The sequence below is a fragment of the Lycium barbarum genome, chromosome 9, assembly GCF_019175385.1.
Source record: "Lycium barbarum isolate Lr01 chromosome 9, ASM1917538v2, whole genome shotgun sequence".
NCBI classification, from domain to species: domain Eukaryota; kingdom Viridiplantae; phylum Streptophyta; class Magnoliopsida; order Solanales; family Solanaceae; genus Lycium; species Lycium barbarum.
In genome coordinates, this window is record NC_083345.1 from 113519935 (window position 1) to 113592023 (window position 72089).

The following is a 72089-nucleotide window of genomic DNA, read 5'->3' on the forward strand; positions in this document are numbered from 1 at the left end:
TGCCGATAAATGTTTTTACCTAGACTAGTAAATGTCCATCACATCTTCAGAAATTGAGGAACAGTAAAACCTTCTAATTCCTCTTTCAACTTTCCCATTTCCCCTTTTAGGAATTTTCTACTTTTTCTCCTTTTCTTCCACTCTGCTTATAAATATACACATTCATCACTCTGCACTTCTCAAGCTCAGAGAAAAAAGAAAAGAAAAACAACTCTCAATTTCTATAACAACTCTCAATTTCCATAATACTTTTCCCTTCCCTATAAGATTAACCTTTCAAGAAGAGGAAAAAAAAAATGAGAACAGGAAATAGCTTTGTTACAACTTCATCAACAATGGAACAAACAAAATCAACTATAAAAGCTACATTTTCACCACCAGCAATGGTACAAAGATCACCATGGCATTCTCCAGTACCATATCTCTTCGGTGGCTTAGCAGCTATGCTAGGTTTAATAGCTTTCGCTCTTTTAATCTTAGCATGTTCTTACTGGAAACTCTCTGGTCATTTGAGAGAACACCGCGATAATGATCAAGATTCTGAAGAGGATTCAGGTGAAAAACCAGTGAAGGTGATGCCGGTGTTGTATGAAGAGAAGATTGTAGTGATAATGGCAGGAGATTTGATGCCGAGTTATTTGGCTATGCCTGTGTTGAGTAAAAGAAATGGTTTGGGAGATGGAAGTAGTAATGATAATTTGAATAAATGTGAGGAGAAGAAAATGGGAAAGGAAAGTGAAGAATTAGGTGATGAAAAGGAGAAAGAAGAAGTGGTGATTGAAGTTAGAGAAGAGAGCCATGTAGAATCTCAAAACAGCCATGGGCAAAACCAGTGAGCTAATTTGAAAAATTTAAAACTTTTTTTGAACTCGCGAACGTTACTCTTTGTTGAGCTCTGGGTAAATTCCGCTTCTAGTTCAATAACTCATAAACCGCACGGGAGATGTAAATCATACTAGGCAAGTCTCATGAAATATGTTCAGACTAAAAAGGTTGTTGGTCCCAAGCTTCATATGTGGAAACCACTCGCTACACCAAATTGCTACGCCTCTTCTTCTCCTTCTTTCCTTTTCTCTTTATAAAAAAACTATTTTTCCTCTTTTTTTTTCTTTTTTCTTTTTCTTGTTTTACTTTTTTTTTTTTTTTGGTTTGGATTTCCAATTTTGCGATCAAGGAAATTGTAAATTGTTGGTTGAGATGAGAAGATTGTAAAATTTTAATTTATAATATTTTATAAAGTTTAATTTTTAATGCACCGCCAGTAAAAAGATATTTGTATCATCATATTTACGAGTAAGTCTATAAAATAATTACTAATTAGAATTATATAATAACTTAATAAAAATGGTAACGAGTTTAATTTGAGATCAAACTACTATACTGATAAAATGTAAAATTTATTATATTATTACCAGTATACGTCAGTTAAATCTTATTCCAATTGAAGTAATAATTTGTAAGTGAGCTAAGTCAAATGCAGTAGTGGATATTTGTAAAAGAAGAAAATAGTTTTATTATTAATATTTACCACCTATATACGTAACTTAGCCATCGTTTTGGAGGGAAGTTTTAGTTTATGGCGCACCATCATCGCATTGTATATTATGGTACCTAGGGAAATATTGTTAGTCATATTCATATACATGAAATGAGAAGCATTTAGTAAAATTAATTGAATCAGAAAATTAAAATGGCATCGTTTAATATAAGTTGAAAGGAAATTCGAGGCATTTTTGGTTATAGATAATTCCATCCTCTAATTTACAAAATTATAAAAACTTCTATTCTTGTTCTAAAGTCGGATGACAAAAACCTCATTCACGAGGTGAATATCCAAGGTAAGGTAAATTATGTATATTTATTAAATATGTATAAATATTTAATAATCTAAATGGTAAATAAATCTAGTCATATCCCAAATCTATGAAGTTCAAATTCTTGATTCAGCTACGTACTGACAGTGAAACACCAACTATGGACAACTACCACGCATAAAAGATTATGGTAGCGTGATAAATACTTAATCATTCTTGATTAGAAATTTTGGGTTCGAGTTTGGAATGAAATTGTCTTTGGTAGAGAGCGTTTTAACCCCTAAAGGAGACTTCACTACTAAAAATTAGCTTGTTGGAAGCATAAGTCAGTTTCGAGAACAACAATCGGAAAACGTGAATCTAAATTAGTCAAAACCTTAAAGTTTATATCAGACACTACAAAAAAAAAATTGTCACCGATATCCAAGGTAGAACATTTTGTTGGCAACTTTTTCCAAAGTGCCTGCACAAAGATTTTTCAAATTTCTCCTAATTACATATGTAGGTATCGTGGAAAGAGAATAGTTTTAAAAAACTAAACATTTTTATAAAACTCCAATTGAAAACTCAAAATTCAAAAGAAAGATCTCTGTTTTGATCTTATCCATAGTGCTTAAGTAATTAGCATACACTACTAAAAAGGTATATTGCATTTTGATCCTCCACTATAGATTAGAATAAAGTGATGAAGAAACAATGGAAGTATATATTCTAACTGTTGGAATCAAGTATGTTTGCCATTTTAAAAAATAAATCAAGTGGAGTTAAATGCTTCTCCAGTTGTATGGGAAGTGATGTTATCACTGTCTCAACTACCCATAAGGATTATGGTAGGATAGACACCACTCCTTCCCCCTTAATTCCCCCTTAATTGGAGGTTTCGTGTATGAGTTTTGGATGTTAAAAACACTATTAGAAGGGCTCTTGGCACCTGTGCACCTATTGTGTGTTGTCTTTAATTTTCGCCCCTCATAATAAATGATTTTTTCTCGAAGTATACGTTTATATATTCGCATTATAATATCTTTTGTCCTTGAAAGACTTATACCCACAATACGTAAGTTTGATTGCTAAAGGGAAAAATTAAAGACCAACCCATTTGAAGGGCAAAATGTGCAATTTCTTCCTATTAAGAAGCGCTTCCCTTTAAATGAATTTCACATAATGCGAATTCGAATTAATCAAAATCACAATGCGAATATCAGAGATCGGATAAAAAATCCATAAAAAAGCAATGTCTCAATTTTCTTGGGGTTTGCAGTTGAATTATAGGTGGAAGGTGAAATAATTGTGGCACTGTTTTCTGGAAGCATCGTGTCAAGTGTTAGATAAGGCGAAAACTGATGTCAAATTGAGGCAAATAAGGCTGGTGGGTGGTCCGTGAAAGTGGGCGACGCGGCCAAATGTGCCTGTGAAAGCTTTTAATGCAACTGTTAACTGATTTATTTTGAGGTACTCCTTCCGTCTCGTATTACTTGATCACTTTATCTTTTGGATTCTCCTTAAAAAATTATAAATAAAATATTTATTTTACTGTCTTACTCCTATCTCTCTCCAATAAATACATTCTAATCAATATTGACTATTTTCAAACATTTAATACTAAGGGCAAGATGAAAAAGATTTAATAAATTTTATCTTAATTTTGTAAATGAACAAGTAATTTGAGACATATATTTTTAGTAATATAGCCAAGTATAGGACATAGGGAGTATTAGCATTTCCTTTTAGGGAATTTAGTAGGCATTTGACCATAAAAATCACATATTTTCCACTTTATTTGGAATTTTTGAAATAGGAGTTGAAAATGGAGTAGTGTTTGGTTCTAGTTTTATATACAAAGAATATTTGTTTATTTAAATGTAATGAAAGTAAAAAAGTGAAACCAGGATTTTATGTATTTTCAAATTATATTTAAAATTTTCATGGACCAAAGGTAGATTTTCAAATAAAAACCCGAAAAAACATGGCCAAACAGGTCCTTAGTACTCGACCTGAATAGTTTAGGGAGGTTTTGAGGTATTAACTCAAAAGGGATGGAGAGAGTATTAATTATATATGCATTGGATAAGCAAAAACAAAAAAATTGAGAGTATTTTCCTTTTAATAAGTTCTACCCAATATAAATTTAACTTTTTCTTTATAAAGGTTCCATCTTTATGATGGAGGAGTTAGACACAACTTCAACATGTTCATTTCAAAAATGATAATTACACCGAGGAGGATATCGACCTTGATCTCTGGTACATAGCGTAGATTGGTTGAAGCCAATCTAGGGGTAAACTGGTTACTATTAATAGACCAGAGAAAGGTATTCATCTCTCTAGATATATCAACATCAAAAGTTTAAATAAATTTAAATTAATTGAACCAATAAATACAAGATATTAGATTAGTATAAATTTAAAAGATATTTTCACTATTTAATGTATTTCAATTTATGAGATTTTTGTCATTTAGACTATTAATATCAACCTTGTTGAAGTATTGGATAATCGAAGACCAATTTTGGACGTCTAATCGAACAAAAGACAATTGCACCTTTGAGAGGGTCGATTTAGGCTCAAATTATTGGAAAACTAACCCAAATACCCCTCAAATACAAAATAGTTATCCGCCACATGCCCCTTCTAAACTAATTACTCGCCGTACTGCCTCGCCCAAAACTATTTACCCAACGTACCCCTTCACCCAAAACCCTTCCTTCATGATATCATCGTCGTATATTTAGATGTCGTGATGATATACAAATATAATGAGATGGTATTATGGATGATCATGTTCATTTATTCAAAAAGACACATTTTTTTTGAAAAAAACCTCTATGATACCATCATCTTATATAAATATATTGTGATATTATCATGGAAGACTGTTCCAATCCTTCAATGAGACACTCCTCAGGACCATGGGTACCATCGTGGCATATAAATATATTGAGATGGTATCATGGAGGACTAAGAGAAGGACTGAAGCAGTCTTCCATGATACCATCTCAGTATATTTATATACCATATTGATATCATAATTTGAGACATTTCGGGTAAATTGTTTTAATTTTTTCTGGGGGTACGAAAGTAATGGGGGTATGGATGGATAATTATTTTGGTTTGAGAGGGGGCGCATTGTTTCCCCCAAATTATTTGAGTCTATTAGAGCGGCCCGATAACTCTAAATTTGTCTTGATGACAAAGGAGAGAAATCAATATTAGATCTATAATTATAAATAACTTTGTAGCTATAAATATAAATAACTTTGTACATAGAGTAGACACCATGCATCTCAACAAAACAAAACAATTAGTCAATTATGCAGATATTTGCCTGAATAGCTATCCTTCGCTCATGACAAACTTAAATTCTATATCTAATTAAACATCATCATATAAAATTGAAAAAAAGGATATCTATAAAGATATATTGAAATATTTACATACATAATACTATTTAATATAATTCAAGTATTAAACTACTGTTACTTTTTGATGGAGTGGTTTGTTGACTCATGGATGGGTTCTGGCATGCAACATGAAGGGACTTGATATTTTGAAGAGAATTCGAGGGTCTTTTTCTGAACTTGAGTTATTATTAGTTATGTATAAATAATTTCATACTTCATGTAGTCTTGACTCCTGAAAGTAATTCTTGATTCCTTGTATTTCTTATTAAATATCGCCGTGTAACCACTCGTTTATCACTTATTGTGCTAACATTCTTCTATCCTTCTCGTTGTGATATATGGTCATTCTATTTATAAGTCACTCATTTGATATGGTTGGCTTACCGTTTGTCCTCACCCTTTGCGATGTGTTTTTTATATTTCATTCGTTCTTATTGCCTCTTAAGCTGTTGTATTTCTAACATTACAGTTGAATATCTAAGATGAGTTTACACTATCTCTATTAATCTTACGAACAATTACAAAACCATGATGTTTTCCCCCTAATTTTATTAGGAAAGCTAAAGGAGTTACAAAGTAGGCAAATCGAAAATATGGAGGGGGACAAAAATTGAGAATTGAGACTATGCCGATCGAGGTCCATTTTGTACCATAGAGCTTAGCCCATAATCAAGCATTGATCATAATTTCATGACGCAGCCTATTGGGACGATCCCATTTAATTTACAGCTATTTTTTTCAAAAATATCTAACAACTCCTATATATAATTTTTTATGATATAAAACCATCTAAAAATCAGAAGAAGGGAGTTTTGAAATTCGAATATGTAAAGTGAGTTCAAATCAATTGGTATTATTGAAAAAGCTTAAAGACATTAGTAGGAATGAAGATTGATAGTTCAACTTTCAGAAATATTGCTCTTAGTTTCGAACACATACGTCTGAAATTCGAAAATTAAAAGCTTAACTTTAGATGTGTATGTCGGAAGTTTGCCCTTGGCTAGCCAAACTTTCTAACACTTGAAGTTTGAAACTTCCAATACAAACTTCAATTGCATATGTCGGAAGTTTGGCCATAGCAAGTCAAATTTCCGCGCGTATGTCGCAAATTTGCTTGCACAAGAAATATGCCAGACTTTAAGGCTAACTTTGTAACTTCAGATGCAAATTCAATTGCATATGTTGAAAGTTGATTATGAAGTTGCTAAACTTATAAAAAACTAAACAACAAAGCTACAACTTAGATGGGTGTGCCAAAATCGGGTACCCGTGCACTAGCCCCTTATTAGCGGTCTTTTATTTCTAATTTATTTAGACTTTGCACTTACCGAAACTAAATATGACTAGCTTAATTAACTTCTTTTAAAAATAAATATAAATATTTACTACACAAAACAAACTACTTCCTCCATTTCAAAATAAGCAGTGTTTTAAAAGGATATAATCAGCTGGCTAATCATGTTTTCCCCCTAATTTTATTAGGAAAGCTAAAGGAGTTCCAAAGTAGGCACATCGAAATAGGGAGGTGGACAAAAATTAAGAGTTGAGAACATGCCGAGGTCCATTTTGTACCATAGAACTTAGCCCATAATCAAGCATTGATCATAGTTGCATGACGCAGCCTATTGGGATGTTCCCATTTAATTTATAGCCTTTTTTTTCAAAAATATTTAACAACTCCTATGTATAAATTTTTATGGAATAAAACCATCTACAAATCAGAAAAAGCGAATTTTGAAATTCGAATATGTAAAGTGAGTTCAAATTATTTGAATATTATCGAAAAAGCTTGAAAACATTAGTAGGAATGAACAGTGGCGGACCTAGAATTCAATGGTCCTAGGTGCTCATCTTAAAATCAACAAAAAAATATATTGCTTTGTGTAGGGTTTGAACTCCACTCCTGCTTGGCCTTGGCTTAGCCTTAAGCTTTCCACCTTTTAACCAAAGCATCACGATCTTTTATTGCTTCTTGGGTGCTATTTATTGTTTTATATCAAAATTTCAATATTTTTTATATGTCTACATAGAGTATCCGCTTGGGCTAATGGGTGCTCGAGCACCTAAACCTAATACATGGGTCTGCCCCTGGGAATGAAGATTGGTAGTTTAAATTTAAAAAAAAACTACTCTCAGTTTCAAATATATACATTTGAATTAAGACATTAGAAGCTTAACTTTAGATGTGAATATCGGAGTTTGGTCTTGGCAAGCCAAACTTTCAACACTTACAGTTTGAGACTTTCAATACAAATTTCAAACGTATATGTCGGAAGTTTGGCCTTAGCAAGTCAAACTTCTGAGTGCATGTCGCAAGCACAAAAAATATGCCAGACTTTCATGCTAATTGTGTAACTTTGGACACAAATTCAATTACATATGTTGAAACTTGAAAGTTAATTCTAAAATTGCTAAGCTTATAAAAAATTAAACACTGCAGCTACAACTTAAATGGGTGTGCCAAAATCTGGTATATGTGCACTAGCCCCTTTTTAGCTGTCCTTTATTTCTAATTTATTTAGACTTTGTACTATCGAAACTAAATATGACTAGCTTAATTAACTTCTTTTAACAATAAAATATATATATTTACTACACAAAACAAACTACTTCCTCCATTTCAAAATAAGCTTTGTTTCACAAAATCAAGAAAATATTTATTTTTTCTTTTGATTTTACCTTATTATTTAAATAAACGTAATTTCACATGACCGAAAAATCATTAAAGATTCACTTTTTATTCAAGATATTTAATTAAGGATAAATTAGTAAAAATAAATCTAGAAGAAGTGAGTGGTTTTTTTTTTTCTTTTTCTTACAGTGGTGTGCCAAAAAAATACCTTTGAAATGGGGGGAGTAGTATTTATTTAAGTTTATTATTATGATATATTAAAATGACAAAAATTTAAACTCACAAGACATGGTTGGGCACATATTAAGCCACATGTTCCACTTACGTGCTGCTACATAAACCGTCCACGTAAATCTCTCTCTCTCTAACTAACCTTTAAACAGTAAATACACATAGCAGCAGCAGCATCACTACCAAAAAAAAAAAAAAAAAAACCCAGACATTTTCTGTATTCAATTTGCAATTCAGTGGAAAGGTGAACGGATCATGTCACGTTTAATCCAAGCTCGATTGGCTCTCTCCAGATTCTCGTAAGCCATTTTGTGGCCCTAATTTCATATTTTGTACAGAATAGAAGAACAAACTGAAATGCTCGTTTTGTTTTTAATGGTTATGTTTAATTTCCTGCATTGTTGATTGTATCTGTATATTGTGGATTTTGTTAATTTTGAGTTAAGGAACGTATTGCGTGTGAAGAGAGGTTTTAAATCCCAATTTATAATATCAAACAAATGGCCTAAAATATATACCTCGACATTCTGTTGGAGAACAAGGGGAAAATAGAACAATAAATGTTATCTATTTATGGAAAAATACAAATAGGTTTGAGTCGTGCGATGCACTATCCTAAGAAACTATTTCAGCAGGATGAAAGTTTCCTAGGATTAAACAAGTCTTCCTCTATTAGAGGGAGTAGGAACAACAAAATATAAAAAAGAGAGGAACAAGTTGTGAACGAGAGTAGTTATGATGGAACGAGTTGTGAACGAGAGTAGTTATGATGGAACGAGTTGTGAACGAGAGTAGTTATGATGGAACGATAGTTAGGCTAATTCTTGGTATTCAAATGATGAAATCATAATGGGGTATTTATGCTAATTCTTGATATTCAAATGATGAAATCATAATGGGGTAGGTGTAGGAGATGGGTCCACTTTGTTGGGAGCATGACACGTGTCATGACACCTGTCAGTAACCATGACACGTGTCACATTTTGGTTCACCTTTAGGACACTTGTTCTAAATAATGACAAGTGTCAAGAACTTGCCATGTTGGCTAATTAAACATTGATACGTGTCCAAATTAGGGCAAGTGTCACTAACCTTCTGGTTAGCCAATAGTCTTTAGACACTTGTCCACAAGACATGACATTTTGGACAAAGATTCTTTTGAAATATCTAATATTGCTAACATTTATTGTTCTATTTGCCCCTTATCTCTCCAACAATGTAAGAAATTATGACAAACAATGCTTGCTTCCGATACTATTGCTGATACTACCAAATTTTTTAAAGGGAAGTGCACCTCAATGCAAGAAAAGATTTTGGAAAAATGACAATTCGGCTTTCATAATGGAGGTCTCAGGTTCGAAACCCCCTGCCTACGATAGCAGGGAATTTGCCTTCTGGGTCGAGCTCGTCGCACGGGGCTTGCCTAGTGCGGGTTATCTCTTCTGTGTGGTTTGCGAGCTATTGCACAGGAGCTGGGTTTACCCTGTGTGCACCGGCCCGAAAGGGTAGCGGCTGCGGGTTCCCATGTCATTAAAAAAAAAAATGACAATTCAGCTAAGCCCAAGGTGATTTTGCCTAAAGTGGATGATAGAATTGTTGTGGTCATTTCCTAAATAAATCCTATGGCCAATATGAGAGATTGAGTGATAGACTCTGGTGCTACTAGGCACATTTGTGCCAACAAGAAAAGACTTTATATCTTACACCTAGGGTGGAAATTGTTTATCTTGGTGACTCAAGGACAACTCAAGTTCTTAGAAATAAAAAAGTTCTTTTCAAACTCACATCTAGTAAGACTCTAGCATTGAGTGATGTATTGCGTGTTCCTAATATCCAAACAAGTTGGTTTTTGTGGAATTATTAGGAGAAGTTGGGATGAAGGTTCCTTAGGAAGATGATAAGGTCTTGTCAACTAGAAATAGTACTTTTGTGGGCGAGGGATATTATAGCCATGACAATGTTATCAATGAAAACATACCTGCTTTTGCTAATATGGTTGAGCCTTTTTTGTATGGCATGTCAGACTAGGTCCCTAGGACAGTGTCTCATACATAAAGAAAATGCAATCAATTGATTTGATATCTGGTCACTTGATGAATTCACTTAATGAGAGTGGAGTGGGGCCACTTCTATGAGATTTTGGTCAAGTCTCGAGGGCTCTCATGGATAATTAGGCATGCACATGACCTATTCGTGCAAAACCGCGTCGAACAACATAATTGTGGGGGTCACAATGTCGACTGCTAAAATCTTTGACATACAATAGGAATTATTAGGTCATGAAAATATTATATTTCACCAATAATTTTGTAAGTCGTATTTTACCGATCTAAGTTTGGTTCATAGTCCAAAGACTATTGGCTATTTGGGAAGATTAGTGACACTTGTCCTAAGTTGGACAAGTCATACTGTTTTAATTGGCCAAAATGGGAGGTTCTTTACACTTGTCACTATTTAGGACAAGTGTCTAAAAGGTGAACCAAAATGTGACACGTGTCATGGTTAGTGACGACTGTCCCACTTGTCATGTTCTTAGAAAAGTGGGTCCATCTCCTATACCTATAAATACCTCATTATGATTTCATCATTTGAATACCAAGATTTAGCCTAACTATCACTCGCTCATACCTACTCTCTTTCACAACTTGGTGGTTTTGTAATCTACATTTTGTTGTTCCTGCTTCCTCTAATAGAGGAAGGCTTGTTTAATTCTGGGAAACTTTCACACGGTTGAATAGTTTCTTAGAACAGTGCACTGCACGACTAAAGCCCTATTTGTATTTTCTTGTAAATATATAACATTTACTGTTCTAGTTGCTGCTTCTTTTTTCAGTCATGCTTTTTATAATATTTTGCCATGACTTGTTTTTACTGCTTTGAATTGCTTGTTCTTGTGCCGAGGGTCTCCTGGAAACAACCTCTCTACCTCCCGAGGTAAGGGTAAGGTCTGCATATACTCTATCCTCCCCACTTTGTGGGATTTCAATGGATATGTTGTTGTTGTTCTATTTTCCCTTGTTTCTCCAACAGATTGCCCTATAGAGTCTTATTGGTTCTTAAATGCCCTAGTTTTTAACTTGAAAGGAAAAGGCATAATACATAGATAGACACCTTAATTTGGGGGTTAAAGTTGTCAACTGGCAAGTAAACACCCCAACTTTGAGAATGCATATCTAGACACCTCAACTTGGTTTAAGTTAGCCCCGTAAACACGCTCAAAATGCCATGTAACTCACACTAAATTCCATGTAGGATGGGTGTGTTTACGTGGCAACTTAAACCAAGTTGAGGTGTCTAGATGCGCATTCTCAAAGTTACTTGCCAGCTAAGGTGTCTATCTATGTGTATGCCAAAGAAAAAAGAATCCAATCATTCATTATATGCGTAGGTGAAGAGATATTTTTGCTGCGAGATACCACAACACTATTAACAATAAAGAAAACTACCACAATATTAAAGGTGATCTAAATATGGGATGTGTTCTTGAGTTTTCAAGTTTTATTGATAAATAAGCCTAAAACATCTGAAGCAGTTTATTTCTGTTGCACGTGACTAGAATGATCATGGAATTCTAAGGTATCTCAATTCCTCCATATTAGCCACTGATGTTATTCTTGTTTAGATATCTTTAGGTTATCTATACACTCCTACGACCGTGCATTTGGTAAGTTTTCTCTTCTCATTTTTGCTTTATTGCCTAATTCTACTGGGAAACCATTACTTTTTTTGTGGTAAAATTGAGGTATAATTTCAATCATTTGGAGATTTATGTTCTTCTAGTTTGGCTGATTTACAATTTTTTAAACAGGAGTGTTGCATCATCCAGAAATGTGCGGCTTTTGTCAACTGAATCCAATAAAACAGATGAGCCCTTTAAAGTTGAGGAAGCAGAAACAGTAAATACGCCTCCACCACCAACGGAGAAGGTGTTAACGCTTTTAAAGTTTTAGTGGGACTATATCACTGTCAATATGTTGCTGCTTGCACTCATTCATTTGAAGTCTCTTTAAACTTTCACTTCAGTTACTTGTGCTCGGTGGAAATGGATTTGTCGGCTCACATGTGTGCAAAGAAGCTCTGGATCGTGGTCTTACAGTTGCTAGTCTTAGCAGGTATCTAGCTTCACTTTCACGGTCAGTTAGTTATACATGTCTGCTGCACTGTAGCATGAACATCCCCTTAGGAACTGTCTTGTCGGGTACTTCTAGGTTTTGCAGGAATTTGTCCTTTTTTGGGTGCTAACAAAATCCAATATTCTTGACTACATCATCTCAAGTAACGAGTGACCTCCGATTTTTCTTTTATACCTACCATTTGCACCTTCTTGCAGATATGATCATTTCTATTTTGTCTAATCGTGTGAAAGTGCATATCAATCTAAACATCCACATTTACACTCATCTTGTGGAATATGTTTGACTTTAGAGGTCCAAAATTCACCCCTATATAACATTGCTAGTCTCACTACTGTTTTATAGAACTTTCTTTTCAATTTGGTAGATATCCGATTAATATAATATCATCTGCACATAGCATACATCATTAGACTCGATCTTAAATATAGTTAACTAGCTTATCCATAACTAGAGTAAAAAATTAGGCGCTCAATGCAAATCACTAGTGTAACTGATGGGGAAGAGGAACTCCTTTGTATGTCCTATAGCGTATGTGACTGTTCCTTCATACATATACTTTTTGTGAGATTCATATATTGAATATGAATTTCTTTTTTCTCCAGTCGTAGCCGAGACCACTTTTTATATGCTTATTCTCCAGGTCAATAAATACCATGTGTAGATCCTTTCTCCTCTCCCTATAAAGTTCCATTTTTCAGGAACAATACATCATCTGATCAAGCAGGTGTAAATCCAAATTGGTTTCTTTCCTCTAAATCTAAGCACTATCATTATTTACCACGATTTCATTGTATAGCTCATAAGTTTGACGTGATGAAGTTCGCACAACTTTGAATATCTCATTTGTTCTTATATAGTGGAATCAAGGTAGTCTTTCTCCACTTGGTTGACATCCTTCCACTCCTTAGTACAGCATTAGATAGCTTGGTACACCGTACTACTCCAAATCTTAGGGCTTCATTTATATGGAAAAGAGTGTTCACATGTACATAATGACTCTTTACCGATCAACTTGAATTGAAGTTACTTTGTATTGATAAGCTTAACATTACCATTCTCAAAAAAAAAAGAGATTGATAAGCTTAATGAAGGACTGGAACTGGCTGTTGCATTAAAGTTAACTTGTTCTGAACATTCTATGTTAATGGGTTTTCCTCTTGCATGAATTCTCTCTCGTGATGGAGTCTTTTTTCCTTATCCAAAAGAAAACTGAAGAGGAATTATTATCTGACAAAGTGAATGCAGTTTGTTTATAATCATTTAGGGGAAGAGAGTTTGCCTATCAATCCTCTCAATATTAGGCACCATGTTGTTGGTTCTTTTTTCCTTGCGCTTTCTGTTTCCATATGTCAATGCAAAACCATGCATGACAGGAGTTTTTTTTTCCCCCTCTTTTTTAAGTTCCACGTGGATGCCGTCTATATGTAATATAAATGTGCTTAAAATAGTTTTTGGACTTAGTCAAAGGGAGCGGGGCAGTCTAAGTGTTCTATTGTGTCCTCTTATCGTCTATCGTATTCTGAGGTCCCTCTAGGCTATGACCCTTCTCTAGTTGGCATTCTTGTTAGGTTGCCAATCTTGTTGCTCAGATCATTTTTTGGCCTTTTTATAGAACAGGAAGGTCGTCGATACAAGATTCGTGGGCTAACAGTGTGATTTGGCATCAAGGTTGGCTATTTCTCATCGTGCAACTTACTTTTAACTCTTCTTTTGTATGATGCTGATGGGCCTTCTATGCATTTTCTCCTCCTGACAGGAAACCTATTTTCAACTGATTCATGGAAGGATGCACTCAAGGGAGTAACTTCTGTTGTATGTACTGCCTCTAGCCCTGAATTTTACCATAATTGCTAGCTGGAATCTTTAGTGGGTTACAGCAGACTGAAGCAGAAATACTGCTATCTATCTTTTGTTGGTTCTGTTTATCTCCTCCTTTTTGCGGGGGTGGATAATTTGAAAGTTCAGTGGTTGCTGGCAAGATTTTCCTCCTTATTTTAGTAATCCGTCTAAGAAAGTTGTTGGCTGCCACGTTTAAAGGTTTTCCCTTTGCTTAAAAAAATTGGTAATCATGTTTTAGTTTTGCACAAGATGCGTTGTTAATATGTGGTATTTTCTGAAGAATCGTTTTTATGGAAGAAGATGCTAATCTGTGTTAAAAACTGAAGAATATTTTTTGGGTCATTGATGCTGATATAATTCCGCTGACTGTTGCTGATGGATTCTTTTCGTACTGAAACTTCTTCTGAGCTTTGTGCATGATAATAGTAGGAAGAGCTGATTCTCCACGTTATGAAGGGACTATCTGGTTTATCTTTGTTTAATAGGGTGTAAGAAGTTAGATACAGTATGCAAATAGTCAATCAGTCAGATTGGTTGTACCAGAGAGAGAGAGAGAGGGAGAGAGTGTGTCTGTCGCCATGGGGTGTCTGGGATGGTTGGGATCCCTTCACGGAGGTCTTGGGTTCAAGCCCTAATCAGAACTTCGTGCTAGAGAGTCTTACGCATAGTGGCCTACGCGGCGCAAACCCGGATTCGTAGGGCTAGCAGGCTTCGTGTTTCGTAGACTGGCTGGTTAAATAAGAGAGAGAGAGAGAGAGTTTGTTTCTTATGTTGCTTATTGAGCGGAGTGATAGAATAATTGGACTAATTAATGCAGGTGTATAATTGGTGTGAGACTAGACGTTCTCGACTCTACTATCTTATTACCTTCAAAACTGAGAATTTTTGCTATGAATAAAGGAAAGTAAGTTGGATCCCTAGTGGTTTGAAAATGAACAGGGTCATTTATAGAGCTTCACAATATCCAGAAAACAGTTAAATTTACCTGTACTGGTGGATAGCCTTATCTATTTCTTTTCATTCACAGCTTCAATTAAATGGACTTACTGATAAAGTATGTCTTCCCTCCTCTTTAGGTTCTGAGATATTTGTCTATGCTTTTTCCAGTTAAAGTTTCTGATCCAATATAATCTGATTGTCGTGAAGTCTTTCTGAACAGCCACTATGTTCATAGTTTCTTCTTATGTTATTTATATGATAAGTTATGACGACTGGAGGTTTTCTCTCTTAAGCAATGACAAAATATTTTTGCAGATTTCTTGTGTTGGTGGGTTCGGCTCTAACTCACACATGTATAAAATCAATGGGACAGCTAATATAAATGCCATCAGAGCTGCTTCAGAAGAAGGTATTAGCTAGCTATAAAAGTCTACTTAAGCACCTCTTCATATTGGTATGAGAGTAGCTTTGAACTATTTTTTTTTTCTCAACCATGAAAACTATGATTCCTGATTGCCATAAGAGAAGCTTAGTTGTATATGTAGATAACTTCACCTGAATTAGAATGATGTAATGCTATGAAGTCTCTAATTAATTGCTATGGATGGAATCTTGCCTCTTTCTACCAATCAAAGCAGCTTCCACAGTATTAAGATAATTCTCGTTTTTTTTTTTTTCAAATTATGTTTTTCTCTGGCCTTAAATTTGAAGTCTTAGAGATTCCTGTTGAGAACATGATTAAATAAATAAAAGTGTGCTCTCTCTAACAACTTAAGCTCTTAGATGAGATGTTCACATAGTTCAACATGGTATTAGAGCAGGCAGAGGTCCTGGAATTGAGTCGCACCGCCACCATTATCAAAAAGAATTTCCACGTGCTTGAACCATGAAAAAGAATCAGGCTTGCACGTGAGGGGGCGTGTTGAGAATATGATCAAATAAATATAAGTTTACTCTCTCTAACAACTTAAGCTTTAAGTTGAGATGGTCACACAGTTCAACAATTCCTGTTGGGATTCGCATTGGATATTGCTTTTACAGTTGATTGCTTCGTTTTGACCTGGATTTTTAATATTTATTGCTGCCTCAAGAAGGTAAAAGTAGGTTAGTTACCTGTAAGGACCCGATATTGGTAGCATTTGTTAGCGATGTTGAATTGTTGGAAAGGGTCTTTATTATTTTTGAGGAGCACATTTCTCTAAGCAAGCTTGTCAGCTCTTTTATTACAAATCCCAATGGGAGTTGACTATTGATATTCGATGTATGAATTTCTTTTGACAGGTATAGTTGAGGTATGTGGGGGTCTTGTTGATTGTACTTTGTGAGCCCTATCTAAGTAGGAGGAAAGACTATAATAAAGCGCCGAAAACATTTCCATATTCGATAAATAGTTTTTGGGATATATAGTTACCAATTTCAAAAAAAAAAAAAAAAAAAAGTTTTTGGGATATTCAAAAGAACCTAATCTCTTTGGTGCGGTGATTAATAACTACTCCCCGTCTCAATGCCACCCAAAAACAGTAGTGGTGGATATATTGGTGAATGATTTACTCCCTCCGTCCCAATTTAAGTGTCTTACTTTCCTTTTGGTCTGTCCCAAAAAGAGTGCCTCTTTCTATATTTAGTAAGTTTTCCAATCCCAAGGCAAGTTTGAGACCAGAAGATTTAAAAGGCTACACACATCTTTTATTTCAGACCACAAGATTCAAAAGTCTCCCTTTATTTCTTAAACTCCGTGCCCAGTCAAACTAAGACACTTAAATTGGGACGGAGGGAGTAATTTTTTGTAGCATAGTGTATTGGAAGTAAAGTGGTTAGATAACTAATTGGTGCAGCCATAGGATCAACGATCAGCAATTTGTAAAAGAATTGCATCTTCAAGGGCATGATCATTTATTTCATGAGTTCACCTTCCTTCTTCTTCCTAGTGTCCATAGGAGTAGATAACAGTGACCTAACTTACCTTCTGGAGGACCCTTTAGTTTGGACATCTCTTCTACCTTTAAACTTTGAGCCTTAAATATGCGTATTTCACATTTCATTCAAATGGAACTTAATTTCTTTTCTCACTAGTTCCATTTCTTTTGAAGTTTGACTGTAGAGAAGTGGAATTATCTCATGATTATTTTGGCTTTCCTAAGTACCATGATCACGTTCCAATGCTCAAGACATGCAGTTGGAACTGATGCTCTCCCTAGTCTCAACTGAATGTTCGGCACTAAGATGGTATGCGGATGTTCGGCATCATTCCACTAATAATATTATCCTATACAACTTTGATATGCGTTTAGAAATCAAAATTATTTAACCATTCTAACTTTGAAGTTGCATGTTTTTTAAGCCAAACTAGCTTCTCAATCATTACGTATAAATTTTTTAAACTATAACTAAAATAATTTGTAAGTGTATTTACCATCTTACACTTTGGGTAACACCATCATATAAATGGGAAATGAGAAGTACAACAACAAAAAACCCAGTGTAATCCCCACAGCTGGTGTCTGGTAAGGGTATTGTGTTTGCAGACCTTACCCCTATCTTGAGAAGGTAGAGAGGCTGTTTCCAATAGACCCTCGGCTCAAAGAACGGTGAAAAAGAGGCAGTAGCAATAAGTAGAAACAATAACAAGATAATAAGACAACCAAGGCTAGAGAAACAAATGGGACATGAGAAGTACACCTCATTTTTAGAACTTTGGTATTGCTCGTTCCTTCTTCGAATGTGAGTGGCCGTTCTATATGTTTTTATGACAGTGGTGTCCCGTGTGTACCTCGACTATTTATACCAGATACTTGCTACCTTTCATGAGCACAGGTACTGATAACCCTGTCCACCAACAAGGCTTGTGCAGATAGGAAGAAATCACCTAATATTTTTTTGTCTCCATTGGCTTTGAACTTGAGACCTCATGGTTCTCCCCCACTTCATTGACTGCTAGGCCACACCCTTGGGTGCAAGCGGTCATTCAATATTTTCCTAACAAGAACGACAAGAGTATGAAAACGTATTTGTTGGTTGTGGTATGCTATATTGCACAGAGTATATTCCTAGTATATTTCAAGGTAGATTTGGTTCTTACTTTGTGTGGGACAGTGTGGGATGGAGTGTGGGGCATTCATGATAAGTAGTTAATGATTTCTCGAGTGAGATTACAAAGCTTTACTTCTTGGATTTATTCTGTTTGAGCATAAGCTATCCGCTTCCTTGTACTCTTCCTCCTACTAATAACCTTCTTTTGCCATATCATTCAAGTTTTGGCCTGTCTTCGCTTTTAGAGGGTTATAAAATAATCACCTAAACCTTTGAATGGTAAGATTTTTCATCTCCAGTATACCAAACTAATAATAAATAACAATATTTTGAGATCATTTATGCATTAGAAGTTCTTACACATTCCAGGGATATCTTTGCAATGTATGTACTTATGTAAACACTCCAATTACTCTTTTAATGTTATCTTCATCAAATAAACAGTGCATCTCTTCACTAGACTCTTTAACATATATGCACATTTTATCGGTTTGCATTGAAGATCAGATCCTCAGTCTGCATGATGAATGTCTTGCTTAGGCATCAATTTTGGATAAACTACTAAAAACTGTTTTTGCTGAAGAACTACATTATACATTTTTATGTATGAGGACTGCCCTGCTGTATTGGTAGATCTAATATGTTGTGTTCATGCTGGAGTGGTCGATGTAATGTTGTTATAATATATTTTTATTTCTATGTGCAGGAGTTAAAAGATTTGTTTACATCTCCGCTGCAGACTTTGGTGTTGTAAATTACGTATTACAGGGTTATTATGAGGGGAAGGTATAAGCTCAATACTTTTGATTGATGTAGACGAATGACTAATTAAGAATGTGCAAAAGATGTCAACTTCTACTTACAGAGTACTAAAAAGACATTGTGTAGTATGTTGTCCTTGGTGATTCAACTTTTTATGTTTTCGGCGGTCCCAAAGAAATTTCTGCCAGGCATGAGCCAAGAGCTATTGCGAGTCTTGAATGTCAACTCAATTAATTTGTTTTCTTTTGAAAATCTTTCGTGGTTTAATTGAATAATCTGGCGTTCTTCAATTGTTAGGCTCCCTTTTCTGTCGTGCAGAAGACATGTTGAGGTTCAAAATGTTTTTCTCTTGGTTTGACTTGAACAAATGTCTCCAACCAACACTTGTTTAGGATTGTTTTTAATGCACTTCACCTGGTTTAAATCCTTCTTCTCTATCCGTCCTGCTAGTGTAAACATTTTCTCCCCTTCTCGTGTCCCTAGATGTTGGTACAAGCCATCTAGAGCTTCACCTCGGGTTTTATTAATATCCTTCTTAGCTTCCCCCTTAGCTCTCTTTGTATTCTTCAAAGGTTTTTTCCTCTTCTGTTTTTGACAACTTCCTAACACTCTTTTAGCTTTCAATAACTCTTTGTACATTCTCATTCTACCACTAAGGTTCCTGTGGTTGAGGTTCTAGACCTTTACACTCACCTGACGCTTCAGTTACCATTTTCTCAATGCAACCTGACATTTCCTTCCACAGGATGTCTCTGTCTCCCTCTAAGTCCAAAGCTCCCTTCTCCTGTAGTTTTTATTAAAACACAAACTGGTTAGCGCCATTTAATGTCCAACACCTAATTTGCGGTTATTTTCTAGTAGTATCGTTTTCGCCCTATTCTTAAGCTTTTACATCTAAGGTCACTAACCTATGTTGTGTCGTCATCTCTTCTCTTGGAATATCCTTACATTCATTGTGTAAATCTATCACGTCTTCTAGTAAGGATAAAGTCTACTTGACTATGGTTACCGTGAGAATTTCTCTTTTCTAAAATATGTATTAGCTGCCACTAAATCATAAGCTAAAGCGATTTCTAAGATAGCCTTCTCCTCGTCATTCCTAGAACCATAACCATAACCCCGTGACTCGATCTAAACCGTCGCTTTCTTTACCTAAGTGAGCATTTAAATATCTCCCGATAAAGATTTGTTGTTTTCCTGGAATCCCTTGAACCAAGTGTCCATTAATATCATTAACTTTCTCCTTTCCCCAAACAAGTCTTAATGCAACTCGTTTTACCTCTACAATCTTAAGTCCTGGTTCTACAATAATTCCACCCCATTCCTAGTTTTATTTATCCCACAATATCTTAATTTTTAACCCTTGGTACCCATTTCTCTAGCCTTTTGCCCTGTCCATTTACTTTCCTGTAGGCATGCGAATTCCCCATACTAATGACTAAATATTCTATAATAAACACGTAATATCTTAAGGTATTTTACGTAATATTTTGTAATAGTTTCCTTGCTCATGTTTAATGGATCCAGACACATATGATATGCTACTCATGGTCAGATATAGATGTAGTTGGTATCATTTGATTAACTTAGATGTTGTGCTTGTTCTTTGGGTTGGTAATTTCAAACCTCTAAGAAAATGCTTGGGGCAGGTTGATAATTCCTCCAAGGGGTCCTCTGCTGTTTGGAATCATCCATTTCTGAAAAATAATAATTAATAGACACTAGAGCACCAGTTATGTCAATTCCGTCTCCACCCCCCATCTTTAACCCGAAAAGGAAAAAAACAATGTAAGAAGAATTTTCAAATGGACTTCAGGTACCTTAGATGTAAACAATTTTGGAGGACTTGCACGGACAAATTGAATAAATACATATTAGGGTCTAGGGATGTAATAGTGAAGAAATAATTAAATTGGCACATGGTGGTGGAGGTTACTGTTAGGTAGGTTGTGAGGGGATAACATTTTGAAACTTGTGAAAGTGACCTTTTTGTTCTTCTGGCTCATGTCTGTATTATGCATGCAGAGAGCTGCTGAAACTGAGCTGCTAACAAGATATCCATATGGAGGTAAGCTGTTTCGGTTTTCATTGGGTACCTAACCACTTTTGGGTGCGGTCAGTCCACTATGTCTATTTAACTGTGTGACTTGCAGTGCTGTGATAGACAATTTCTTTGTTTCATGTAGGGTGATACGGTTATTTTTCGCAAACTTTTGATAAGTTAATATCTTTTGGTAATTGTCAGCAGATCATAACCATAAGTTCAACTTAATCTTCTGTCCTGTTCTTCACTTACTTCGTCCAAACACTTTCTGGTAGGATAACTCACTGCAGGATCAATGTAACACGCTATTAGAGCTTCTTTAGGGATTTCCCTCTCCGACGATTTAGCTAGTTTCTTGTCATGCCTTTATAGTAAATTACACCGGCCCATTAGAGGCGGCTTATGCAACATGTGTCAGTGAAGGGTTGGAGGAATTATGTGAGGAGCATTTAGATGGATGGAAGACAGTATGCTGAATTGGTGACCTAGGTGGCTCAAATTAGTTTGTTAAAAATTTGAGGATTATTGAGTTTAGCACTTATTCAACCTAGCTCCACAAAACACAGGAGAAAAGAGCAAAAGGGTTGATAGAGAAACAGTATTTGTTAAAGATGGAAATTTTCCTGGAATGATGGACCTGATGCTTTTCACCTTTATTTTATTGCACAAGATAGTAATTCTTGGAAGATAATTTCTGCTTATGATTGTGTTTTTGTTCTGATGCTTAAGGCAAAGTGTTAGACTCATCTCATGTTCGTAAAAAGCATCTGGCTGTATCATGTCTTTTTCAGGAATAATTCTGAGGCCAGGATTTATCTATGGAACCCGTCGTGTTGGGAGTATGAAGTTACCCCTCGGTGTAGTTGGTTCTCCTCTAGAGATGGTGGGTACAATTTGCTTAATCTTACTCCTTTTCAGGTAGCACGACTAATGCACATACTGCTTCATCATCCTGGAAAATGAACTAAATTTGTACTACTCACGTTGAGTTGCATTTTTTCTTTTTATAATGTACATGCTAGAGAGATTAGTTTTTCGTTTCGTCCAGCAGTCGTTCCTTAATGAAACTGCTTAGGTTATTAAATTGAGCATTGCTCTATTATCCAAAGACGCAAAGCCCCTCAAACCCCGTTGTCCCCTCTGCACAAAATAAATATATAAAATAATAAGTATCATGGAAAAGAAACATGACTCCTTCCTTTGCCTCCTGTCAGATCCATACAATTGAATGGTCGTGCTATATGAATCTTTCATCCCTGCAATATTTTCCTATTTGTGCATTGTGATAGTTTCTCTTGGTATGTTTGTACATTGTTGGTTAAAGGTTCTGTTGGTTACATTTTCAGATTCTGCAACGTGCAAAACCACTGAGTCAAATACCCCTTGTTGGGCCACTGTTTACTCCTCCTGTGAACGTCACTGCGGTAGCTAGAGTTGCAGTCAGAGCGGCAACAGATCCTGTATTCCCTCCTGGTGTGATTGATGTTCATGGAATCTTACGCTACAGCCAGCAAAGATCTGTATAAGGTGAATGATTTCACCTGAAAATAATGATACCAAAGGCGGAATTCGTTTTTAATCCTCAAACACCCACAAGTTCCAATTTTCAAATATATCCCGATGGTAAAGTGTACTTTTTCCGAGATAGAATAGATATGGTTCCATTCAATAAATAAACGGTGCTTCTGGAATCAGTATTTTCTTAAATGTCATTCGTCTGCTTGTGGCTAAATAGGCAGCAGCCTGGCTGTTCTTTTGATTGTAAGAAAATGGACGCACTAAGTATCGGTTTCCATTTTTTCTTCTTACCTTCTCGCTTTAGTTTCAAGCAAAACAGCTCCATCAACTTGTACTGGTGTGAAAGACTAGTTGAATCTGTGCAAGTGGTTTACAAATTTAGAAATGACAATGCATTATTTTAATGTTGACCACGCATAGATGAACAATATGGTACTAGCTTCTGCAGGGTTTTTGAGAATGATCATCTGGTCAAAGGTAGAGGTGCAGTAGCTTTTAGTGAAATGTTCTACTTTTTCGATTATTTGCCTAGGATTGGCTGATGAATGCCTTATAAAGTACAGTATAATATCCCGGACGGGGTGGAATCCAAAGCTTTTGTCTTGACAGGGCGGTGTTCTAACCAGTGGAACCATTTCGTTTCGGAGTTTGTCCACAAGTAGTGTTGAATTGATTATATGTTTAATCAAAGAAAGAGAGATGACCAATTTAAGTCACTTTCATACTGGGGGGGTCTTTGGTTCAAAACCGATCATCAGTACAATTGGCCTATTTTCCTTGACCAAATATACGGAGCTAGGAAGCAGCTAAGTTTATTTTCATCAATGTGCATCTCAGATTTTTAGGCAAGTTGAAATTCCTAGCGTGATTAGTGATTTCATTTCGAGTTTCCATCTTTTAATACTTAATATTTTTTCACTACGGAAAAGGGTCAAATATACCCCTGTACTATTAGAAATATACATTTCTCGTTATACTTTGAGTTCAAATATACCGTTCTCGTTATACTTTGGGTTCAAATATAGCCTTGCGTTATACTATAAGTTCAAATATACCCCTCTTCCGTTAAAATTGTCCATGGTGGACATGAAATATGACGTGACACTGAAAATCCGGTGAGATGGACACCACATGACATGCCATCTCACCATCCCAACCCATTTACCCCTCTTCCCCTTCTTCCATCGCTACCATCTCCTCTGCTCCACAATCTTTGCCACCATTGGTACCACTGCACCACCATTAACTTGAAAGACTTTTTTCAATTTTGAAAAGCCACATGGCTTATTATGATTGACACATATATTATTTAGTTTTTAAAAATAAATCTACTCACTTTTAAATCCAAATCCTTTGACCCGATCCGTTTCTTCAATTTTTCGAAACACTTAACAGGTACCTCTCTCTTTTTCCGCAGAATTGAGGATACCAAACCCGAAAATTTATACTCACAAATGATGAGATTATTCAGACAATTGGTTTTTCCAAAGCAAATGGTTTGAAGAGGCAGCTTCTCTTTGAATAAATTCTACTATATGCAACTAATTAATTAACACAGAGAACATCGTGCTCTCATATGTGGAAAGATAGAAAATAACTGGTTTCTGTATACATATATATCATCCAAACTCCCACCCTCTATGGAAATCAAAATCATAAAGCCAAGAAATCAAATTAAAAAGAGAGAGAACTATTGTACCAGCAATGAAGAAAAAGGTTGTGGAGGGGGGAGATGGTAGTGGTGGAAGAAGAAGGGGAAGAGAGGGGTAAATGAGTTGGTGTGGTGAGATGGCATGCCATGTGGTGTCCACCTCACTGAGTTTTCAATGCCACGTCAGATCTCATGTCAACCATGGACAATTTTAACGGAGGAGGGTATATTTGAACCCAAAGTATAACGGAGGAATATATTGAAACTCAAAGTATATCGTGGAGGGTATATTTGGACCCAAAGTATAACGAAGGATATACTTTACCTTTTATGATAGTGTAGGGGCATATTTGACCCTTTTCCGTTTTCAATATCTAGCAACTTAAGAAAATTTGTATTTTCCTTAATTTTAGGCTTTAATTTTGGTAAACCTAATAACTCCCAATCTTTCCTTTTCAATTTGTTTCTTTCCCTCTGTTTCCTTTGTTTCTCTCTCTCTCTCTCTCTGCGTTTAGTTTACATCACAGAGACTTTTACACTACAATTACATACATACAATAGATGGTCATGAGATCTCGAAAATAAATTTAGAATGGATTGACAGCCTTCCCTTCTTTAGGAAGGTTCCAAAGTAGTCTTAAGTAACATCACCACAACATTCTTAGAGCCCGTTTGGATTTGCTTATAAGTTGCTTATAAGTTGTTTTCAGTTTTTTTGAGTGTTTGACTGACTAACTTAAAGTCATTTTATGCTTAAAATAAGCTCAAAAAAATAATTGGATCCATTTGACTTAGCTTATCTAAAGCAGCTTATAAGCTAAAAACAGTTTATAAGCCAAAAAAAATAAGTTAGACTACCCAACTTATTACAGCTTATAAACCAAAACAAATAAGTTAGACTAGCAGCTTATAGGCATAAGCTCATCCAAACAGGCTCTTAACCAAATCAATTTACAATGCCACTATGCCAGCAGTAACAGTACTCATGGAAATTTAATGCATCACCTGGAAATTTTTATCCACGGTTCTTAAAAAGAATCACATATATACATGTATATACAGAGATGGAGCTACCTATTGGGAAGGGGATGATACAATGCCATGGAACTAATATACAAATCAAAGATGGTGACGCCATCTTTAAGTTACAAAAAAGTGAACATCAATGGCCTGCATTTATATCAACAACCAACACAGTGACATTCTCTTGAGCCCTTGCCGCTACATTCTCTTCATGCAAAGGTGAAGCCCTTTCCTCCCCTGGAAAATGAAAACTCTGCTCTGTATGACTAGAATTGCTTGGACTGGGTGGTCCAGTTGTTCGTGGTGAAGGTAGCATTGATAAGTTACCATGTGAACTCTGTGCACAATCCATATCATGTGCTGAATGTCCCAGTGCATCCCTTATTCCACTCTTCTTGAAAGTATGGCAACTATAGTCTTTTCTGTCGAACTTTCTAGCCAAGATTGCGATACTTTCGTGGAAAGAAAGATTAGATCGTCTTATGATGTGCCAATGCTCATGCAAGAATTTTGTTAGAAATATGAAGAGAGCCAAAACTGCTGCAACTACAGCTATGACAAAGAGTCCCCAGAAGCTATCTAGGCCAAGACTATTGGAGGAGAATGAAGTACTAGAATCTGAACAAGTAGATTCACCAAACCATGCTCTCTCTATTTGTACCATCTTTTCACCTTCTGTCACATTCAAGACTGCTCTTGAAACATCAGGTACCAGAGGAGATCCTATTGGGAAGGCCTGGATGAAAATCACAATGTTACTGTCAGTGGAAGGGGAGGAAGGAAGGACCTTTCTTGACATTTTCTTGACTGAAACAGGTGAGGCAGATGGAGTATATAATTAATAGGTTCAACTGAATCCGGAATTTTTAACATGGTACATAGATATATACATCAAAAATCACTAAAATTTCAACAAATATTAATTCTGAACTCATAATTTTAAAAGTGTAATGCGATTTAGTGCTAAGAACCTAAAGGTTGAACCTATCAAATTTAAATCCTAGATCCACCTTTGGAAACATGTATTGTCATACTATCTATTCTTTTTTTTTTCTTTTTTCTTTTCTGAACCGGGTTGTTCTTAATCATTAAATTTATCCAGTCCTCCCTAAGTGTCAAAACACTTTCCAACCAAGAAAGTAAAGAAAGTATCTTTTGTTGGCATGATCATGATCCCACATGTTGTTTTCTACCTAGGTTGAGGGTTATAATTTTCTATAAATCTGTTGCGACAAAAGATGAAGAGGTCCAAACATTATTGTTGGACCAAAAGGCGAATATATGATTTAGAGTCTGTGGGTTCAGAATAAATGTGATCTTATCATATGTATTCGTTTTGAATTATTTTCGTTTATATACACATAATTAGAGCTGAGAGCTGCAATGAGCTTAGTTAACTGAACCCTTAGAACCCACCTTAGATAGGCCTAAGATTCTTGTACTGAAAAAAGAAAGACTATCGAATAAAAGAAGAGTTACTTACAAATCCAAAGCCGTCAGTCTTATATGTAGGTCCAATCGTGGTAAATTTCGAGCAATAATTTGCAAGGAAAAGCTTCACATAAGGAATCTCATCAAAAACAGCAGCAATACCACCATTTGCACTTCCTTTAGAGAGTAAATCAACACATTCCTCTGGAGTATTATATGCCTTAAGCCTGTGCTCATCGAAGTTCATCTTTCTCAAAAGTCCGAAAACAAAAGAACCTGGTTGGTAGCCTACAGTTTCCTTGTTCTTCAGAAGTTCTTTTACATCTGTAACAGTTGGCTGGAGTTTTTCAACTGTTAACATTGACGTAAGACTTGCTGTATAGCTTGAAGTCAATATGAGCACTACTAGGAACCAGATGATCAACACAAACCTTGCCAGATTGCTTACTATCCTCTCCTCTGCCAGTATCAAAAAACAAAAACAAGATATTTCAGATTAGAAGTTTGAAGGATATGCTATATACAAGAATAGAGGCTAATTCAGATTGAAGAGTGTGTGTGTAGTAATTAGATATTCCTAAGTTTTTCCAATATGTATAAACTCCCTTTAGAAGAATTGCGATTAAGGGTGTGTTGGGTATGGCCAGAAAATATTTTCCAATTTTCCCATGTTTAGTTGGTCAATATTTTGGAAAACATTTTCTGTAGGAAAACAAGTTCCTTAAAAATAGGAAAAAGTAGCAGGAAGACAAGTTCCATAGATGACATTTCAAGTTCATCGTCTCCTCCCAACCAACCAACGCCCCCTACTCCCACTCCTTGACCATTCCTCACCACCCCCGAACACCCACTCCCCATCCCACCCCATAGTATTTTTCTAGATTACATATCAATGACCAAACACAAAACAATAAGTAAAAAACCCACTTGTTTCGCAAGAAATGTGACCAAACACACCCTAAAGGTAAACTGAGAAGTTTACGGTTAAATAAGTTCCATCTATATAGGATGACATTCTTTTTGGAACAAGCTAAAAATGGAAGAGTATCATATAAGTTGGAACAGAGGAAAAACTAATTCAAGAGGAGGAAAATAAATTACTCTGTGCAAAGACCATAGTTGAGAAGGAGAACCAAAAGATCATGCCAACTTGGTGCCAGGGAGGTCCCCTGAAGTCTTCATTTACTCGATGTTCGAGTAGCCAAATGACAAAGCCAATGAAAACAAAAGAACAAAAGCTTGTTAACCAGAGCTCCCAAGTCAATGGCTTCAAGAATACCCATGCATTATCGCTATTATCATCTTTGATTGGCACCATCATTGTGACTCCAGATTCTGTATATGGTAATGTGAAGTCAACGAATTGCGACCTATTCGAGACAATGGTAGTATCCCCTACAACAACATCAAAGTTCTGTTCATTGGTTAATCCTTGTAGCAAGCAGTAACAATTATGAAAGTATATATGTGCAATATATGTATATCTCTGTATGATTTGTCCAAATTGTTTAGTTCATTTGTTGCACTTCGACGGTTTTTCGCTTTCCAGTGTGACTACCATACACTAAAGGTGTAAAGAATTTTTACACGATCAAGTGATCTAAATGATAACTATATACAACCGTTCATAGAACATGAGATTAATAACCTAAAAAATAAGGCAAGTTACCTGTTATTACATGTTAAAATACATTGTTAATCATGAAATCTCTTTGCACTCACTAGCAGTGAATATAAATTAATGGTGAAATTTCTAAGAGAGGACAAAGTGCTTCTATTTTCTTGTTTTTCTAAACCTAAAGTGCAAACTCTTTAATGTTGGAGAGAGACAGAGAAATTTACCCCAAGAAATACTTGATAAACTAGTTTATCGTAATCTCCAGCACTCTTTCCATCAGGAGCAGCAAAGGGAACATATTCATAGGGAACATAATATGGTAATGCTTCCATCACCGCGTCAAAAACATCGATGCAATATCCAGTAACTTTTGTTGTGTTAGTATCAACATCTCTTGTAACTTTCACAAATTCAGTGAAACCATTCTTCACTGGAACTCCAATTTTCAGTTTCTTTCCATTTGTTGGTATCACCCAACCTTTAGGAACAGAAGTAGTGTCACCAGGCCATGTTATAGATCCAAAGTTCTCCTTAGAAATGGAATATCTTCCATTTCTTGAATTTAGTTTCTTAACAATTCCATTTTCTCTTGTCCAAAAACCAATTTCTTTAGCACCATTACCAATAACATTAATGATTTGATAAGCTGGAGATTGCAATTGTCCATTAACAATTTGAAAGTCTCCACTAAGGCCTTTGAAAGTAGTGTTTAATATAGCTTTAAGAAGCTTTGGACCATCTTTGGAAACTCCAAAAGCTTCAAGATCTGTTGCATTTCCTGAAATTTTTTTAGAGGTGTCAAAATCAACTTATTTCAGTAACCCGCTGAATTAGCCTAAATTTAAAGAGATAGTTACCATCCAATACCTTTCCATGATTTAATTTACAAAATAGCCACAAAAGTACAGGCTTTGTATATTTAAGTATAAATATACATAATCGTGTATGGGTTTTGTATATTTTGACTAATGCCTGTAATTAAGTTTGGCCGATGAGCCAAAAATAAATGAAGCCCAATTTTAGGTTTATGACCCATTTGTTGACTTGATCCTACTATGAGTTGAACCCGAAATGATCCATCAAATTATTGAGTCAAATTGGGTCAAATAGCGTAACTTAACTGGTCAAATACAACCCAAACCAAGTATACAAAATCAATTTTGGAGATTAAGAAAATAGAAAAGAGAGGGGAAAGTTGGGTCATGTTGAACGGAAGGAATTATGTTCCGTTATTTGACATAACTGACCCAATCCATTCTGACCAAATCGCACTGTGTGCGAATTGGGTCATATGACCTGTTTATTGATGGAAAAATTACCTAATGTAACTGATTATGATGCATAATTACACTTTATAGCGGTACTTCTAAATAATTACAAAATATAACTATATTTTACATTTTATAGTAGAATACAATTCTTGTATGCGCGCATGCGCGCATGCGGTGCATGTGATATCATATATATCCAATGTATCAGTGTATATACATATATATATATATATATATATTGTATATACTATGTATACGTGTATACACTGATATCGTAACCGTGCACATACAGTGTAAATGCTAGTTTGAAAGAGCGTGCTTACAATGTAAAACTACTGTTAAGTTTTGCAAAAAAAGATAATGTCGCTATTTACCTGAAATGTTTGATTTTCGAAAGGAGGCACCACTAATTTTTGATTTCTCCACAGCCATGGCTAATGCAGTAGCTGAATCATAAGCCCATAGTCCATACACATCCAATTCCGCATTAAGAATTGTTGGATTTTCTTTTCTAAACTTTAACTTCCATCTAGTAGTAAAATCCTCAACCTTTTTATTTCTTGGGACATAAGTTTTCACACCAATAACACCTTGCATGGATTCAATAACTAAAGAATCCATAGAATTCAGTTGGTTTGCCATAGCATCAGTAATAATCCAAACAAATCCTTCACTCATCATATCAAGTTCCTTAGCCACTGTAAAAAGTGTTGAACCAAGTGAATTTGGCATATGTACAATAAACACTCTAGTTTGCATGTTCATCAACTTCAATAATTCAGCTTTTATCTGATCAACAGTGGCGAATTCAGAAATCACACTTCGATAAGGTATACGCGCATTTATTTTTTCCAATGCATCTGCTAAAAATGGTATAATTCCTTCTCCAAACTGATTGTCAATGTAAATAGGCACAACTTGTCTCCATCCAAATGATTGGATTATTGAACTTATAGGATTTACTTGAGATGAATCGTTTTGAGTTGCACGAACGAAATATGAATTGCGAAATGATGAGAGTGAGGGACTTGTAGCTGAAAATGAGATGATTGGAACTTGAGATTTCTCTCCTAAATTGATTATGAAATCAGCTTGCATGGATGATATTGGACCTATTATGGCTTCCACTTCAACATTCTTCAATAGATCAAGTGCTGCATTTCCAAAGAAAGAATTAAAGGCAAATAATAAGAAAAGCATTACATAGCATTAATTCTGCATGTGCACTAATATCTCTAGATCCTACGCGTAGGTAGGATTACACTAGACTTGTTATTTGTTGATAATATACAGAAAATGGTGAAAAATATCCCTAAATTATTAAAAATAGGTCATTTTTACCTTGTGTTAAATTTTGGTACCAATTAAATCCTTGCCGTATAATTTTTGGACCATACTTACCTTTAATACTTAGGACCAGCCACATGAGCATACACACATAACAAATTATAATAGTATTTAATGTTCATGTGGCCAGTTGTTCGTACTATGGGTAGGTATGATCAAAAAAAAAAAAAAAAAAAGACCCCAAAGACTTAATTGGTATTGAAATTTAACGGAGGTAAAGCGGCCTAATTTTTTTTTAATTTATTTATAGTTTAAGAGCGATTTTGGCTCTTTTTAATATAATATTTCAGGTCACCTAAAAAGTAATTACATATAATTTCTAATTACTTAAAAAATTTAAGAAATTGTTCGTGCAGTGAAACCAACATTTTTGTATGAATTTAGAAGCTGAGCCAGAACCTTTTGGTTATGGGTTTTGGATCGCAATTTTTTTACTGGGTTCTAAATACTTATTTGTACATATTAAATGAATCATTTAATACAAAGACAAAATTTAAGCCAAAATTACTGAATTCTGTCAAACCGATAATTACAGTTCTGCCCCTTATTTATGATTAACCTATTCCACTATTCATGTCATGATCATGCATGTAATCACAAATCATGATAAATGTGCTTTACATTAGGGTGTGTTTGGTGCTAAGGAAAATATTAGATCGAAGTTTCGAGTCACGTGGAAAACAAATAAGAACACTTTTGATGCTTCTCCTGATTTTGGTGCAATAGTTAAAATAAAGTAGTTAGGACTTAAATGTGTAAAAGAGGTTTTCAAACGTTTCCATGGTTTTAGTAGCTATAAAATATTAGTAGTAAATTATAGGAAAAAGTTAGTTAACAATAGAAAGTTTTAAATCTATCTATACTCTTTTTTGTTTTAATTCTAGGCTCAACAAACCTGTCATTTAAATTATTAAGACCTGCTGTTGATATTTAAAATTTTTGACCTTACCTAACCTGAAAGTTCTATATGTTACAAGAAGAAACCAAAATTAGAATCCAAGTCAGATGAGTCAGTGCCATATGTTTCCCATGCATGTACCTATATAATTATGTTAGTTACGAATTATATATTCAAAAAAAGGTTATGTCAACGTAATAATCTATATTAATCACTTCTGAGAACAACTTCTTGTTTAAGTTACTATAAGTCTTTAATTTGAACTGGTCAAATTGACTTATTATAAGTCTTTAATTTGAACTGGTCAAATTGACTAACAAGAAATATTTGTGTGGTACCACTCTACAATGATATTCTATTCTCCTATTATAAAATCTTTAGTACTTATATTTACTCTAAATTCCTTAAGTACAGGTTGAAAAAGTCAGGAAGTCAACATCAAATTGGTTAGCTATTTAATTAGTATGAATTATTTTTCAATCTTACATGTATCAATCTAACACTAGAACAACATTAATAGAAAGCCAAATTAAAATCATGATGTGACTTATAGTGTAATTCATGAAAACCTTTTGTTGTCATTGACTTCACGGAAATAGAAATACACATATATTTAACTTGGAGGAGATTATTTTTGACTTATAGCATATTGGCCAAGCTGTTAAAATCAATTTATTCTAAAAAATATTTGTTAGTAAAAATACTTTCAAAAGAAGTGTTTCGTAGAATAACCATTTGTGTTTGGTTAAATCGGTTTCAAGTGTTTTTTTATTTTTTGTTTTTTGTATTTGATTTTTGAAGTGTCGAGTTACAAAAGGATATGCATAAAAGTTATCACATATTTATGTATTAGCAAGGTGACACACAAAAAAGGTTAAACACTTATTTATGTTAATAAATTAATATTATATTCAATAAAATATGAGATATTTAAAATATTAACATTATTTAAATGGATAATGAGCCTACATATTATGATTTGTATTTTTTATTTTAGTTTAATAACTCTCAAATTTAACTTCTTAATCGTATATGTCTACCAATAAGTAGAGAGACAAATCTAAACAAAAAACAAAAAAAAAAAAAAACACTAAAAACTGTCATTGGTACTGTTCTAATATTTAAATTAATAGTGCAAACTTGTGGATCGAATACTATAATTGGCTGGGAAAAAAAACAACCTTCTATATATTTGAATCAAATCCTGTTTCCAATAGTGCACATAATCTTATATTTTTAAATATTCTCACATTAATCATTTCTCTTGCTTATTGTTAACATAGCATATACAATATAAGAATATGAACATTTAATAGATAACTACTGAAATCTAGAAAGTCACTACTAATTAGTCTGTAACTATGAATTTTTAATATGAGTATTCTTGTCCTAAAAAGGTAAAATCAAAAGCACATATTTCCAGGAAAAGCTGGGTTACTATTCAAGAACACTTATTTTTTTACTAAGGCTTTTGACCAAATAGCTTCTTTCTCTAAAATAAGTGCTGTTTTAATTTATCTTAATTTTGCCTCTCTTAAATTTGGCCAAACAAGTTATCAGTACGTATACTATTGTGAAGTTTTCTTAGGTTAATTTCTTGGTGCAATCAAAAAGTTTATTGTTATAAGAAATTCTTCTGCAAAAACACAATGATGGATGTAGAAATTGTTCTTTGATCCAAACTAAAGGATGTAGATGTATCATGGCTTTAGAGATAATAATACGAATGTTCAAAATTTTCTAAATAGCTCTTGATGCACTAAACCATGGTCAGTTTAAAATAAATGTATGCATATACAACCAACTTTATGTTATTCTAATGTTGGGAATTTACATTTTCAAATATTAATGTCTCATATTCTTTTTGAAATTTTATCGTTCCCAGTTAATTTCTTATTCTCTCCACCCCCCCCCCCCCCCCCCCTCTCCAAAAAAAAAAAAAAAAAATTGGAAATCATAAGGAGTATCGAGTTTTTGTTTGGTTCACTAACGTGAATTTTTTTAATATCATGTTAATTGACCGACAACAGAGATAACTTCTCTTCTAGAGGGTAATATCAAAATAAAATTACAATATACTGTAATGAGTAGAACTCTTTATACTGTCAATGCATATAACTTAAACTCATATCTACGTACCTGCAGCAGCAGCGCCAACAACGTCTCTCTTCGAGTCACGGGTATAGAGAACCAACCTAGTCTTATAATCAGAGCCATGATCAGAGTTATAAAAATCAGATAAAGCCATCGAAATACAGGTCAAGCCCATTTTCCCAAACCATGCATCCATGTCCAACACAACTCCCACATTTATGGGAACTGTTGATGATTTGTTCTGTGCCATGGCCATTTCCATGGAGAAAAATATACCTAAACATTGCAAGAAAAAAGAGAAGGAGATTGAGAAAATAATGGCTTTGCTAGTTTTCTTTCTCATCTTGACAAAAGATGCCTTTTGAGTAATCTTGATTGGTTGGACAAGACTTGAGATTTATAGAGAAGATTAATTTGACTACTATTCATTATATCAATTTAATAATAAGTTTACCTACAAACTTTAGGGATCTTGGGATTATATTAGATCATTGTCGGTACTAAGACAATTTTAAATTATTTTGTGATTATGTAGCTTTCAGATGTATAGTAGTCAATGGCGGAGCTATAATCAAAGTTTTGAGTTCGGTAAAACTGAATAGCTTTAACTTAGAAAATTACATCCAATGACCTTGAAAATGAAATATATGGTCTTAAACTTTTGACTCATACGCTTGTCCCATGAGCAAATCTTGAAGGCCAAAAGTCAAAATTTGTTAGACTTAAAATTTTTATCATAGAACAAGCGAGGTCAAAAGTTCAAGTTCAGTGCACCTTCAAAACTATTCTCGTAGATCACCCGCTAGAGCTCAGATCTTATATTTATATTAGAAATCTTATTTGATATGTATAATAATTTATTGGAATGTATACTAATTTCATGTAACAACTTGTTTATGGTGACTTTTGGGCATGCAAATAGCACTATCATACCCCTAAGGCTTTCTTCTCTCCCTCTCTTCTAACTAACATCAACAGCCAAAAGTTTCAACTGGTCAAAGCCAAAAAGCGAGCTGTTCAAATTTTGAGGAAACAATTAAGGGAAAACGACTAGACTACCAACTTCGTAGCCAAACCCAGACAACTATATTTCATATTATGATACTATCTTTTTATTGGTAAAAAATTATATATACAAAAATAATATAACTTTAAGAGTTTATTAATTTGTATGGAGAGAAACATTCTTTGTATTTTTTATTTTTTTTAGTTTTCTCATTTTTGGTTGATCAAAATATTTTTTCTAAGAAAACAATTCTCGTAAAAATCTGGAAAATAATTTCTTTGAGAGAGCACCAAAAAAAAAAAAAAAATAGTAAGTAGCATTCCATATTGAATGTATCATCCCCACCACGACACTCGACACCCACAATGTCTACCTAGATTATATATTTGCTCTAGGAATAATATTTTATGCCTTCGCACTGAACGCTAAAAAATAAATAAGCAAACCATTTTTTGTTCCAGGAAAACATTTTTCTTCATACCAAGCACTGTAAATTCCTCATTTTATCCTTAACAGTGACATCTTTCTATAGCTACATAAATCTCATGTTCAAGAGCACAAGTTTCAAAAGTTTTTTTTTGTTTCTTAAACTTCGTTCTCATAATCAAACTATACCACATCAATTAAAAATAAATGGTGTATCTGATAATTGTCGTCGAGAACAAACATGTAGTACAAAGTGATTAAAACAGATGGAGTATATGATAATTGGTGTCGATATAGTAAACATGTAGTACAAATAATATCATTTGGGATGTTGGGCAACATTTGGAATGGGATATGAGGGGCTGGGGGGAGTTTAGGCACCATCGAGTCATATTTGGAATTCCAAATTTTTTACTGGTGCAGCAGGACTTCAACGTGATCGTGAAGTGGATGTCGCGATAAATCACGTACACGGGATCACGAATGTGTCTGAGGTATTGTCGTGCGATTGCGCCCAGGGGGTCGCGACCGTGAAGAAGAAAGTCTGCATATACCAAAGTCAAGTTATTATACTTGATATTTGAAATATATGATTTAGCAGTTGTAACACTTATTTGTTAAGATAGCGATCTCGCGCTCCTTTTTAGCTGGGTATGTTATTCCATTAAGCAGATAGCGACTCCATAATACTAAGCACTTCTCAGGTAAGACAAATAGTTGATGCACTGCGCCGACAAAATTCTTTGAGTAAGAATCCCATGACAGTGTTGGAATTCATATACACATGGCACTAAGAGTAATCAATCAGATGTAGTGGATCCCACATGAAGTCTTTGTATGTCTTGTACATATATTCAGTGTATAATTATGTATAGTGTTGTGCAATGTAGTAGGAGTGATAGCTGAGCCCAATGTATGTATGAGCCCATTCTTTCTTTATTTCTTTCCGGGTCTGGCCCGTCATATATAAGGACATTAGATCCTTCTGGGTGATTTTTTCTCAAATTTTTCTATCAATGAATCTTTCTCTCTTCTTTCTCTCATTTCATCTCAAAGCCCTAGTTACATTTTACTCAATATAGGTTCAAATTCATCATTTTAACATGGTATTAAAGCGAAGCTTCTGCTTCTCCGTGTGTTTCTCTACCTAGGGATCTTACGATGCGATTTCGTTAGGTTTAAGTTTTTTATTTTGGGATTTGTTTCGTGATTTTTTTCAAAGTGTGATTGTTCGATGAAGATTTGTGTTCCATGGTGAGGCCTGTACTGCAAATTTGCAGTGTTTCTTCTTCGTTTGTGCTAAGAGCATCGATTATTGGTGATTTTCGAGATTTTCGAGTACTATCAAGTTGTATTTCGATTTTGCGGTTGTTGAACAATGGGTAAATCTGTTCCTTGTTCATATGTGCGTAGTTTCTTGTTAATTGTGGATTTGTTGCTGTTGATGCACGTTATTGTTTCGATTTCGTGATTCGAATTTACTTCTGGTTTGATAAAATGTTTTCATTTGCCTAGTTCTTTTCATGAAGTTTTTATTGTTGAAATATGGTTTTCTCGATTAAATTCTATTAATTAGACTATCATGGTGAACAATAACTCTTCGACTGATGGAACACCTGCGAACACTAGTGTAGCTGGAACCTCGACCACAACTACCCAAGATTACTTTAACCCTCTGTATTTGTCATCATCTGATGTACCTGGAATCTTTCTTGTACCTGTACCTTTCTCTAGAACTGGTTTTGGGGGATGGAATAGAAACATGATAGTGTCTTTATCAGCTAGAAACAAGATAGGGCTTATTGATGGCTCTTGCCCATAGCCTGCTGAGGATTCTCCTCAGTTTAGAGAATGGGACATATGCAACAATATGGTCATATCTTGGCTCACTAGCTCTTTGAATCCTGACATTGCTGAGAGTGTACAGTATTCAGACACTGCTTAGAGTATTTGGACTCTACTATGTACAAGGTATGGTTCTGTTAGTGGGACAAAAATTTTTGAACTCAAAATGGAGTTAGCATCCACTAGTCAGGGTTCTTTGGACATTGCCTCATATTTCAACAAACTTAAGAAGTTGTGGATGAGCTCAGGTTCCTATCAATACATATACTTGTGCTGCCAAAACTGGTCTTCAGATGAAAGATGAGGAAAATAAGGTGTATCAATTCTTAATGAGGCTAAATGAGACATACATTGGGGTTAGGAGAAACTTGCTAATAATACAACCCTTTCCTTCTCTTGACTCTGCATATAACATCCTACTCCAGGATGAGAGACGGAGACAAGTGACTTTCACTACCCAATTGTCACCTAATTCAGCCTCTTTCCATGCTTCTCTTAACAAAAGACCACCTATTTCACATTCTTACCCTTCCAAGCCCTATAATCCAAGGGTTAACTTTGAACAGGATAAGTCATCCTTGTATTGCAAGCATTGCAAGAGGACTGGGCACTTGATTGAAAAGTGCTACAGGCTTTATGGATACCCACCTGATTTTAAGTTTACCAATTCTAAGGGTAAGAAAGTAGATGCTAGTGCTGAGGTGCAGACTTCTATTCTTGACCCCGTTCAACCTTCTATTTAGTCAGCTCCTAATAGTTCTAGTGCTGGTGACCTAGCTTTGTTTATTGTTGGTTTAAACAAAGAATAATGTGATCAGGTTGTGCAACTAATGCCGGGGCATTACATTTCTCCAGAATCTCATGCCAGCCTCATGGCTTCTGTAAACCTTGCTGGTACTTTTCCTCCCTCTACCACTTGTATACCTAGTATGTCATATGGTGTTTGTATGATTACTGAGGTCGATAGGTGCATTTGAATTATAGATTGTGGAGCCACTGACCACATGACTACCAATAAGAACTTATTGTTTAATATTCAACCCCTTGTTGTCCCATATTTGGTTAGTCTTCCCAATGGTTATAAGGTTAAGGTCACCTCCACTGGTTTACTTAAATTCTTTTCCCTTACTCTTTATCATGTCCTTTACATACCTAGTTCTCATTACAATCTCATTTCTGCTTCCAAACTTATTTCTCAATTAGACTGTTTTGTTTTTTTACTAAAATTTCCTGAAGAGACTTATGGAGATTGGTAAGCTGGACAATGGTCTCTATAAGTTTGTGCAAATATCTGCTAAATCTAGTGATGATGTTAATCTCTCTCCTATTTCCTCTAGTGATGCTGTTCTTTCTACTTTTCAATGTAATATCTCTCCAGTTTGTCCTAATGTTTCTGATTCTCAATGTAACGCACCATCTGAATTAAATAAAACTAAAATTCTATGGCATAATAGACTTAGTCACATTCCTTTTGTCAGAATGAAAGATATCCCTTATCTCCTTTGTAAGTTTTTTGCTAAACAGCCACATATTTGTTATTCACCATTTAGCTAAACAATCCAGACTTCCCTTTCCTGACAGCTCTATTAAGTCAACCCATGCTTTTCAACTCATCCATGTGGACCCTTGGGGTCCTTACAACACCTCCACCTATGGTGGTTGTAAGTACTTCTTGACCATAGTTGATAACTTCACTAGGGCAACATGGACTCATTTTATGGGTTCCAAGAGTAATGAATTCCCACTTATCAGAGCCTTTATTGCCATGGCCCAGACTCAGTTTCATTCTTCCATATAGACGATCATAAGTGATAATGCCTTAGAACTTGGATCTAGCACTTCAGCTAGCCAATTCTTTCTTGACCTTGGGATCCAGCATCAAACTTCTTGTCCTCATACCCCATAACAAAATGACGTGGTTGAAAGAAAACATAGACACTTGTTAGAACCTTCTAGGGCTTTGCTTTTCCAATCTAAATTGCCCTTAAGCTTTTTGGGGGGATTGTGTCTTGACAGCAAGCTATCTTATCAACAGATTTCCATCCAAACTACTTCACAATAATACACCTTTTGAGTTACTCCATGGGCAACCTCCTTCCTATTCTAATTTCAGGATTGTTGGCTACTTATGTTTCTCCACTGTTACTAAATTTCATAGGGATAAGTTTCAGCCAAGGGTTGATCCTTGTGTTTTCATTGGCTATCCCTCAAATAAGAAATGTTACAAATCCTACAATCTAACCGCCAAACTCACTCTGATTTCTGGGGATGTAGTATTCCATGAGTCTTCTTTTCCTTTTGCTTCTCAATCTCCTAATTTTACATATCTTTCTGTCCCTTTATATGTTGATTCTCCCTCTGAATCTCCTTCTTTATCTGCTCATTCACCTATCCTTCCATCTCCTATATTTAATCCTCCTAGCAACCCTGTTCCTGCTCCTAGAAGATCTGGCAGATCTCACATTCTTCCCCCTCATCTTGATCAATTCATTTGTGACCTACCTCCTTCCCTATGTGGCTCTGGGTCTACTTCTTTATATCCTACTTCCTTAGATAATGCTACTGCATATGAACCACACTAATATCAACAAGCAGCTTCTATTCCTGCTTGGAAACAGGCTATGAGGGCTGAATTTAAGGCCTTATAGGACAATAACACTTGGTCTATTGCTCTTTTGCCTACTAGGAAGAAGCCTATTGGTTGTAAGTGAGTTTATAAAATCAAGTACAAGGCTGATGGGTCTGTTGAAAGATATGAGGCTGGTTAGGGGAGACACTCAAGTCGAAAGGGTGGATTTTAATGAAACCTTCTCACATGTTATTAAGTTTTCAACTGTAAAATACCTTGTTTTTGTGGCTGTGATAAAAGGATAGACTTTCTTTCAACTTGATGTAAACAATGCCTTTTTGCATGATAACTTGGAGGAAGAGGTCTATATGAAGCTTCCTCATGGTTTGTCCACTGATTACCCTACTGGTTATTCTTCCCCTTTGGTGTGTCATCTTCAGAAATCATTGTATAGCCTGACACAAGCTTCTAGACAGTGGTATGCCAAGCTGTCTTAAGCACTTCACTCTAGGGGATACTTTCATTCCTCTAATGACCATTCTCTGTTCATTAAACACTCTCCACACATATCAGTTACTGGTTTTTGTGTTCTCTTGGGTGGATCTCTTATTTCTTAGAAAGCCAAGAAGCAACCTGTTGTTTCTCTCTCTTCAGCTGAGGCTGAGTATAGATCTGTGAGTAAAGTGGTTGTTGAATTGGTTTGGCTATTGAGACTTCTATCTGATTTTGGTGTTTCAATTTCTTCCCCTGTTCCTGTTTTTTTGTGACAACCAAGTAGCTATACACATTGCCAAAGTCTGGTATTCTATAAGAGGACTAAACATATCGAGGTGGATTGCTATTTCATTCGCACAAAACTTGCTGATGGCCTAGTTGAGCTGTTTCATGTTCCCACTTCCTCACAGTTAGCTGATGCTTTCACCAAGCCTTTGATTGGTCTTGTTCATCATGCAATCTTGCTTAAGTTGGGTGTTCAAGCCCCCTTCAACCTGCAGGGTGGGGGGTGGGGTTGTTGGAGTTTATAATACACGTGGCACTAAGAGTACACAATCAGATGTAGTGGATCCCACATGAAGTCTTTTTATGTCTTGTATATATATTCAGTGTATATTTATGTATAGTGTTGTCCAATGTAGTAGGAGTGATAGCTGAGCCCAATATATGTATGAGCTCATTCTTTCTATATTTCTTTCCGGGTCTGGCCCATTGTATATAAGGACATTAGATCCTTCTAGATGAACTAATGAATTTTTTTCTCAGATTTTTCTATCAATGAAATTCTCTCATTTTATCTCAAAATCCTAGTTAGATTTTACTCAATATTGGTTCAAATTCATCATTTTAATAGATAGATAGGCGGCTAATGCACCAAATCTAGATAAGACATGTACATTACTGAACCCAATGCTCCATAACAGTTATTTAGCAGCTACAACATGAAGTTTATTTGTTTAGCAGTTTATTCAACAGTTTGAGCTTATATGTGTATCTTATTTGATACTTTGATTTAGAAGCTTACTTGTATAGCTGATTTATATATACTTGTTGAAGCTTTATTATGTCATTATTCACTGCTATTTTGAACGCTTGTCTCAAGGGTAAGACATGGGCAGCTTGAAGATCTTACTAGGTCATTTGATTTTGACTCACCATTTACAGGAGTTGAGATGACGCGGATCCGATCTCATCTCCAGAGCTATACCTATTACCTTATGAAAAATTTGATTCTCCTTAACTTAGTTAATAAATAAGGTGGGATAAAGATCCTGATTTGGACCCTCGTTATCAAACTTATGATTGTAAAGAACTCGGAATCATATATAGTCAAACGATCCAAACCAGGTTGAGAGCACTGAAACATCTCCTTTCTTTTTACTACCGGTCGAAGAGGAATGAAAAAATGTCAGGCAATGAGTAGATACGTGAGAGACTGAGTCCATAGGTGAGAGGGAAAGGATACATTAATCCTAAAAAATGAAAAGGTGGGACTAAAAAAGAGACTATTACCGGGTCTCGTTGTTTTCGTTTTTTAGGTGGCACTTTAATCTTCAAGATACGAAACGAGCAATCGAAATAGCTGTCCCTATTGCATTTTAGATATCTACAGAGCTATCCAGCTTAACGCTGGTTTTCATTTCACTTCACTTCTTTCATAACAGGAACTTCGATTTTTATAATTGCAATGTCGAATTTGACTTTCCAGAATTTTTGCTCCTGGTTTATATTAGGCAACCATTAGATTAAACACTTATGGGGGAAGTCAGAAGTTCTTCCGCTAGAAATTGCATAAGAGAAGAAAGTTCACAATTGGGGTTTTGAATAAAATAATCTTTTCATTTTTTTTTCATATTGAAACAGTAACGTGAAGGAGAGGTATTAAGCCGGGTGTAAATTGTAAAAAAATCTGTTATATATAGAGCAAGGTATTCTTCTTACCAAATTTAAAAAGGTATAGCAATTTCATTGTCGAATTGTTTTCATTGAATGGATGCTCACAATCTTCCGAGTGATCGTCAGGGGACCTCATAAGAATAGGACTTGCAAAACTAACAATATATCACTTTTCTATGATTATGAACTAGAAGTTGGAAATTATACTTTTTGATACAGATCGTGATAGATTAAATTAATAACTTCATATAATTAAACGTACAACTTTCTTTGTTGCCTGACTAAGTTTCTTGTAGAACTTGTAATACTTGAAAAAATTCCTGATGTTAACATTGTTGAAAAAGGTGAAAATAACAAAGCTTGTAGAATTTTCTGTCATTTTTACCAATTGTAAACCAAAGATGTTTTTTTTAATGGCTCATGCATATCACAGAAGTTTCCTTAGGCACCTCTTAATGTTATCATAAGTATAGCGAGTCTTTGTCTACTGTGTCATTAGAGGGTCCTTTGTTGTTGATGTACACTTAAAACTGCTTAATTACTGCAGTAGATCTCTACTCCATATTAATTACACAACACTATTTAACGGTCTATACTCCTCTGTCATTATTTTTAATTTCAAATTATAGAAAAAAAATGTGGTTTACAAGAAACACTCAAGAAGAAATATCCGGATTTATATTGACAATTTGATGCACTGACCCTTTGTACATCTGAGTACTAGTCAGTCTTTTAAGAACAACGACACTATAATATGTCAATACATACATTACAATGATGCTAAGTGACCACCAAGGATTGTGGTGGAATGTATAAGATTCCTCTATCTTTAACAAGAGGTCTCGGGTTCGAGCCCCGAGAATGAAAAGAATTCTGGTATGGAGTGTGTTTTACCCTTTAATGGGTCTTATGCGACATGAACTCGGAAACTCGAGATTCAGGTTGTGTAAGGCTCATTTAAGGGGAAAATGCTCTTTGTCGGGAATTTCTCTGTTCTCAGGGCTCGAATTCGAGATTTCAGGTTAGAGATATAGGTATCTCATTCATCCCGTCACATCCTTTTGTGATTGAGTTCACCTATTGAATTCTCTCTTTTTCAAGTAGTATGCACTATTGTGTTAGAATAAAATATCCACTTGACCTTTTGTGATTGAGTTCACCTATTGAATTCTCTCTTTTTCAAGTAGTATGCACTATTGTGTTAGAATAAAATATCCACTTGACCTTTTGTGATTGAGTTCACCTATTGAATTCTCTCTTTTTCAAGTAGTATGCACTATTGTGTTAGAATAAAATATCCACTTGACCTTGACAAAGAAGAGCAACCTCAAGCTTAGTCACCTCTTAGATGGTGTTTGTTGCTTAATTAATCAAAATAGAGACATCTTCTAAACTATTGCAATTTTGTTATATCTGTTACTTTAGGCGTCTACTTTTGACCAATTCAGTGTCACTTGTTTCTAGTATTTACGTGCTTAACACTAAGATACTCAACGTGTTTGGAGAAATTCAAATCATTATTGAGTGACTCTTAATCTCAATTTATTAGAAATATTTGTCGATTCAACTCATTTTAAAATTTTGAATGACTAGAGAAAATAAAATTAGAAGGATTAAAACTTAGAATAATATTACTGATTAATTCAGATGATCCATCTTAAATATGATAAAAAGCAATTTGAATTTACCTATTGATATTTTGTGTTATAATATTTAATGATTTCTGGGTACTTCTACGTGTCTTTTATAGTGTGGAATCCAAGAAAGATTTTATGGAGCTTTAATGTCAAAAGTGATTTTTTACATGAAACATCTTGCAGTTGTCTGATTTGATTTTAACATCAATATACTGAGCTGATAGGAAAATTTTTATTTGAAATAATAAATCGAATCCTGTTAGTAATATTAACACAAAATATGTACATGAGCCATTTATGCGACAAGAGCGTGATAGCTAGTGGATCGTGGAAGTTAGTCTAAAGCTTAGGGTGTGTTTGGTATGGAGGAAAACATTTTTTGGATTTTTTTTTCAATTATCTCATGTTTGGTTGGTCAAAATGTTTTAGAAAGCATTTTCTCTAAGAAAACAAATTCCTTAAAAATGAGGAAAATGACTTCCCTAATAAAAATAGGAAAAACAAGTTCCATAAGTGACATTCCAAGCTTACTGTTTCCTCCCCCACCCACCCCGCCCCAACCCCCATCCCTTGACCATCCCACACCCCGCCACCCTCGGACCCCTACTCCCCACCTCATCCCACCCTCACAGTATTTTGCTAGATTACATATAAATGCTCTTGAGATAATAATTTTTCAACTTACTTACCAAACACTAGAAAATAAGTAAGAAACCCACTTGGTTTTCAAGAAATATTTTCCATGGAAATATTTTCCTTCCTACCAAATATAACCTTAATCGTCAATTGTTGTTATTGTATCAACGGAGTTTAATTAGTGGCACAACAAGAATTTTCATTGGGGGAGGAAGGGGGCTCAAAATTATAAAAAAAAATTAAACACACGAAGAAGCCAAGAGAATTCAATTCTTACTATATATGCATAAAAAAAATATTTTAACCTTATTTTTTGCTGAAAGGGATTCGAATGAAACCCATTCCACTTAGCTACTTGGCTCCATCCTCGAGTTTAACGGTAAGCTTCCCTCATCCTAACTCAAGATTGTGATTTTGTATACGTATAATTGTATTTTAATCTCTGCGATGATGTACATAAATTTCTTACACTTAAGTCTTCCTCTTTTTTTTTTTCCCTTCTAAAGATCCTACCCTTGAATTATTTATTATGATGAAAAGACTTGGACTTTGGAATATTTAGAAGTTGAAATTTCTAATTGAAAAGGGACATGTTATGCTTACTAATATATAATGTCTGCTTATTAAACCTTCAGTTTATTATTGTGTCACTTGGATTTTCCCCATCAAGAATAAGTCAACACTACTTGATTTATGACCTTTTCAGAAATTTAAAATAAACAAATAAAATCTACGGAAAGATTGCATTCAACTATCCAAGTCACAGCTCACAAGAGCCAACATATATTTGGTAAGAAGTCATACCAAATACCAGCTTTAAACTGCATAAATTTCACAAGAGCCAATATCTATTTTGAAATCGTTGCAATCTTGGGAACATTATAAGTTCATCAAGGCTTATCAACTTACGAAAAAAAAAAAGAAGTTGATTTTCTGGCTCATGGCAGTAGCCCAACAAATAATGCGGGATAAAGGCTGTGTTCGGTATGGAGGAAAATGTTTTCAACAGAAAATATTTTCTTGTAAAATGTGTTTTTAAAAAATAAGTGAATTTCTACTTATTTTCCCAAGTTCGGTTGGATAGTGAAAAATAAGTGAATTTCTACTTATTTTCCCAAGTTCGGTTGGATAGTGAAAAATAAGTGAATTTCTTACTTATTTTCTCATGTTCGGTTGGTTGGTAGAATTTTTTTTTCTCAAAATACCCACCTAAACCCCACCAATCCCACCCCAGCCCCACCACTCCACGCCACACCCATCCCTACCCCCACGACCTACGACCCACCACCCATCCCAAGCACCCACCCCCACCCAACCACCACTCTCGAATACACTTCATCTTCACCCACCCACTTAGCCCTAAACCACAACAAATATAACCAGTGGCGGAGCTAGGACTTTTGTCAAGGGTGATCAAATTCATATAATTTATATATTCAAGATGTTCAATATGTAATATATGTCTGTAATACGTAATAATTGACATGTCTTGAACACCCTTGTCAGGTTGTGGCTCCGCCACTGAATATAACCACACAAACTTCCCATTTTATAAATCTTCTATAAAGTAGAACTAAATATATGAAGTAGAAAATTCAGAAGGGAGGAGAGGATAGGGGTGGTGTAAAAAATAAAATAAAAAAATTCAAAACTTTTTTCAAGAAAAAATAATTTTTCACTTTTTTTTTTAAAACAAAATTATAATTTTTTAGGGGGGGGGGGGGTGTGGATGGGGTGTTGGGTCGCAGGCGGTGGGTGGGTGGTGCAAAACCAAAAAAAATAAAATTCAAAACCTTTTTTTTAGAAACAAAAGTTAATTTAAAAAAATTTTTGGGCGAGTGGGGGGGGGGGGGGGGGGGGGGGGGGGGGGGAGGGGGGTTGGGCGGTTGGTGGAATGCCACTTGTGGACTTGTTTTTCCTACTTTTTTTTAGGGAAATCATTTTTCCCATTTTTAAAGAACTTGTTTTTCTAAAGAAAATATTTTCCAAAATTTTTGACTTAACGAACATGAGAAAATTGGAAAATATTTTCCTCCCTACTGAACACACCCAAAGTTGAGTCCATATGGACTCACCTCGGGAGAGTTTATGCATAAAATAAAGAAAAGCAACTAATAAATGGCGTCATACAAAACAAAGATATAAATAATAATTTAACCATCATTTTCACCATTTTACACATGTTGAAAGTTCAATCAAGGTCTTTAACAGACCAAACAAAGTGAACACAATTCCTCAAATAGGAGAAATCTCAAAGATTAGACTAATATAAGCAATTATCTAGGCATGAACTAGTAGCTCATAACATATAACTTTAAATAGTCATATTCTGAAACAAATATATCAAGTTGCTAGCTAAAGATTAAGGGGTCAACTAATTACTATCTTACTGTGCGCCATTCTCAAGTGATTGACTTCCCAAAGGAAATAAACGATTTATGTTACATCAAATTCAGAAAAAGGAAATAAACTTAATAAAGGGATACTTTGGAATAAAACTGAAAAATGACTATGAACATATGCACATAAAACCGAAAAAAAGGAAAGAAGCAACGAAAATACATTTGGGCTGAAACTTCCTCAAAATGGAAATAAGGATTGAAATGGGAGACCAAAATGGATTGGATTTTGGGGATTAGAAACGTTAGTGGGCTGGGTCTTGGACATTTGGGCTGGGTTCAGCCAATTTTTTAGGTGAATTGGGCTTCAAATGACCGAAAAAGAGTAGAATGAGGCTGGCCAAATTGGAGTTTATAAGGAAACCTTTTGTATTTAAAATGTAACCATTCCTCTGGTAAACATCTTAATTTATAAGAGTAAAATATTTATATTCAAAAAGAGACTAATTATTTTGATTAAGTTCTAAATTACTTTAGTTGACAATTTGAAATACGTACTTGATAAAAGCACTTGTTTTTGACATGAGTGATTTTTAAATTAATAACATAAACATAATTAATACCTAGAATTATAATATATATATATACATATATATATATATATATATATTATAACACCAATATGATATATGTATAAGGATATTTTGTTAAATGAAATGGAAAAATAACACATTTTGAAAATATTTTTGACTACATAAAATGGTGATATTATTCTATTTGAAATTCAAGAATCTTTATTAGTTAATTAAAAATGTGGAGAGCAAAAATTGAGTGTCAACGACGGTTGTTGAAGCATTATTCAAGATGTTTGCTGAAGAGGCAACCTGTAATGTTTTTAGCCAAGTCCAACCTAAATGGGTGGAGGAAATACTCTCCAACTATGAAAGAGATCTAGAATTAGCATCTCTGATGACCCAATTTCTCTGAACAATGGTCTCTTGATGTTTGAAGGCAAGACATGGGTGGGCAGTGACACTGGATTAAGGAATCAACTGGTGGAACATATCCACAATTCAGGGTTAGGGGGTCACTCTGGTATTTTTGCCACTTTACAAAGGGTAAAAACTTGTGTTTTACATGGCCCTCAATGACTGCTCATGTTTAGAAGTTAGTGTTGGAATGTGGTGTTTGCCAAAGGAGTAAAGAGAACAAAGCCTATCTTGGGCTTCAAATCCGTTGCCTTTACCTGAGAGACCCTGGGAGCATATCATCATGGATTTTATGGACGGAATACCAAAATCTTATGAGAAGGATACTATATTTGTCATTGTTGACTGATTTAGTAATATTCACACTTTCTGTCCCTCACACATCTTTTCAATGTTGCACTAGTGTCTAAGCTATTCGTGGGCAATGTCTAAAAGCTTCACGGGTTGCATACTTCAATTCTGAGTGACAGGGACAAGGTGTTCCTCAATCTATTCTGGACAGAGCTTTTCAAAGGGTTGGGCACAGACCACAGGTTTAGTTCAGATTATCTCCCTCAAAACAGATGGACAATCTGAGAGGGTTAATAAATGTTTGGAGAACTACTTGAGGTAGATGGGTGGATACAAACCAAGGATTGCAATAAGTGGCTTCCCCTTGCTGAGTATTGATATAACTCTTAACAATCATGCTGCCACCAAGATGTCCCCTTTCAAAATATTGTAATATGATCCTCCATAACTCTCCTTTGAGTTGATATCTCAATCTAAGGTAGCGTTGTAGAACAATGGTTGCAAGATAGACAGATAAGGCAAGCTTAGAAAAGCTCAACAAAGGATGAAGTTTTATGCAGGAAAAAAGAGAACAAATTTGGAGTTTGAAGTTGGAGATTATGTGTACATCAAGCTATAATCCTATGGGTAGACTTCAATAGCCTTGAGAAGCAACTTGAAGCTCACCGCAAAGTAATATGAATCTGAGTTAAAAATTCTGAATCTTGTTCCGATTATATGTTTTGTCAAATTATTCTTGTTAAGCACACCAATTACATGGTGAAAGCTATATTTGCATTCATACTTGAAGCAAACATTATTATCTAGGTATCTTTCTTTTTATATAGTCTACAAATGACTAATTTATGGACTTCCAAAAGGGAGAGAGGTTGTTTATGGAGCAATTAGACAAATGGATTGATTGGAGATTGAATTTCCATTAATTGCAGCTGCTAATTAAGGGTCTAAGAATCTTAAAGAAACAGAGGTAGTATAAACTGAGAACAAAAAAATAAAACAATTATTTAACTGCTAGCAATTAATAGAAGGCAAAAGATATGGTGTTCTAGTGAAGCGATATTCAAATGTTTTAAGTTAGCATTTTCAGTAGTTGCATTTTAATCCTATGTAATTTCTCAATTCTGTGTACGTGTCTTCTAGATGTGCCTTTTTATTTTTGTCTTTATTAGATTTATAGTGCTCGTTTTGTACGAGTACGACTATGAATAAAATGAGCAGAATTCTCTCCTATTTCTTTCTCCTCTTCTTTCCCTCTCATTCTCCATTGAGCTCCTCTTAACTCAAATTGTTTTATTTTTTGTTCTCAGTTGATTGTCTCTCTTGTTTGCTTCTTATTTGTTCTTGTTTTGTGCTTCGTATGTACAAGAACATTCCGTTTCTTGATTTTTGGTGCTTAAAATTCGAAATTTTATATTACCGCTCCACTATTACTACCTATTCTTTTCTTTGCTTCAGCTATCATATTTATTTTGTTGTTGATAATGTTCTTTTGTCCATTATTTTCTACATGGCTTCCTCACTGTTATAGTTCCTTTTTAAACTTGGTTTGAAATGTTTTACTTGCGCCGAGAGTTTATTGGAAACAAACTCTCTCTACCTTCACAAGATTGTGGTAAGGCTCCGTACACACCACCCTACCAAACCCCACTTGTGAGGTTGTTAGAAGTAAGAAACCGGCCATCCTCCAGGGAGGTGGTTTAGGTGATGTGATACTTGGTAATGAAATTAGAAAAATGGTTAGGTAGGTGTTTAATTTTGCATTGAGCTGCATATAATAGACTCTGATGGTCCAGTCCTTTTCGAGAGCCCGTGCATAGGGGGAGCCTAGTGTGCCGGGCTGCCCTTTTCATTTTAAGTGTACCCATTAATGGGAGGCCCTATTACTATATGTATTATACCCTGATCTTCTATTCAACATCTCATTGTGTAGTTGAAAAACACATTTTACAGAAAATTGAATACTGATGTTGTATGAAAATTCATCAGGTGAAAGAAAGAGTTAGGAAATGGTGCTCTATACTTCCTTTTTAGGCCTAAAACGTATCATTTTAAGTTGGATCTGGAAAACATTAAATGAGTTATTTTCCAAAATGAAGTATGAAAATGTCTTTGGAATTATGTAAATAAGAGTATAAATCAAAATCAATTTCGGGCACTAATTAAGCAAATTATTTAATGCGACTAAGCTAATTATATTAGTGTTCTATATTTTTTTTTACTAGAAGACAAGTGCCATTATGTTTGCATTGGACTTAACTTGAAATGCATATACATGTCATGAGAAGTTGTGAACAACAGGTAGTTTCACATGCATGCTAGCTAAAGGAAACCAAGGAAACTTCTAAAAGTTATGTAGAAACTATACAATCTTGACTTGTTCCATTCATTCACCAAGAGAGAATATATATAGGATACAATCTAACAAAATACCCTGTCCTGGTGTGCCTTTCAAATAAAGGACCACTCGTAAGGCCGCTTCCCAATGTTCAATCCGGGGTTCTTGCATGAATTGAGAGAAAATATGAACAGAATATGCTAAGTCCGGTCGAGTGACCCCCAAATAAATCAAACGCCCGACTAATCTACGGTAGACCTCTGGATCCGACAACAAATCTCCATTTGCAAGGACAAGTTTATGATTTTGCTCAATAGGGAACCCACTTGGCTTTGCACCTAATAATCCTGCTTCAGAGATAATATCAAGAGTATACTTGCGTTGACACAAAAACAACCCTGATGAACTACGAGCTACTTCAATACCCAAAAAATATTGGAGAGACCCAAGGTCTTTCATTTTGAAACAATCACTCAAATAGGCTTTGAAAGTTGCAAGTGCAGCGGAATCATTCCCAGAAGTAATAAGATCATCAACATAAACCAAGATATTAATCTGAATATTCCCTCTAGTAAATGTAAAAAGAGAATAATCAGAATAAGATTGAAGGAAACTGTACCCTTTCAAAGCAGTCACCAATTTTGCAAACCAACATCTAGGGGCCTGTTTCAACCCATACAGCGATTTGCGCAAACGACACACCAACGTAGGATCTGGACTTTCAAACCCAGGAGGGAGCTTCATATACACCTCCTCATCAAGGTCACCATGTAAAAAGGCATTATGAACATCCATTTGGTGAAGTTCCCAATTTTTGGATGCTGCAATGGCTAGGAAAGCTCGAACAGTAGTCATCTTGGCGACCGGAGCAAAAGTTTCATTGTAGTCAATCCCCGCTTGTTGATGATTTCCCAACACAACCAAGCGCGATTTGAGCCGTTCCACATCTCCATTTGACAAAAACTTGGTCTTGTACATCCACTGATTACCAAGTGCTTTCTTACCCGGAGGAAGATGTTCCAAAGTCCATGTACCATTATCTTCCAATGCACGTATCTCTTCTTTTATTGAATGTCTCCAACCTTCGTGTTTCATGGCTTCTTTGAAGGTCTTAGGATCCTTACCCGAAATAATAGCTGCAAGAAACTTATGATAATTTACAGAAAAATTGTCACAATTAATATAGTGTGCCAAAGGATAAAGAGTACCTGAGGATTGATTGTTAACAGGAGTTGTAGGGGACGGACTATTAGCAAAAACTGAGTGTGTCACATAATCACGAAGCACAACAGAGGGAAATTTCTCCCGAAAACCACGCCCCAAGCCACCTTCCACATTCGTGACTGGGGTATGGTGTTGCTGCCCCCCCTCGCTGCCAGCGGGCGCTGGGTTCCCAGCGGGCTGTGCAGTGGCTGTTGGCAGCCGCTCAGCCTCGCTGCCAGCTGGCGCTGGGTTCCCAGCGGGCTAGACAGTGGCTGCTGGCTGCAGCTCGGCCTGGCTGCTAGCAGGCGCTGGTTGGGCAGTGTTTTGCGGCTGCTGCTCGGCAGCCTCCGAACTATCAAATTCACCCCCTAATTCATCCCCGTACACCGTAAAATCACGATCAATTTCAGCACCCTCATAAAAAAAACTAGATGAAATATTAACATCTTCCGGACAAGCAAAAGGAAACACATCCTCCACAAACTTTACATCACGAGAGACAAAAAATTCCTTCGTATCAAGATCAAACAACCGCCACCCCTTCTTATCAAATGGATATCCCACAAACAAACACTTTCTGCTCCGACTAGCAAATTTGTTACCCTGAGTTTTTTTATTATGAGCAAAGCACAAACACCCAAAAGTACTAATAGCATCAAAAGAAGGAGGTTTATTGAATAAAATTTCAAAAGGTGTTTTATTTTCCAATTTGGGTGTGGGGGTACGATTTATGAGATGAGATGCAGCAAGAACACATTCACCCCAGAAAAAAATAGGCAAATTGGCCTGAAATCTGAGAGCCCTCGCAACATTCAACACATGTTTATGCTTCCTCTCAACCCTCCCATTCTGTTGCGGAGTACCCACACAAGAGGTTTGAAACAAAATACCAGTGGCGGAAAAATAATCGATCAAACAATTAAATTCTGTACCATTATCACTTTGTACAACTTTAATTGTTTGATTAAATTGTCGATCAACGATAGCAACAAAAGCCATAAACATCGGAAACACTTCTGTTTTATCAACCAACAAGTAAATCCAAACAGCTCGGGAAAAATCATCAACAATTGTTAAAAAATAACGAGCTCCACACGCCAAAACATGGCGATATGTTCCCCACAAATCACAATGTATTTTCTCAAATATTCTAGATGCATTATTATCACTTAAAGGAAATTTGTCTCTAAGATGCTTAGCACGCAAACACACTTCACAATCCTTTGCTAAACTACTCTTATCACTACTGACATGAGGAAGCAACTTAACTACTCTCTCGGAAGGATGCCCCAATCGTCGATGCCACAATTCCAATGCGGACGTTGCCACGACAGTAAACACATGCTGCACCACGTCCGGTTTGCTAAAATAGTATAGTCCGTCCGGTTTGCTAAAATAGTATAGTCCGTCCCTCCTAACTCCCGTTCCAATCAGCTCATTCAGTGGGTCATGAATAACACACATATAAGAATTAAAAGAGACAATAGTATGTAAATTATCAGTAAGTTGGGGGACAGAGAGTAAGTTGCAACGTAAATAAGGCACATAAAGGACATGCTGTAAGGTGATTTTATCTGACAGTCGAACAGAACCTTCCAAAGAAGCAAACACCTTTTCACCATTAGGCAAACCAATAGGACAATCAACAGTATGGACATCAAACAACCAAGATTTCTCACCGGTAACATAATGAGTAGCACCAGTGTCAATAATCCAAGAAAAAACATCAAACTTACCATTCAAGCGATTTTCGGGAATTGTAGCATTACCAAAAAATCCCGTAATAGTCTTCCATTGATCGGAAGTAAAGTGCTGACCGACGGCAGCGTTATTTGATGCGCCCTTGAAACGAGTAGGCGTGATATAGTCCCCGGGTCGGTCTTGAGAACCGAGAAAATAGGGAGAATTAGACTCAATTTTGGGTGGTGGTGGAGGAGGTACGGCGTCACCGGCCATGGAAATTTACGATGAAGAGAAGAAAAAAAAACGTGTGGCCTGATACCATGTAGAAACTATACAATCTTAACTTGTTCCATTCATTCACCAAGAGAGAATATATATAGGATACAATCTTGAACCCTAGTGAAATAAGGAAACTAAGATCCTAGTGAAACAAGGAAACTAACTAATATATGGTAATTAGTGAAACAAGAAAATTAACTAATATATGGTAATATATGGTAATTATACCGCAATAAGTTATCATAGATTATCATATATTCTTTGATCTCACAAGCTAGATAATAAATTCAAAACAAAATATAGTCAATTTATAGTCAAAACAAACAAAGCTGCAAACTCAAAAGTAGCGACATTTTCCTTTGCCCTAATTACTCCCACCTCTCCCACAAGATCAGACGTCTCCCACTACTAGGTTGTGGAGTTGACGTTCCACTTCCACTAGGTCCAGCAACATCCACGACTGGTCCAATAACCTCAATCATGTACGCAACTCCAACCACATTACCCTCTTCATTTAAATTTCTGAACTTGGTTGGAGGGTCATAATCAGCATCAGCACGGAATCGAGCAGCAGGGACAGAAATGGCTAGCTTTCAAGGGCTGAAGCGGCTGAAATGGTACCGAGTACGTCTTCCGTGAAAGATGACGCACCACCGGATGGAGGAGAGAGTCCAGAAAAAGGGATAGCTAGAATTACTTTGATAAACTGAGAAACGTCATTCTCACTTACGAGAGGGGTCACCTGGACCCGAAATGAGAACTTTGAACCTTTGATACTTTCAAGTTTAGAAGTAAGGGTCTCCTCCCCTTCCACTTTATTTTATTTTATTTTAATTGTTTTTATTTCATAAGGGAGGAGAAGGGGAAATGGGAGAGAAAATTATAACATGAGGATTCGAACCCTCACCAACAAGATAAAGTTCAGTTAGCAAACCAACTGAGCTACTAAATCCCTACAAAATTCTATAATTCAAAATATTTAAAAAGTATTTGAAACAATTTTAGTGAAAGCAAACATTCTTTGACTGTCTAAATAATAACTAAGACAGTCTTTTTGGGATGGAGGGAGTAATAAAATTAAGTAATTTGATTAATTAGTCCCTAATGGAAGGATTAATCTCATATATTTTACCATGTTGCTTCATTGTCGAGATGGACTCGAATTGTTTCAGACATCCAGAAAGGAAATTTTACACAGTGTAGAGAACATATAAGAGAATTTATATTTAGTAACTACACTTTAGTTTAATTACATCTAGTAGCTAAATGTTGTATTTCAATTACATAAGGTAACTAATTCATAACCCATCTCCTCGTATTCCATTGTATCAATCTCTTCCCTCAACCCCTCTCTCTTCTCCCTCAACTCTCTCTCATTTTGCACTCTCTCTTCTCCTCGGAGCCGTCGCTAGTCATTGTCGTACCCCATTTTAACCGGGTTAAATTAGAGTACAACATATTGGTGATTCCTATTGCTTTATTTTAAGGAGTCGCCACCTAATTAATTTAACGGTGAATTAGGACACCAAAATGTTAACTAAGGTAAAGTTAAAACTAAACCTTCGTTAATAGTCTGCTCAACCAATGTGATTCTAGGTAAGGGCTCTATATTATCCTAAAGGGAAGGGGTTAGGCATCCTTTAGAATCCGTTAACTTACGGTTATCCGACCAAACTTAGGTTAATTAATTAAGGTTAAATAAGATGCTTAAATTTTAAAAAAATATCTTATAATGTTATTAAGGTTTTAAAGAAAAATATAATAATGCTGTTTAAAATAAGATTTAAAAGATATGCTAAGGCTTTAAATAAAAAATGCTATTTTAAAAATAAAACTTGCAAAATATAATGATACGCATATAAATAGAAGCTTTTAAGAGAAGATCTAACCAATTTAAATTTAGAATAAAATTACATCATATGAGTATAGTGGTGTGAAAATTATAAACTTATTTTATAAATAGAATGCAAAAGATGATGAGTTTTCTTTTTTTCTTTTTAACTTTATTTAGCTATGCTCGACTAAAAATATATATAATTGGATTAATCTTGAAAACAATGTTTATAGAATATACTTGAGTTTATATTTGCGTATTAGTGACGCTTTAGAAATGTCTATGATAGTAAGAATAAAATATGATTCCCTTTACTTAAAATATATAGTCATGCTATTTTGCAAATTGATTGTTCCCAATAAAATAAATATTAGACATTATAAATAGTTTTAACATGAAAAGAACAGAAATAAACTTATGAAATTAATTGTTAGTTTCCTTGGATTAACTACCCATTACTAAAACTAACCCCACTAATTTTGCTAAAGTTCATCTAAGTTAAGGAGATAACAAAGTAAAAATATTAATTGCACAAATACAAATCAAATGCATGAAATGAAATAAAGGAGCAAGTGATATTGAATGGGCTCAGCCCATTTTAAAGGTTGTTATGATCAGCTGTTGTTGGGCTTCGGCTCAGAATATTTTATTGTATTGCTGCGGATAGAACTGATGGGGACGATGACTCGAGAATATTATGTTGGGCTTTTAGCCCAACATCGAATGCGGGAGAAGAACGAGTCCCTCAGACTCGTATGCGAGGCTCATGCGAAAAATAAAAGAAAAAGGATTAGTATACAATCAATAAGGTTAAACATATAAAAAAAATACAAACTGAAAACAGCTCAGTAGACTATATATATTAAAGTACACTTATATACATACTTCGGATGAAATATGCTTGCAACAACGTACAAAATTTAAACACTATACTGACAATGTACTGTAACATGAATCTGCCAACATGTGTTTCATTCCCACGAAGATGCACATAATATGGACCAAGTATATTCACTATGTCCAACCATAGAGCAGTCACGCAAACCAATTACAAAAATATGCTAAGGCAAAGATTATGCACAACAGCAGTAGCGAACAGAAGTTTACAGGATGTGAATAAATTCATGAAGCATATAATTTCATATAGGGGCACGCAACAGCAATCAGGTATACATTAGACGTATCAGCCCTTTAAATTCTCAGATGGGCTCAAATCAATTTAAATGCAAGTAAGCATAGCACGGTTGCCTTAAGACTCTCAAACATATTACTGTTTTTTTTCACGGCTAATTCATGCAAAGGCTCCTTTATTCATTAGAGTTCTAAAGCTCACAAGATAATGAAATAACGACAAAGACAAGTTGAGATATTACAGTGCATAGATTTGTCAAGATTCAGTTAGCTCATGCACATTTAGACCAACACAAGAACTCATAGTTAAATGAAAGAGTAACACATGATGAACATTATTCTTAATCATTTCAAACGTGCTCTATACAATTTTGGAATAAGCACAGGCTAGATCAAAACAAATCCCATCAACATAGATATATGATCCTTCATGCTTAAACAAAGAACCAGAATTTCAACCAAGGAGAAACAGTGACATAAACGATGTTCTTATTCTTTTAACAGGTCATGCATACTTAATGATGGATGATATACCAAATGCATATTTGATATGTAAGCCTGTAACATATCAGAACATGTGAGGACAGTATACTTGATATATCCCTATATGCATAACATCTCAATCAAATAGAAAAGATCCCATGATTTTCAGATTTTGTTGGTCCTATTTAGACTCATTTTTTACCCTTACTTTATTCGAACTAGAAGCTAACTGGAACAGGCAGGTTCATGCCAATACCAAAAAGGAAATTTCAGGAACAGTTTGTACATTAGCAAAGAAAAACTACAACACCATATTAAGCCAGTTTGGACATCTTTCATCATTTGAAGTTATTAACCACCTAAAGAATGCTAAATATAAGTTTATGTTTTAGATGGGATGAGCCGAAGTTAAATTAACAGTGGACTGCATGCAACAGATGGACATCTAAAAAGGGGCACCTTAACAATAAATCAAATAGATAAGCAAAGGGGCTGAACAGATCTCCACAGAATGCAGAACCCAAACAGAACCATTTAAGATGTTATCAGCAACACGATTTGATCAATAAGAGTGACATTAATCCCATTTGGTTTAAAAAAGTTTCAATAATAAATGAAAGGCATGGATTATATTAAACTATTACTAAGTAAATACTGAACAGAGACATGCTAAAAATGCTGAACTATTAACAAGCAGTCAACTTGTAATGTGATTAACAAATATGCTGAATTATACTAAATATAATTACTAATTCGCTAGAAACAACCATAACATCTTAGTCATGCTTAGACTATTTGCAACAAAGGAAACTAACTAGCAGCAAACTGAATGGCCATTAATCATGCCTAAAATCACTAATAGCAGATAATTAAGCTAAACAGCAAACTTAAAGCACTGTAAGCAAACAACAAATAAACCTAGAAATGACTAAATGGAAGGAAATTTAACTTCTTCGGGTGCAGCGAAGTGAGGCCTCGGATCTTCGCTCTAACCTCGAACACTTCGAATCTACTTCGAAACACTAAAAAAAAACCGAATTTGTATATCCCTTTGAATCCAAACAGATGCCAAGGGCAAAATAGAACAAAAAATGGTGTGGATTTTGACTCGATATCGAACAATACGGCTAAAGAATTAATGTCGTCTATGGGGAATTTCTTGCGACTCGAAAAACCTCAGTTTCTTGGGGAATTTCATGAATCCAAAAATCCCCCTTATTTTTAGGGATTTCGGGTTCCACTAGCTCGTTTTTGCAAGGCAATTTTGGGGGTTCTCCAACCTGTCCCTAAACGATTCAACGCGCGACCATTTATAGGGTTTTGGCTCTTTTGAGTTGAAGAAAAAGGAAAGTGGAGCGGGGGGACAAGACGAAGGTGGGGAACAGAGGGAAGTGGGAGCGGGGCGTAGGCGGCGGTGGTGGGGCGAAGGAGATGATGATGAAAAAGAGGAGGGAGCGGCGGAAAAGGGGAGAAGAGAGAGGAAGGGAGCGGCGGAGGAAAAAGAAAAGGGAGAGGGAACCCTACCTTTTTTCTTCATTTAAGAAACGGGTCGGATCCATTTTTGGACTGGGTCGATTTTAAATTTGGGCTGGGGTGAAAAATGTTGGGCTGGGTATTAAAATGTGGATTGGGATAAATTAAAATGTGGGCTGGTTGGGTAGATGAATTAAAATATGGGCTGAATGAAATAATTTGGCTTCTAAATTTAAATAGAAGATCCATTTTAATTAATTATATACTAAGTGTGCTAAAATATCCCCTAATATAAAGTATGTGTTTACTAACATTTATATGAAAATAAAATGACGCCGTAATAGTCGGGCGATAATATATTTGAAATTCAACAGTAAGTAAATGCTATTATTAAATTATGCGAAGATAAATGTGATGCGTGTGCATAAGCTGGTAAAATGCCAAAATAGATAAAAAAAATTGTGAATTAAAATAATAATAATAATAATAATAATAATAATAATAATAATAATAATAATAATAATGATAATAATAATAACGATGATAATAATAATAATAACAATAATAATGATGATGGCTAGTAACTGTAATGGAATAATGAAACGCCGGTATTGATAAGAGGCTAATAATTATAGTAAAAATATAAATATATATTTTTTAATTTTCCAAAAAATATTAGAAGCGTAAATAGGTATTTCGGAGGAGAGGCGGGACAAAATTGGGTGTCAACAACTTGTCCCTCTTTGCCCGGTAATGATGAAAAGAGTTGTCGGGCAAAGACGTTGACTCAGTAGCCTATTTTGTCCCGGCAAAAGGAAATTTGAGAGGATTATGGACGAACTCCGGTCTCCGAGTTGCCTACATATCTCGGACTGCATGAGAATCAGGCCGTGTGTAGTTCTGGATTACTACGACTCCTATAAATAATGTACCCCGATTGGCGCGAATCTTGCAAAATATTGTCCCAGTGTTGAATTATGATGACACTGGGTATTATGATAGAACTTGAGAATTCTGAAAATTGAATTGCTGGAATGCAGGTAGAATACTTGTGTTCGAGGTAGATCTTTGACCCGTGTCGGGAAGTCTGATTATCCTTCCCGACAAATTGCCCCAGTTCGCTGCCGAAGAAATAGTTCCACGAGTTGATGTGTGATGCCAACTTTGATATTGTCAAAAGCCATCAGCTAAAAACAATTGTTAGCAATAAAGAAATATATGTGTAAATAAGACAGGGCTGGGGAAGTTTACACTTGTAACCCCTGTTTCGAAAGTCGAATCCACAATATACTTTGGAGATGAATTAAATTTATGGCTTCCACTTGAGTTGACATTGAGATCTACTTTAACGAGAGCTAAATCCACATCGACGTTTATTTTAAGGAAAATATAAATCTATATCCACTTTCACTGTACATCAACATCCACTTTCGAATTGGAATTTGGAATACCCGCATTATAAGGTGGGTGCCTGAATTGAAATTTGAAATACCCGCTTTATGAGGTGGGTGCCTGAATTGAAATTTGAAATACCCGCATTATAAGGTGGGTGCCTGGATTGAAATTTGAAATACCCGCATTATAAGGTGGGCGCCTGAATTGAAATTTGAATGGGTGCCTGAATTGAAATTTGAAATACCCACATTATAAGGTGGGTGCCTGAATTGGAATTTGAAATACCCGCATTCTAAGGTGGGTGCCTGAATTGGAATTTGAAATACCCGCATTCTAAGGTGGGTGCCTAAACTGAAATTTGAAATACCCGCATTATAAGGTGGGCGCCTGAATTAAAATTTGAAATACCCGCATTGTAAGGTGGGTGCCTGAATTGAAATTTGAAATACCCGCATTCTAAGGTGGGTGCCTGAATTGAAATTTGAAATACCCGCATTCTAAGGGGGGTGCCTGAATTGAAATTTGAAATACCCGCATTCTAAGGTGGGTGCCTGAATTGAAATTTGAAATACCCGCATTATAAGGTGGGCGCCTGAATTAAAATTTGAAATACCCGCATTATAAGGTGGGCGCCTGAATTAAAAATTGAAATACCCGCATTCTAAGGTGGGTGCCTAAATTGAAATTTGAAATACCCGCATTCTAAGGTGGGTGCCTGAATTGAAAATTGAAATACCCGCATTCTAAGGTAGGTGCCTGAATTGAAATTTGAAATACCCGCATTCTAAGGTGGGCGCCTGAATTAAAATTTGAAATACCCGCATTCTAAGGTGGGCGCCTGAATTAAAATTTGAAATACCCGCATTCTAAGGTGGGCGCCTGAATTGAAATTTGAAATACCCGCATTCTAAGTTGGGTGCCTGAATTGAAATTTGAAATACCCGCATTCTAAGGTGGGTGCCTGAATTGAAATTTGAAATACCCGCATTCTAAGGTGGGTGCCTGAATTGAAATTTGAAATACCCGCATTCTAAGGTGGGTGCCTGGATTGAAAATTGAAATACCTGCATTATAAGGTGGGCGCCTGAATTGAAATTTGATCCACGTCCGTATTATACGGTGCAGAAAATAAATCCACCTCCACTTTTGAAAAAAATAAATCCGCGTCACCTTCTACAATGATATGTATATTTCTTTTGCAATATAAATCTACTTCCACTTCCATGCTCACATCCACAATGTAAAAGTAAATCCACGTCCACTTAAAAATGGTATTGTAGAAAGGTATTCACATTTATATGCACAACCTAGTCCATGTCCCGTTGTGACGGAAGTTAAATCTATAATTATTCCCACGATTTAATGTACGATGCAATATTTCGATCTTGTTATCTTATTAAAATACCTCATTCTAAAAGAATTTGATAGCGATTTGAACGTGTATAAAGTGATGACAAAAGTGATATTGAATGGGCTCAGCCCATTTTAAAGGCTGTTATGATCAGCTGCTGTTGGGCTTCGGCTCAGAATATTTTATTGTATTGCTGCGGATAGAACTGATAGGGACGATGACTCGAGAATATTATGTTGGGCTTTTAGCCCAACATCGAATGCGGGAGAAGAACGAGTCCCTCGGACTCGTATGCGAGGTTCATGCGAAAAATAAAAGAAAAAGGATTAGTATACAATCAATAAGGTTAAACATATAAAAAAAATACAAACTGAAAACAACTCAGTAGACTATATATACTATGTATATTAAAGTACACTTATATACATACTTCGGATGAAATATGCTTGCAACAACGTACAAAATTTAAACACTATACTGACAATGTACTGTAACATGAATCTGCCAACATGTGTTTCATTCCCACGAAGATGCACATAATATGGACAAATTATATTCACTATGTCCAACCATAGAGCAGTCACGCAAACCAATTACAAAAATATGCTAAGGCAAAGATTATGCACAACAGCAGTAGCGAACAGAAGTTTACAGGATGTGAATAAATTCATGAAGCATATAATTTCATATAGGGGCACGCAACAGCAATCAGGTATACATTAGACGTATCAGCCCTTTAAATTCTCAGATGGGCTCAAATCAATTTAAATGCAAGTAAGCATAGCACGATTGCCTTAAGACTCTCAAACATATTACTGTTTTTTTTCACGGCTAATTCATGCAAAGGCTCCTTTATTCATTAGAGTTCTAAAGCTCACAAGATAATGAAATAACGACAAAGACAAGTTGAGATGTTACAATGCATAGATTTGTCAAGATTCAGTTAGCTCATGCACATTTAGACCAGCACAAGAACTCATATTTAAATGAAAGAGTAACACATGATGAACATTATTCTTAATCATTTCAAACGTGCTCTATACAGTTTTGGAATAAGCACAGGCTAGATCAAAACAAATCCTATCAACTTAGATATATGATCTTTCATGCTTAAACAAAGAACCAGAATTTCAACCAAGGAGAAACAGTGACATAAACGATGTTCTTATTCTTTTAACAGGTCATGCATACTTAATGATGGATGATATACCAAATGCATATTTGATATGTAAGCCTGTAACATATCAGAACATGTGAGGACAGTATACTTGATATATCCCTATATGCATAATGTTGCACCCTATTTTTACCAAAGGCTAAACAAAGCACAACTTATGGAACTCTGAAAGAATTAATTATGTACAGAGTCGCCACCTAACATTTAAGGTATACTAGGGTACCTATAAATTATTAATATATGCAACTTAACATGGTCTACGAAAATAAGTGAGATTCTGGGTAAGGGTTCAAATTATTCCGAAGGGAAGGTGTTAGGCATCCTTCAGAATCCACAAATGTGGTTCCCGGCTGGACCAATTTAACTATACGAGGGATGTGTAAAAAGGCTTTATTATTTACAAAAATTAATAAAATTTAGACTAAAGAATGATATGAATATTCACATAAATAATCATGCAATACGTATTTTATACATATGTGATAAAATAATTATTAAAAAAAATTATGTGCAACTTAGAAGCTTGGGTATGTGACAAAGGTATAAAAAATGAGCATGTAATTATTTTGCACTCGAAGTGAGTTAACTAATTTAACTAGCTAAGTGTGTACGCCTAATCAATTAATTATGAGAGTATATTCTAAAGCCTAAATATTGAGGCAAATCACCCTATTTATTCACTTAAGTGTGCTAAGCTATTGAATTAAAACTCTAGCAAAACATGATAACTATAAGAATATTAGCTACAAAAATAATAACTGTCTAATATTAATTTGTCTAAAACACATAAAATTTAAATCACCTAAGCAGATCATAAATAAATACCACTAACCTACACCCTAAAAAGTAAAATTTCACTATATTTTATGCTTGCATAATTTAAGAATGTAAAAAAAAATATACAAACAAAGAATTTAAGAAGCTATTTGAACTTCTTTTGAGTGTCATCTTCAAAAAGTAACTTCAGATACTTGCATGAGACTTAATAAAAATGTTAGTAAGAGAATAAATAATTATCGGATGAATTAAAAAATGATGAATAAACTTAAAATAAAAATCCGTCTTTGTACATGGAAGGCCTTGGAAATCGACGGAAATTTCTTCATCGGCCAATTAGGTTTAGTATTTTCCCAAATCAGTTAGTGAGTCGGTCAATCATAAAAGCGAGCATTATTTAGCAACAAATGTTGTGAAAATAAGTAAGAGATCAACAATATCCATTAGCAAGATGGAGTGATAACATAAAAAAAACAAACAAAAAACAAAAAAAAAGACAGTAGCATAAGACATAAAGCAAAACCGTAGCATAGGTCCAAGAAACTATAGTCAAACGGGGCAGTGGAAAACATGGCCTAAACATAGCAAAACCAAGGTTAAACAACCAACATCAGCAGCTAAAAAAAATAGCAAAACGGAGCAACGACTTAACCAACCAAAGAGATCGTCGGAGTTCCACCTGAAAAATAAACAAAAAAGCAAACAAAAACGTGAAAGGGAAAAGGAAGGGGAGCAGGGACTGGTTCACGGTGGTGGTGTTGATGGTGTTTGACGGAGACGGGTTTCATGGAGGAAGGCAGTGTCGCTGCTGGCTGCTCCTCCACCGCCTTTGATGGCTGTTCACTGGCGTCGAGCAGGCAGTGACGGGTAAGAACAGAAGGGTTAGGATCGTTATCGTCGTTGAAGCTTGGAGAACAAGAGAAAGGGGACGAACGGACTGCTCGTCGGTGTTAATGGAGTTCGTCGGAGCGGGCAGTGGGCATGGTGGTCAACGTTAATGGAGAAAGGGGAAGATGAAGTGGTGGGGTAGCGGGTTTGTGGTTTGGTGGCATGGTGGCTGCTCCATTCATGATAAAAGAAAAAAAAAACAGATATGGAGGAAGAAAGGAAGGGCAGTGGCGTCAATGGAGAGAGGGGAAGATGGAGTGGTAGGGCAGCGATGGTCGTTCTTGGTTCGCCAGTGGTGGCGCTGGTCAGTGACGGGGAAGAGCAAAGGGAAAAATGGGGGAAGGGCAGCGTGGTAGTGTGGCGGCTGTTGGAGGAATAAGGTGAAGGAGAAAATGTTTAGGGTTCTTGTTAGGAGAGAAGAAGAGCAAAATTTGAAAATTAAGGTGTGTTGTGCAAATATGTGTTGGATTCCAATAAAATTAAACCCCTCCCCTTATTTTATAACATAAAGTCCAAAACAAATGTGGAGTCATACCCCATTGTCCCCTTATTTCTTTTAACTAATCAAAACCTAACCCATCACCTCAAAAATGTTCACTTTAAAAAAAATGACGAGACCTTGATTTGATTGAATTTTGCTCTGCATTTAAAAGTTAATTGCTCCGATTTTCTCTGCACCGTCAGGCTGCACTAAAAAATATAATTAATTAATACATGTATAAATAATAACGTAAGTATAAAATATAAATATTAATGTGCAAGATATGAAAATGTATTGCTACAAAATTAAGAAACAATTATTAATTTCACGAAAATGGTAATATTACGCTATACATGTGCAAAATAATGACTCTTGAAAAAAAATGACAATAAATTGATAAAATTCCCAAAATAATGATAATCATCAATAAATTGTTGAAAAAGTGTAAAATGTGTAAAAAAATGTATTTCGTGCTCTTTAACGAATCAGGCCCCCCCAAAACGTTAATTTTAAGCACGTCGAGCCAAAATTAGGTGTCAACAACTTGTCCCTCTTCGACCGGAGACGATGAAAGAGTTTTCGGACGAAGACGTTGACATGTAGCCTATTTTGGCTCGACAAAGAATTGTTAAAAGGATATGTACGGAGAAAGAGGCCAGACGTTAGTAGAGCTTTGACAATACTCTCAGTCTGTAGGTAGGGTTGCAATGAAAAGAAAAATGATAAAACGGGAAGGATTGTTCAGGGCCGAAAAAAATGTTCGCATACCCACGTCGTCTCTTCCAAAAATGCCCCAGTATTGAGCTACGAGATACTGGGAAGGTGCAAGATTGTGTACTTGCTGGGGAAAGAATGATTCTCGCCCTGATGTGACCGAACTCTGCATAGAGCTTCCTACATATCTCGCCAATCACAAGAATCAGGTCAATGTAGTTCGAAAGGTGATAACTAATGGACCTTTTTTTTTTTTAAGCCGGCATGATGCAATGCGTTTGAAGGGTATCTGAAAGGGATAATGCAATGCATGTGCAGTGTGTTTGCGAGTATTCGCAAAGTAATGATGCAATGTATGTGCAGTGTATTTGCGAGTATTCGCAAAGTAATGATGCAATGTATGTGCAGTGTATTTGCGAGCATTCGCAAAGTAATGATGCAATGTATGTGCAGTGCATCTGCGAGCATACGCAGGGCATTTAAAACAAACAAATGCAGGTACGGTGCAATGCGTCTGCGAGCATACGCAGGGGCATTTGAAAACAATAAAACAATGCAGGTGCAATGCAATGCGGCTGCGAGCATATGCAGGGGCATTTGAAAACATTAAAGCAATACAGGTGCGGTACAATGCGGCTGCGAGCATACGCAGAGGCATTAAGAAAATAATAATAAAACAAGGTAGATGCGGTGCGATGTATTATGCAAAAATTTTCAAAGGGCGGTGCGCGGCCCGTGCAACATATGAAAGGCGGTGCTCAGCCTTATGCAGAAATTACAAAAGGGCGGTGCGCAGCCTTATGCAGAAAATTGAAAGGGCCCGTGCGCAGCCTAGGCAACATATGAAAGGCGGTGCTCAGCCTTATGCAGAAATTACAAAAGGGCGGTGCGCAGCCCATGCAAAAATTAGAAAAGGGTGGTGCACAGCCCATGCAACATATGAAAGGCGGTGCTCAGCCTTATGCAGAAAATTGAAAGGGCGGTGCGCAGCCCAGGCAACATATGAAAGGCGGTGCTCAGCCTTATGCAAAAATTACAAAGGGCGGTGCGCAGCCCCTGCAACATATGAAAGGCGGTGCTCAGCCTTATGCAGAAAATTGAAAGGGCGGTGCGCAGCCCAGGCAACATATGAAAGGCGGTGCTCAGCCTTATGCAAAAATTACAAAGGGCGGTGCGCAGCCCCTGCAACATATGAAAGGCGGTGCTCAGCCTTATGTAGAAATTACAAAAGGGCGGTGCGCAACCCATGCAAAAATTACAAAAGGGCGGTGCACAGCCCATGCAACATATGAAAGGCGGTGCTCAGCCTTATGCAGAAAATTGAAAGGGCGGTGTGCAGCCCAGGCAACATATGAAAGGCGGTGCTCAGCCTTATGCAAAAATTACAAAGGGCGGTGCGCAACCCCTGCAACATATGAAAGGCGGTGCTCAGCCTTATGCAGAAATTACAAAAGGGCGGTGCACAGCCCATGCAAAAATTACAAAAGGGCGGTGCACAGCCCATGCAACATATGAAAGGCGGTGCTCAGCCTTATTCAGAAAATTGAAAGGGCGGTGCGAAGCCCAGGCAACATATGAAAGGCGGTGCTAAGCCTTATGCAAAAATTACAAAGGGCGGTGCGCAGCCCCTGCAACATATGAAAGGCGGTGCTCAGCCTTATGCAGAAATTACAAAAGGGCGGTGCGCAGCCCATGCAAAAATTACAAAAGGGCGGTGCATAACCCATGCAACATATGAAAGGCGGTGCTCAGCCTTATGCAGAAAATTGAAAGGGCGGTGCGCAGCCCAGGCAACATATGAAAGGCGGTGCTCAGCCTTATGCAGAAAATTACAAAGGGTGGTGCACAACCCATGCAGCATTGAAGGCGGTGCGCAGCCTTATGCAGATGCAGTGCAATGCGGCCGCGAGCATACGCAGGGGCATTTGAAAAATAAATAAAGCAATGCAGGTGCGGTGCAATGCGTCTGCGAGCATACGCAGAGCATTTGAAAAATAATAAAGTAAGGCAAATGCGATGCAGAATAATAATGCAATGCAGGTGTGGAAGGTAACGCCTTTGCTTCGGCGCGAATGAAGTGCAGAAGGTAAGGTCCCTGGGCCATGAAATGGTGCCTTTAGGCGATGAGAATGATGCCTTTAGACTATGACGCCCTCAGTGTCCTATTGTGGGGCTGGACGAGCCAATGCAGTGTCCTATTGTGGGGCTGGACGAGCCAATGCAGTGTCCTACTGTGGGGTTGGACGAGCCAATGCAGTGTCCTACTGTGGGGCTGGCCGAGCCCGTGCCCTTTCTCTCGAAATGTGCCATTGGTGGAATTTTTGAGGGTCCCCTCAAAAATTTTGTCCCAGTTTAGAAAAATAACAAAAATTTGTATACTTCCCGCGAAATGTGATGTGCATTTGCGGTTTTTTTTTTTTTTTTTTTTTTTTTTTAAGCTACTCAAAAATGTTCTCCCAATCTCATGCTTCAGCGGAGAAATACGAGGATCTTTCATGGTAAGACCTGATGTCGATACCTCGTAGAGTTAGTAACAATATAACAACATTGAACTATATTTACTGTGCAACAATAAAAAACAAAATTAAGAAAAATAGCAAAATCATGAGAGCAAAATCTAGCAAAAATGATTTTTTTTTTAATAACAATGATTTTTATAACATGCCTCAACTTCAATTGGTACGAACAATTAGTATTGTGCATAAGAATTCGCCATTATTTATCGTCCAACAAACCAAGATCGACTTATTGGTAATTCCTACAGCTTCAAGTGGTACCTCAGACATACCTAAGGATCGACAAGATTGGTTCATTTTGTTTCAAACAAAGACTTTGAACTATACCTATCCTCATGTTTCAAGTGCCCTCACCAGAAAGAAAGTCCCTTTTCACACGTATTCAGTATTTTGAACTTTGGGACGTCTAGAGAAGTACACTCAAACTGAGAAAGATGTTCAATGCTTGCAATTGTGATACCATAAGCTTGGCCGTCATGTAAGTATCCACTAATGAGAGAAACCTTAGCATAGGATCACGCAGGGCTTGTTATGGGGTTGTAATGTAGGCTTTGGGAAAAGGGTAGGATATTATTTGGGTAAAGAGTGACTAATCCTTCCTAAGCATTGCACTATGTCTGTGCTTGGTATTCGTATGCTCTGACGCTGATCTACTTTGTTTTATTGTCCCTTTCTTTTGTACTTGTGCGACCTCTTTTGCAAGCTAAAGCCCCCTTTTTTTTTTTTTTTTTTTTTAGTTTAGGGTTGCATGCCCGAGACTCTGTGGGGATTAAGTGAATTGACCTGGGTTGTATGCCCGAGGTCTTGATACTAATTCCGGGTTGTATGCCCGAGTGTGAAAAATAAAGGAAATAACGGGTTGTATGTCCGAGATCCCGAATGACTGAGTTTTTTTTTTTTTTTTTGGGGGGGGGGGGGGGGGGGGGGGGGCTCCTTCTTGCTTTGGAGGTCGTCCTTAGCCTTTGTTTTTCTGGGACGGTCGAATTTTTTTTTTTCAGAAGCTTCAGCTCAGATCTCTATCCGCGGTTGCACGTTTTTAGTGCGCTCAGAGAGGTTGGGCCAAGAGAGATATAGTGCATGTAAGCACTCAAAAATAGTATAGGCTTATGATGTGGTGGTAAAAAAAAAGGCTTTAGGCTCAAAGGGGTAATGCTAGGGATAATGTCATTTGGTAGGCTAGAAAGGCTCAAACGGGTCAAAGAAGGCCTACGATCCTTTTCTATGCTGAGTGTTACTCATAATTTCTCCTCAACAGACATTCAGGCCAAGTTCTAGATCACAATGCAATGCAACTGAACGCTATCTAAAGTTCACCACACAATGCACATGAAACAATGAGGTCGGTTTTGTTCTTGTCTTACAAGCATATAAGGGAATTTTTTCAAGTGTCACTTAAAGTGTGAATGAGAGGTACCAAAAGAATCTATAGTTTACCACGAAGTCAGTCCTCTCCATCATACTGATTGTTACTTGTTTCTTTCCTATGCACATTCTAACTGTGTTGGTACCAACCAAGTCAAAGATATGAATCTAAAAAAATATTTTTTTTTGTATTTTTTTGAATAGGGGTACCGAACCCGAGAAGGATTGCCTACGTATCTCATCTTAGATGAGAATCAGGTGCGCGTAGTTCGTTCAGATAGGATAGAAAGAAATAAAATATTTTTGTGATTTTTTGAATAATGATTTTTTTTTTTTGTGAATTTTTGAATAATGAATACCGAACCCAAAAGGGCTGCCTACGTATCTCATCAAAGAAGAGAATCAGGTGTGCGTAGTTCTTGCCAATAGGGTATAAAATGCATGATTGAAGAAAAAACATTTTACAAAATGCAGGGTTCAACACAAGTCAACTAAAAATAGTTAGATAAAGTGCTAAGGTAGTGCACAGCAAATAACAACAATATTTATTTAAAAACAAAAACATGTAACAAATAAAGAGTATGTGAAAAATGAAAAGAATGTTCGAAATAAAGGATAAAATTCAACCTAGCTAAAAACAACTGCAAAATGGAATGTACACCTAGGAATTCTAAGAGTTGGTTTTCCTATGACACAAGGCTCCCCCAAGCGGACAACTTGGGTGTGGAAAGTCCGTGGCCGTCGACTGCACCGCCGATCGACTAAATCCACAAGATCGATCCAACTAAAAGGGTAATTTAGTAGTGCACGGCCGCGAACCGCGAAACCGCTTCAAGTGTGTGAATTTGTGTGAATTTTCCAGGAGTGGAGGAAATATGAACGGAATGCCATTTTATATAAACCGATAACACATATGAATATTAATATAAAACCACCAAAAGATAGCAATTAAAGAGAAACAGTAAAAGCAAGATACATAATTTACAATAAAGTAAAAAATGAGTATGGTAAACAAAACTTGCTAGTAAAAAAGGCAATAATACAGTGTATGAAATTAAAAGCAGATATGTACGTAAACAAATAAGGGAACAAGGGAAAGGATATACATGACGAATAAATACAGGCAAGTAAAATAAAGAAAAATTCAAATAAAGATAACATACCTCGAATAACAAATTGAGTCCATATGGTTAGAACCTAAATGACATTATCCCCAGCAGAGTCGCCATGTTGTTGCACCCTATTTTTACCAAAGGCTAAACAAAGCACAACTTATGGAACTCTGAAAGAATTAATTATGTACAGAGTCGCCACCTAACATTTAAGGTATACTAGGGTACCTATAAATTATTAATATATGCAACTTAACATGGTCTACGAAAATAAGTGAGATTCTGGGTAAGGGTTCAAATTATTCCGAAGGGAAGGTGTTAGGCATCCTTCAGAATCCACAAATGTGGTTCCCGGCTGGACCAATTTAACTATACGAGGGATGTGTAAAAAGGCTTTATTATTTACAAAAATTAATAAAATTTAGACTAAAGAATGATATGAATATTCACATAAATAATCATGCAATACGTATTTTATACATATGTGATAAAATAATTATTAAAAAAAATTATGTGCAACTTAGAAGCTTGGGTGACAAAGGTATAAAAAATGAGCATGTAATTATTTTGCACTCGAAGTGAGTTAACTAATTTAACTAGCTAAGTGTGTACGCCTAATCAATTAATTATGAGAGTATATTCTAAAGCCTAAATATTGAGGCAAATCACCCTATTTATTCACTTAAGTGTGCTAAGCTATTGAATTAAAACTCTAGCAAAACATGATAACTATAAGAATATTAGCTACAAAAATAATAACTGTCTAATATTAATTTGTCTAAAACACATAAAATTTAAATCACCTAAGCAGATCATAAATAAATACCACTAACCTACACCCTAAAAAGTAAAATTTCACTATATTTTATGCTTGCATAATTTAAGAATGTAAAAAAAAATATACAAACAAAGAATTTAAGAAACTATTTGAACTTCTTTTGAGTGTCATCTTCAAAAAGTAACTTCAGATACTTGCATGAGACTTAATAAAAATGTTAGTAAGAGAATAAATAATTATCAGATGAATTAAAAAATGATGAATAAACTTAAAATAAAAATCCGTCTTTGTACATGGAAGGCCTTGGAAATCGACGGAAATTTCTTCATCGGCCAATTAGGTTTAGTATTTTCCCAAATCAGTTAGTGAGTCGGTCAATCATAAAAGCGAGCATTATTTAGCAACAAATGTTGTGAAAATAAGTAAGAGATCAACAATATCCATTAGCAAGATGGAGTGATAACATAAAAAAAACAAACAAAAAACAAAAAAAAAGACAGTAGCATAAGACATAAAGCAAAACCGTAGCATAGGTCCAAGAAACTATAGTCAAACGGGGCAGTGGAAAACATGGCCTAAACATAGCAAAACCAAGGTTAAACAACCAACATCAGCAGCTAAAAAAATAGCAAAACGGAGCAACGACTTAACCAACCAAAGAGATCGTCGGAGTTCCACCTGAAAAATAAACAAAAAAGCAAACAAAAACGTGAAAGGGAAAAGGAAGGGGAGCAGGGACTGGTTCACGGTGGTGGTGTTGATGGTGTTTGACGGAGACGGGTTTCATGGAGGAAGGCAGTGTCGCTGCTGGCTGCTCCTCCACCGCCTTTGATGGTTGTTCACTGGCGTCGAGCAGGCAGTGACGGGTAAGAACAGAAGGGTTAGGATCGTTATCGTCGTTGAAGCTTGGAGAACAAGAGAAAGGGGACGAACGGACTGCTCGTCGGTGTTAATGGAGTTCGTCGGAGCGGGCAGTGGGCATGGTGGTCAACGTTAATGGAGAAAGGGGAAGATGAAGTGGTGGGGTAGCGGGTTTGTGGTTTGGTGGCATGGTGGCTGCTCCATTCATGATAAAAGAAAAAAAAACAGATATGGAGGAAGAAAGGAAGGGCAGTGGCGTCAATGGAGAGAGGGGAGGATGGAGTGGTAGGGCAGCGATGGTCGTTCTTGGTTCGCCAGTGGTGGCGCTGTTCAGTGACGGGGAAGAGCAAAGGGAAAAATGGGGGAAGGGCGGCGTGGTAGTGTGGCGACTGTTGGAGGAATAAGGTGAAGGAGAAAATGTTTAGGGTTCTTGTTAGGAGAGAAGAAGA

General features: G+C 35.9%; 3 protein-coding genes across 3 annotated transcripts; 2 read left to right on the plus strand and 1 right to left on the minus strand.

The window, feature by feature from the left end:
* The first annotated feature begins 162 nt into the window (after positions 1 to 162).
* LOC132611484 (protein GLUTAMINE DUMPER 2-like) lies at positions 163 to 1098 on the plus strand. Its single transcript, XM_060325903.1, has one exon. It carries the CDS (start codon positions 297 to 299, stop codon positions 834 to 836), a length of 540 nt encoding a protein of 179 aa, XP_060181886.1. The 5' UTR covers positions 163 to 296; the 3' UTR covers positions 837 to 1098.
* Positions 1099 to 8193: 7095 nt separating this feature from the next.
* On the plus strand, positions 8194 to 22755 carry LOC132609484 (uncharacterized protein At1g32220, chloroplastic-like). Its single transcript, XM_060323474.1, has 10 exons — positions 8194 to 8376; positions 11886 to 12003; positions 12101 to 12189; positions 13826 to 13881; positions 13970 to 14025; positions 15307 to 15400; positions 18728 to 18807; positions 20809 to 20851; positions 21619 to 21710; positions 22174 to 22755. The coding sequence occupies exons 1-10, from the start codon at positions 8333 to 8335 to the stop codon at positions 22351 to 22353; spliced, it is 852 nt and encodes a 283-aa protein (XP_060179457.1). The 5' UTR covers positions 8194 to 8332; the 3' UTR covers positions 22354 to 22755.
* A 2183-nt stretch (positions 22756 to 24938) lies between these two features.
* On the minus strand, positions 24939 to 34021 carry LOC132609485 (glutamate receptor 2.3-like). The gene is made up of 6 exons (XM_060323476.1): positions 33724 to 34021; positions 29714 to 30493; positions 28293 to 28846; positions 27552 to 27864; positions 26503 to 26909; positions 24939 to 25755 (listed from the first exon to the last, which is right to left on the minus strand). The coding sequence occupies exons 1-6, from the start codon at positions 34019 to 34021 to the stop codon at positions 25159 to 25161; spliced, it is 2949 nt and encodes a 982-aa protein (XP_060179459.1). The 3' UTR covers positions 24939 to 25158.
* Between the last annotated feature and the right edge of the window lie 38068 nt (positions 34022 to 72089).

Excerpts from the sequence above, each read along its gene's own strand:
- LOC132611484 (XM_060325903.1), top strand. The coding sequence starts at position 297 with ATGAGAACAGGAAATAGCTTTGTTACAACTTCATCAACAATGGAACAA.
- LOC132609484 (XM_060323474.1), top strand. The coding sequence starts at position 8,333 with ATGTCACGTTTAATCCAAGCTCGATTGGCTCTCTCCAGATTCTC. Across the intron at positions 8,377-11,885 it reads TTGGCTCTCTCCAGATTCTC|GAGTGTTGCATCATCCAGAA; the intron begins GTAAGCCATTTT and ends TTTTTTAAACAG. Across the intron at positions 18,808-20,808 it reads AGGGTTATTATGAGGGGAAG|AGAGCTGCTGAAACTGAGCT; the intron begins GTATAAGCTCAA and ends TTATGCATGCAG.
- LOC132609485 (XM_060323476.1), bottom strand. The coding sequence starts at position 34,021 with ATGAGAAAGAAAACTAGCAAAGCCATTATTTTCTCAATCTCCTTCTCT. Across the intron at positions 30,494-33,723 it reads TGTTGGCGCTGCTGCTGCAG|CACTTGATCTATTGAAGAAT; the intron begins GTACGTAGATAT and ends TTGGAAATGCAG. Across the intron at positions 27,865-28,292 it reads TTTATCAAGTATTTCTTGGG|AACTTTGATGTTGTTGTAGG; the intron begins GTAAATTTCTCT and ends ACCAATGAACAG.